The sequence below is a fragment of the Acomys russatus genome, chromosome 7, assembly GCF_903995435.1.
Source record: "Acomys russatus chromosome 7, mAcoRus1.1, whole genome shotgun sequence".
Classification (NCBI taxonomy): Eukaryota; Metazoa; Chordata; class Mammalia; order Rodentia; family Muridae; genus Acomys; species Acomys russatus.
The window spans coordinates 1,300,008-1,372,096 of NC_067143.1; positions in this window are offsets into that span (position 1 = coordinate 1,300,008).

Here is a 72,089-nt window from a genome sequence, read left to right on the forward strand (position 1 = left end):
TAGAGAAACTTGAATAGACTATTATGGGGTGGTGGAACTATGGAAAGTCAGGCCTGTTTGAAGAAGGCAGGTCCTTTGGGGTATGTCTTAGGAAGCCTAAGGAAGGTCCCTTCCATGTGACACTGACACCCTCACCACAATAAACTAGACTTTGTAGTTTCAGACCATGAGAAGCCATAAATTATTCATTCCTTTAAGCTGTTTTCTTATGTACTTTATCACAGCAACACACAGTACCCAACTAATTGGTTGATATGATAAGGAGACCCTGAAGTGGGAATTGATAGGAAAAAATCTGCAGAGAGGAAGAAAAAGAATCCGGGCAGTGGTGGCACACTGGCCTTTAATCCCAGCACTTGGGAGGCAGAGACAGGTGGACCTCTGTGACCTCAAGGCCAGCCTGGTCTACAGAACAAGTTCTAGGACAGCCAGACTGGGGAAAAAAGAAAGAAAAAGGAAAGAAAAAAGAAGACAAAGAAAAGAATAAGGTTGGGAAAGAGAAGAGATGAAGGTGACCGGATGATTAGATGAATTGTGGGAGCCTAGATCCAGTCTCAGAATAGAAAGACATCACTGGAAAAAATATTGGTGAAATCCTTATAAATTTCGTACTTACATTTATGGTTCTGTTTCAAGGTTAGTGTCTTTGTTTTGATGAATATCCGTTGGTTATATAAAATGTTGACATGGGAAAAAAACTAGGTGAATGGTATGAAAGAATTTCTTTAGTACTTTTGTAACTCTTCAGTGACTTGAAAATTATCACAATATTAAAAATATTAACTGTCAAAAAATTTTAAAAAGAGGGCATGAGAGAAAAGTAATATTAAATTGGGACATTTATATTTGTCATTTCATGGGATTTGTGTGAAATAAGAGAGCAGACCTAAGGCTCCAAGCTTTCTCTTTGTGTGAGCAGTGTGCATATGTGACCCCATTACACAAGGCAATTATTTCATCTATTTCCCCACAGAAAGAACAAAAAACATTTTGGCCATGTGATGAGAATCTAGTGTCTAAACCATACTACAGTTTTCCTGGCCTCACACACCAACAATTTAGAGTAATTTTCACATGAGGAACTAGGGATCTACCCTTGTATAGGACAGGAGGCTATGATAGCTCTGTTACTTCTTCTTTCTGCTCTCAGTTCTTACATGAACCTGGAGATGAAGAGCAGAAATAGATTGGGGAAATCAGTGATCAGTTTTGTCTTTCCCTTGTCATCTCCAGGGTAGAATCCATCCCTGGATTACACCATTGATTCCACTTCAGTGTAGACATGACAGAAAGCAGAGAGGAGGTAGCCCAGAGCTCTTCTCCTACACACCTTCAAGATCCAGCCTGGATGACAGTGATCACCCAGCTTCCTTATAGAAGAAAAATGACTGGAATAAGGCTGCTGCTTCTGAGACATAAGGCTTCCTCTGAGGTGTTCAAGGTACAGGAAAAGTGACCCACAGCCCATCAAGACTATAAAGTGCCAGGGTCCAGGACCAGAAAGCTCTGACACCTGGAAAGCAATGACCTCTGAGGGCCTCTCGTCAGGAGGACGCAGAGTCATCATTGTGACAAACTGGCCTGCCATCTGCCTACACCATATGGTTTAAGAAGGAAACTTGTGATCTCTACTTCCAGAGCAGTCATTCCTAACTGCAGCCATAGGACAGGTGACAACAGCAGCTGGTTGTTTCCAGCAGAGTCCTGTGGAAGGAAGGCTTGGGAGTATGTGGCAGGAAAAGGGTGACAGGTGGGTATCTCATTATGCTGATGGTCACAGGACTCGTCTCGAACCGTGAACCCAGTGGCATATACAGAACATTGGTTTACCACTCAGTAAAGCTCCCCAGCCCTTGGAATTTAAATCTGACATTTAAGGTTTCCTATGTCTAAGTATGAACCATATGAGAGTTACTATTACTTGAAATGGAAGAAGGAAAAATAAACTATTTCCGGTGTGAGTAAGCATTTTATCCATTCCAGAGAGGAACAACTATGGAGAAATAGTTATTTTGGTTCTTTGTCTCCAAAATTTCAGCCCAAGCCTTTGGAGTAGTTTTTATAAGGGGGGATGGTCATCATGTTAGCAGCACATACAGAGCCTGCTCACTTTATGGCATCCAGGAAGAAGGGAATAGAAAAGAGATGAGATAAGGATAAGATTCACTGTTCAAATACACATATCCAGTGACCTCCTTCCTACTTCCTCATAGTCCTTTCAATGTAAAATATCAGTAGATTAATCCATTGATAAACTTAGTGCCTTTCATAGTTAGGTTTTGTTAACTTGACCTATGGAAGAACAGGGACTCTCAACTGAGAAATTTCCTTCATCAAAATGACCTCTGGGAATTTCTGTGTAGCATTTTCTGGATAAATGATTTTCGGGGTCAGGGTCTACTGCATGTGGTGACACTCCTGTGCAAGCCACAACTGAATAAGCCAGTAAGCAGCATTCCTTTGTGGCCTCTGCGTTAGTCCAGGTTCTTACACTGATCTTCTGTCCTGGCCTCCTTCTACCATGATGGTGATGTGGAAGGGGAAGCCAAACAAACTGCCCTCCCTTACGTTGCTTTGAGCCGTGCTCTGTATCACAGCCACAGAGAAGCACTTCCATAATTTCTCACTTACCTGAGCCTATTGTGGGGCAGGCATTTTAGACTCAAGCTCTTACAGTTCTAATGAAGCACAAGCATGAAGACTTTTCAATAGGAAAATTAACTTAAAGGGGAAACAACAGGAAGTACACGCATGCTGCCGGCTGCCATTCTCCATGCACTGCCCCCAACATAGGAGGCTGGTTTGTTGTTGTTCTTGTTGTTGTTGTTTTGGTTTTTTTTTTTTTGTTTGTTTTTTTTTCGTTCACAGTGAATTCTAGGAAGTAGGATTTCCAGGAGAATTAACCCACCTTCAACTACACAGTTACCTGCTTGACTCTTTACTTTCTGAACCACAATTCCACAAAAGAGTGTGTGTCTCAACCTCATCTGGAAAGAAAAAAGAGCCCAGAACTTCTTTTCAGAGAACAAGGTGTAATTTTTTTACGGCCCTGGTTATCCTAAGGACATTGAGTTCCTACGAAACGCCTCATGAGGGCCAAGGGCAGCTGGTCTAAGCAGGCTGGAATTCTAATGCTATTTGAACCACTGGATCAAACTGCACCAGAAACTAGTCCAATTCTGGTTGTATTGCTGATGTTTGTGTTTCCATTTCTTGTACTTTGAAGAACTGAGCAATCAGTGTGATCATTTATGGACAACAATGTTCTATAATATTTTATAACTTCCTTTTCCTGGTCACATTTTAGAAAAAACAATGAAGGCATTTTCAATTTAAAATGTTCTTGCTGTGTTGTTCCTTACTTTTATACCCATTAATCCCTGGGACACACTTACCTAGCTATGGTTTGCAGGAAACCTGCCTGTGCCAGAGGCCAACTAACTTACCTATTCACTGCACTTGCTTGATTTGTATTTCCTTGACATCTTGGCACACTACAGACCTGGAAAGCCCGATTCTCCAAGACAAAGGATAAGCAAATTCTAGACATAGCAAGTAAACAGCATTTCCCAAGCATTCCAACTGATCTAGAACCTTCTCCAGTTTCTGCATTTATCAGGTACTCACAGGATGCTACATGCTTGCCTGTTCATGTCTTCTCTACATATACAGACAGGTCTACAATGACCACTGAAATCACATATTGAGCCAATGTGCATCTGTATACCTTATTATTACCATGGAAACTGAAGCAATGGATCTTATTTCTGTTTCCTTTGTCCCCTGTGTGGCTTTGCATAGCAGGTCTCCCCATATAGGAAACAAGTAGCAAAAGATGTTTTCACTGACAAGGCCCTCCTGATCTACTGACCTTGCCTTGTATGACTAATAAGGAAACCAAGGGCTGGAGAGATGGCTTACCAATTACAAGTACTGGCTGCTCTCCCAGATGAAGATCCCTGTGTCCACATGCATGTGACCCAAAAGCTCCTTTAATTCCAGTCCCATCCTATCTGATGCCATCTTCTGGCTTCTGTATCCACTGCATGCATGAAGTGCAAAGATATGCATGCAGGCAAACACACACACACACACACACACACACACACACACACACACACACACACACGCACGCACACACGCACGCATATATAAAATTTCACTTCATAAAACAGTCAAAATTTCCAAAACTATAAAACGTAAAATTATTGAAGAAAAGTGTGAAAAAGAAAATGAAAACTAGCACTTTACAATACTGTAAGTACAACACTAAGTACAACACTAAGTACAATACTAAGACCTTTACTGATATCAGGATACCACACAAGCAGACCTGTCACTGACACATGGCTTCATGCCTGGCCACAGGCTCTTTATATAGTTAACCCTTTTTATATTCATTTACTTTTATGTTTTTGGAGATGTATGAAGAACTGTGTACATACATGCTTTGTGTCAATGGGGGCCAGTGGAGGATGTCATAATTCTTGATAGTGGAGTTACAGGTTACTGTGAGCTTCCTTATAGGTTCCGGGATGGAAACCTTGGTCATCTATGAGTAACTGTTTTCAGCAGATGAACCATCTTTCTATGCCAAATTGCAAGGGATATCCTAGGCTTACCTAGGACTATTTTATACTTTTTCTTTTTTTTTTTTTTTTGGTTTTTCGAGACAGGGTTTCTCTGTGTAGACCAGGCTGGCCTCGAACTCACAGCGATCCACCTGTCTCTGCCTCCCGAGTGCTGGGATTAAAGGCGTGCACCACCACGCCCTGCATATTTTATACTTTTTCAACTGTGTAATGTTGAGATAAAATTGACATTTAATCAATGCGTACTACTTCTTGATGCAGTAGACAATCAGGCCATGCAAAATCTATATAACATTGCTTAAAGAGGCCTAAAAGCTGTTAGGACAAGAATTGTAGGATGATTTTCCCAGATCTCTGTCTTTGGTTGTGAGCTCTGAGAACTAGATCCTGAAATAAAGATTTCAGTGCCAACTGATTTGTTCAGGAGACAATCCTGGGAATCCCAGACAGAAAGTGGGGACTTGAGGCAGAAGGAAACTGGAGCTAAACCATTGTGCTCAAGAGCAACTGGAAGGTAGTGCAGGGCAGTGATCCCCAAGCAAACACTCTTCACAATCACATGCAGGGATCGCTAAAATAGAGCTGGAGCTTCTGACACAGTGGTATGTCAAGAAACACTGCAACTGCTGAGATAAAACCCATAGGGGGAGAGCACCATCACAGATGTGCTTAAAGTATCTCAGTATTGTTCCCTTCCAACACCAAGAAGCAAAAAAGCTGGAGTGTCATTACCCAATTGCTGTTCATCACTAGCTCCCAGGAGTAGTAACTCCCAAGTATTGTCAGTGGATTCCCTAGGGTTGCACTGGAACTACATGACAAGCTTTCTGGAAACAGCATGTTATAGCATTTCTTGGCCTCCAAAATCATGTGAGCTAGTCCCTCATAACAAGTATTTGTTATAGTTTGGACACAATGGGCCACATGTTAATGGCTTGTTCCTCAGCCTATGGCATCAGTGGACTGCTTAAGAGGTGCTATGTAGAAGAAGGAAGTCTCTACATAGATAAGGAGAAAGCCCTCAGGCAAAGCAGAGCCCCTGAAGTAGGACAAAATGAGCATTTGTGGGGATGGTTAAAACTGAGTGGTGTGGCCAGGACAATAGCAGCACCTATGACAGCAGACCATCTGCAATCGTTAATTATATGCACCAACTTGACTGAATTAAAGGATTCAAACACTCTACATGTGTTTCCACAACAAATTAACTCTGAATGAGTAAAGAGATTGCCCTTAGCAAGGTGTCTAAGGAACATGGTATAGACTGAGTTCCAAATAGATTGTCAAGGCAGAGAAAGGGTGAATTTGCTGTCTTTACTAAAGCTTAGACATTCTCAGGCACCCAGGTTTCTCCTTCTCAGGCTTTACACTGGGACTGCAGCATTAGTTGCTCCCTTCTCCTGTCTTCAGATTCTAGCACCACTGACTCTTTTGGTTCTCAGGCCTTTGGTGTTACACTGGAAGAGCTATACCACAAACTTTCTGGATCTCAAGCTTAAAGACAGAATGTTATAGGGTTTCTCAGCCTCCATAATCATGTGAGCTTATCCCTCGTGACAAGTACTTGTTATAATTTGGACATGAAGTACTTCTAATAGCCCATGTGCTCCTCAGCCACTGTCATTATGGGACATCATGTTTAAAACAAAGAAATTAGGTCAATGAAAACGTACCTTTGATCCAGGTATGGTGGTGCATGCCTGTAATCCCAGAACTCCGAGAGGCAGAGGCAGGCAGATCTCTATGACTTCAAGGCCAACCTGGGCTAAAAAGTGAGTCCAGGACATCTAAGACTACACAGAGAAACACTCTCAAGAAACCAGAAAAAGAAAGAAAGGAAAGGAAAGAAAAAAGAAGAAAAGAAAGAAAATGTACCTTTGAATGCAGTACTAGAATATCAAACCCTTCCATGTCTGTTGCTTTTCTTTCTATGTCGACGAAGCAAACATATTTCCCCTACCACACTCTCCTGTTATGATGTTTAGCCTTTTGACATCTCCAAAAGCATTAGAAAAAAGTTACCATGGACTCCTACTATGACCCAATAGTTCACACTCATTGTCTCAGTGATGCAAAGCTAATCAGCACATTCTATACGGATACCTCTGCTTCTTTGTAGAACACTCATTAATAATTTTTGTACTAGAATGGCTATAGAGGAACAGACTTTGAGGGTGAGTTTCATAAAATTATTCCAGGATTTCTTGAATTTGTTGTCTCATATGATTGGATTTAAAGACCTAATTGTTCTACTTCCAGAAAAGCTAGTGCCTGAGTTCGTGGCACAACTATCTATAGATGCATGCAAAACTTCTTCTTTGGATCCTCCTCATCAGCTGCTTATAAAAAGCAGAAAGCTGAATGACTCTGTACATGACACCTGAATATTTTTAGAAATGACACAATATAAGGGTATCATTTATTGGCTGTTTTCTATGCTGTTGTAGCAACATCTTGAAAGAAAATGATGCACTCAGAGGATTTGAATTTTGAAGTCAAACATCTGGGCCTAGGTGTGACCTTAAGGTCTGTCTGCAGGATAGACATTGCTGGAAGGCAAAAGAGAATTCTTCCCATGCTGATCTGACATACACTGCAAATTAAACTTCCAGTTATAAAGGCATAAAATGAGGCCACTGGTGATCTCCTATAAGTTGGGATTAAAAACATATGGAAAGACCACAATAAAACTGGGAAGATTTATCTTCAGTATTGTAAGAGGTCTTCTTTTCTAGTGGAAGAGTGCTTGAAAGCCTAATGAAAGTGGACTTTCTATCCAGAAGAAGAAAAAAATCTTTTTCCATACCCAATGGTAACTTCCCTACCCTGTTTTGCCATGTTTTGTCGCCTCTCTCTGAGGGGATTAGTATTATCTAAGGAAAAGTTTATGACTTTCCCTGAAGCAGTTATCAAGCAAGACCAAATCAATGCCTCATGATTCATCATTACCACCCCCATATGTGTTCAGAGATGTAGATAGACTCGAATCTCCAAGCATCGAAAGGTGAAATAAAAAGCATGGCCTTTTTGCTTTTCTATTGCTGTGAAGAGATATCATGGCCAAGGAGACTTATAAAAGAAAGTATTTAAGGAGGCACTGACTTCAGTTTCAGAGAGTGAGTCCATGGCAGAGGTCATGGCAGCGAGCACACAGGCATAGTGCTGAGGGCTTCCATCTTGTCTGCCTGTTAGAAGCAAGGAGGGGAGAGTAATTTAACGCAGCAACTGCTTTTAAAAACTCAGAGCCAACCCCAAACATTTCCCCCAACAAGGCCATACCTCCTAATGTTTCTGAAAAAGTTCCACTATCAAGATCAAGCATTCAAATAAAGGAACATATGGGGCCAATCATATTTGAATCACTACACCCATGAAGAAGTACACAGCATTCCAAAGAAATGATTTTTCTGCTATATAAGAGAAGTCTCCTCCTCTTGGGTGTGTCTGATTCTTTTTGTTCTAGAGCTTTCAGATGTGCTGTTAAGTTGCTAGTATGTGATCCCTCCAATTTCTTTATTAAGGTTCTTAGTGCTATGAGCTTTCCTCTTAGCATTACTTTCATTGTGTACCATAAGTGTAAGTTGTGGTTTCATTTTCATTGAATTATAGGAAGTCTTTAATTTCTTTTTGTATTTCATCCCTGACCCAGAGGTCACAGAGTAGAGAGTTGTTCAGTTTCCATGAGCTTGTAGGCTTTCTGTTGTTGTTGAGTTCCAACTTTGATCCATGGTGGTCTGATATGAGAAAGATGTAAGGGATTATTTTGATATTTTTGTATCTGTTGGGGTTCGCTTTGTGACTAAGTATATAGTGAATTTGGAGAACGTTCCATGAGGTGCTGAGAAGAAGGTATATCCTTTTTTGTTTGTGTAAGAAGTTCCATAGATGCCTGTTAGGTCCATTTGATCCATAAAGTCTATTAGTTTCATATGTCTCTTTTGTTTCTTTCTCCATGATTTGTATATTGCTGAGAGTGGGGTGTTGAGGTCTCCCGCTATTAATGTGTGGGGTTTGATAAGTGATTTAAGCTTTAATATTGTTTCTTTTATGAATTTGGGTGCTCCTGTGCTTGGGGCACAGATGTTCATGATTGAGATGTCCTCTTGGTGTATTTTTCCTTTGATGAGTATGAAGTGTCTTTCTCCATCTCTTTTGATCAGTTTTGGTTTTAAGTCTATTTTATTAGATACTAGAATGGCTGCTCCATCTTGCTTCCTTGTTCCATTTACTTGGAATGCCATTTTCTAGCTACTCTGAGATTACATCTGGCACCTATCAGAATAGCTAAGATAAAACACTCAATTGACAGTACATGCTAGCAGGGATGTGGAGAAAGGAGGAACCTCCATTTCTGGTGGGAGTGCAAACTTGTATAACCATTTTGGAAATCAATGTGGTGCTTGCTCAGAAAACTGAGAACAGTTCTACCTCAAAACCCAGATTTACCACTCCTGAGCATATACCCAAAAGATGTTCCACCATATAACAAGGACATTTGCTCAACTATGTTCATAGCAGCTTTATTTGTAATAGCCAGAAATTGGAAAGAACCTACATGTCCCTAAACCAAAGAATGGATAAAGAAACTGTATACTTTCCACAATGGAATATTATGCAGCTATTAAAAACAAGGTATTCTTGATATATGCAGGCAAATGGATGTAACTACAAATGATCATCTTGAGTGAGGCAACCAAGACCAAGAAAAACATGCATGGTACATACTCATTTGTAAGCAGATTTTAGCCACATAATACAGGATAACCATACCACAATACACAGACTTAAAGAAGCTAAATAACAAGAAGGTTCCTAGGGAGGATGCTTAATTCTCATTCAGAAGGCCAAACAGAACAGACACTGGAAGCCGTTGAAGGGATGGAACAAGATGGAACCTACCATAGAGGTCCTCTGAAAGACTCCACCCAAAACAGGATCAAAGCAAATGCTGAGAGTCACAGCCCAACTTTGGGGTGGAATGCAGAGACTCTTATGGAAGAGTTGGGAGATAGAAAGACCTGGAGGGGACAGGAGCTCCAAAAGGCGATCAATGGAGCTAACAAATCCAGGCGGAGGAAGGGCATGCTGGAGAGACTGGTGCACCAACCAAGGACAATGAATGGTCAGGACCTAGACCCTCTGTTCAGATGTACTAGATAGGCAGCAGAGTCTCCTTGTGGGACTCATAATATGGGAAGCAGGGACTACCTCTGACATGGACTCTGGTGCCCAAAGGTTGATCGCCTTCCCCTGACAAGGTGGCCTTACAAGGCCCCAGAGGAAGAGGATAGAGGCAGTCCAGATGAGCCTTGATAGTGTGAGGTCAGAATTTAAGGGAGAAAGGTGCCCTCTCTCTGAGGACCAGAGGAATCGCATAGGGAATGAAGATGGAGGGGTGACTGAGAGGCAATAAGGGAGAAGCTATAACTGTGATGTAAATTGAACAAATTAACTTTTTTAAAATTTCCAAAGAGTAGAAATGTGGGTATACATGTAGAAATAGATACTAAAGTTTAAAGTGACTATAGAAGAAAGATAATATTTGACCAATCTATAATGAGTGATGTGACGTGCTTGATCATTTCATGTTGATGCTTGAGAAACTAGAATGTATACTAGTAATTTTGTTGGCTGAAATATGAATCAAAGTGAGACTCATCTTAAACAAGTTGAAGATAGCTTGTTTCTGTTATCTTAATACAGAGGAAGGGATTTAATATTATGGGGATGTTCAAATGGGGGTTTGACATGTAAGATCTACTGACCTGTGGTAGGAATGGCCAGAGATATATCTTTTACTGGGATCACCAGTAGTTTGAGAAATAACCTGTGAGGATACCTAGGGCTCTTTGAAGAGCTCTTCTTTATAAGCAAGCTCTTTGATGAGAACCACTGACAGTTAACTGACATACCTAAGTGAAATGGGAGCACTTGGATCCCCCAGTGGTGAGAGCCAAGTAAGAAGTGGCATTTGCCCACCAAAGGCAAATGTGATGATTAGTTTAAATTGTCATCATGAAACAATCTAGAACCACATGGAAAGTCAGTCTTAATAAGGAACTGTCTAGATTGTTCCATGGGAGTATCTACAAGGGCCCTCTGGAAGAGAAGCCGTGATTTCAGCAGATGAGCCATCACTACATGCTCCAAGTTTCTTGTTGTCAGGCCATTTATCACCGTGATAGCACTGGAACTAAGAACAATGGGATGGGTGCAGTTACCTTAGTCGCAGCCCAGTCAAAGCAGTAGTCAGAGTGGTCCATGGCAAGCAATCAGACCTAAGATGTTGACTCATTCATCATGATGTTGCTAGAAATGAGCTACATTAGATGCCTACTCTTGACTATCTGGACAAAGTGTACAGATTCTTAACTTAAATAATAAAAATTGAGCCACTGTTCTACATCCACTTATATGAGCCAGTACATAGTCTCAGAACTCCCAGAATAAAGAGAAGACTGTGTCTCTTTGACAAAGGACCCTGGTGTCACTACAGAAAATCACTATATTCTTCCTTCCTTCCCTAAATGTATCTGCAAGTAAATATGTCAGAGAAATGAAAATTTAGAAAAGAGAAAGAAACAAAAAACAATAAACAATTACTTTTAAAAGGGAGGAGTTGGAGTGATAACTCGGCAATAAAAAGCACATACAGCTCTTCCAGAGGACCAGAGTTTGCTTTCCAACATTCATGTAAGGCAGCTGTAATTCAGTTTCAGGGGTATACAACAGCTTCTGCCCTTCATGGGAACCTACACTCACATGCGCACCTGTGCATATGCACGCGCGCGCGCGCGCACACACACACACACACACACACACACACATACACACACATGCACACACTAAAGAAAAATATTTTAAAAACAATAAAGATGTCTTTAATGATCACGCCAAGCATTTTGGACATGGACTATGAACTGAAATTGATCCTGGCAGAGTGAAAGAATCCCTCTTGCTCTCCTCCGACAGTAGTGTCTCATAGAAGTCAGGTCAAATAGGTCAGACCTGAAGCTCTGGTCTATCTTACAGTGGGCCTAGGTTGTCTACTTAACCTATGTTTGGGTTATTTCCACAACGTCAGAATGCATAATTAGAAAAGAGCCACTCAACAGCTACCAGAATTCTTTCATTTGTTCTCTGACCTGTAGAAACCATGGTGGGAAAGGAGGAATGCAAAAGGTATTTGAATTATTTCTGCCTAGGTGAATAGTAAGTTGGAAACAATACTGCCTTCCAGAAGGGACAACAGAGGTTAGTGCCACCAAGAAGAACTTGAAAGACAGAGTGTTGATTCCCACCATAAGCCCATTCAACAACTTTGTCTGACCTCTGCAGAGACAAATGATTCTCACCAAATAACAGTGAATTATCATGAATTTAACCAAGTAGTGACTTCAATTGTAGCTGCTATATTGATATGGTTTCATTTTTGGAGCAAATAAACATGTTTCCTAGAACTCAGCTTGCAGATATTGATTTAATAAATTGTCTTTGCTTCATCCTTGGCCATAAGGCCCACTCGGCTAGAAAGACCAGTAACCCACTTTCACTGTCCCCATCCAGGGCACATTAACTCTCCAACCCTGTGATTTGTTCTCAGGAACCTTGATTGCCATCCACTAGGCTATCACACTGATTGATGGTCTCATGTCAATCATACTCAGTGAGTGCTTAGTGACAGCCACTCTAAATTTCCTAGTAAAACATTTGCATATTAAAGGATGGGAAATAATTCAGTAAAATTGAAGGGCTTTTTCCTTCAGTGAAATGCCAAAGGATACAGAGAGGTGTGTGTGTGTGTTTTTTTCACACAGTCTCACTATGTAGCCCTAGCTATAGCCTAGAGCTCAGTATGTAGACCAGACTCACAGACATCTCCTTGCCCCTATTCCTTGAACGCAAAGATTAAAAATGTGTGTTATCATGTCCAATTGTGGTACTTTGAACTGTTCATTCTAAAGTAAAAGCTGTACTTGGTTCATCCTATGATCAAAACTGACATATTCCAACTGGATGTCTTTGGATTTTTAAGGGAACATATTTATTATTTGTATGTTGTTCTGATCCACACTATTTTTGGCTTGGCTGCATAGCTTAATTTTTCTGAGATCCAAGGCAGAAACTCAGGGTCTTGAATAAGCCATGTTAGCACTCTACCAATGAGCTCTGTCCTTAACTCTGTTTTATTTTGAGGTGCAATCTTGCTAAATTGTCCAGACCAGCCTTGAACTTACTCTGCAATATAGGCAAGTTATAAGATTTCTATTCTTCTGCCCCAGGCCCCTAATCTCTGGCAATACAGGCATATGTGAACATGTCAATCTTAGCTTCTACATTCAAATGGACTGAGAACAAGAGAAGGCCCTGTGACAGGACCAGGGTGCTTAGCATACTGATTGACTATCTGGTCCATGTATGTGTTGGTGACACATGTGAACTATGTGGAGACATTGGTAAGCCCCCCCTCGTGTTGATCAAAGTTCATATCTTTAGGCTTTAGACAAGACCTTGCTCTCCTTCATAGACAACTGTTTGATATGGAGAATAAGCCTTTGGCCTCCTAAGAATACTTAGATATGGAACACCTAGACCACCACCAAATTGCACTGAGACTTGAGCAACCCTTCACAACTTTTATTAATCCAGTAAGCCATGCAGTTGGTCATGTGCAGCAATGTTGAAGGTTCAAATTAAAGTGGTGTATGTGTAATTGGTCTCAAGTGGCCCTAAAGGCACAATAAATCACAGAGAGAGGTGGTTTATGTGCCCAAACTTCCGATTCTTGCTAAATTGTCTTCTCTCATTTCCCAGTCTGTACCTATGATCTCATGGGAGTTTCATTACTACCAGTGAAGAGAGTAAGTGAAGACTAAGACTTGATATAAATTATACATATATATCCTGCAGAATAAGACATGTGTGAGCCTAGAAGGCTGAGCCCTGAAGGAAAAAAAAATGCTTCTATCAAGAAACCTCATAATTCTATTGGCTAGAATTTGTTATTACCACCTGGCCACTTTGGGATTGCTTGAGGTCTGAGTCAGCAAGAAAGAAGAGACTTAAGTGTTGGTTAGGATAATTTACCGAGATCACTAGAGAAAAACTGGACTATTCTCTGACAATGAAAAGTATGCCTGAAATACTGGCAGCTACCTAGGGTATTTGTTAGTAATTATTGTGTACCATGATTAAGATAAATGGAAAAGCCAATCCAAGTAAAACCCAGACCCTTTGGGAATAAAGCAAAAAGCTACCCATCAAGGTTCTTGCTTAAAGTTTCTAGAATATAAAATAGGTAGTAGAAGAAACTAGCCATAAATATTAGCTCCAATCACATGATCAGTTAGAGAAATAAGAACTATAATAATCATGGGTCTTTCCTTCTTATATGGGAATGATTTTGTGTGTGTGTGTATGTGTGTGTGTGTGTGTGTGTGTGTGTGTGTGTTCATTGACTTTCTATCAGTAAGCAAATACTTCAGATTTTATACTGTAGCATTTAAGATCCAGGCTACTCTAGAGGAAGAATTGGTATTTCATGTGAAGGCATGAAGTTTATATCATGCTAGGTTGAATTAATGGTGTCATTACCTGTGATTAAATGTTATTTATCCAGCAGGTTAAAGAAGGGGTCTATAGCTCTTCTGGAAGACCTGAATTCATTTTCCAGCACCCACATGGAAACTAACTACTGTTTCTCATTTCAGTTGCAAGGGATCTGACATGTACTCTTGCACACACATGATACACAGACATATGAGGAAGCAAAACACCCATATATATAAAATAAAAATACGGCAATCTTCAAAAAAGAAGGAAATGGTGAAGGAGTCATTTATGTGTGTTCAGCTGAAAAAGGCTAAGATTTGGTGGTTAATTTTGTCAGACTGACTGTGCTAGGGATACATTCAATGGAGCCAATACCCCTGGTTTCTGGGAAAGGCATCATTTCTGAGCATTTCTTAAAGTTTGTTCAATGGGCAGTTAGTATTTGAACTAAGAGGGACAGTTTGTCACTGCCACTGTACTGGACATCATCCTATCTACTTAAAGTATAAATGAGACAAAAGGGGAAAGGGGAAATTTGTATTGTTTGTGAGTTAAGCCATCATCTCTTCCATGCCTCGTCTGGGACAAAGGGACTCTTAGCCCTTTGGCTTTCAGCTAGGATTGGGTCTTCTATCATGGAGGCCTCTGTTTCTCAGGTTTTGGACTACAACCTCACCCACAGATTTCCTAAGTTTTCTGCTTATAGGGCAAAGGACTTCAGCCTCCCATTATCTTGTGTCCTGTCTCTCAAATTGACTCCTGCATGCAAGGCTTTCTCGTCCCCTAATGGCATCATTTCTTTGGCAAATGTTGTCTTCCTCTTCAAAACATTATTTCAGCACAATATAATCTCAAACAAACTGTATGTGGTTCAAAGAGTCTCCCCCCGCCCCAGGTACATTCTTTCTTGGAAAGCCAGAGTTCATTAACAAAGTCAGTGTTCTCAGAATCTTGGGACAAAGTCATCTATTAAGTTGAATGTTTCCCAATTTGACTTGAACTCTTTTCAAAGGAGACACTTTGGGAGCCACTATTCTACAGCAAGGTTTGGCAACAAAACCCACAGGCCAAATGTGACCTGCTGCCTCTTGGCGTAAATAAACTTTGATTGGAACACAGCCACATCCATTAGTTTATGGGCTGCCTGGAGCTGTTTTTGCATTGAGACACCAGAGCTCAGTTGTTGTCATAGAGAATATATGGCTCAGAAAATCTAAGACATTTACAATCTGGCCCTCAGCAGGAAAGGTTTACAGACCCCTACTCCAGGACAAATCTTTTCTGCTTTTTTTAAATGCAGAAAGACAGAGAGGGAAAGAGTGTTGGCAGGAGTTACAGAGCAGATAGTGGCACTGCATGGACCCCAGAACACCATATTCCTGATGCTGTGTCCTTCCCAGAATTCCTTTTCACTTTCATGGCCTTGTCTCAGTTCTTTCCTTCCCCTTCCAGCCCCTCTTCTCTTGGCTCACCAGTGAAACAACTCCCATCTCCTGGTTTAAGAGGCTTTACTGTATGCCACTGCATTACTCACCATACTTCTGATGGCCTAGACCTATTTCATATGTGGAGATGCTTCAGGGAAGCAACACCTGCCAAGGTTCTGTCCTGTGTGCATCCTCGCTAAACAAAGTAGATAGATATGAAGTACTTTGAAGAGGAAATTGAAAAATTGTACTATCTGATGCTGAGTGTTCTCAGGACAGAAATACAAATGAACAAGGGGCTGATCTGGATGAATGAATGACTTTGTGCTGGTTAGTTATTGTCAACTTGACATAAACTAGAATCATCTGGAAAAGGGTCCATCAATTGAGAAACTGCCTCCATCAGACTGGCCTGTCAGAAAGTCTGTGACAGAATTTTCTTGATTAATGATTAATTTGGAAGGGCCTAGACCACTGTGGAAAGTACATACAGGTGGTCCTGGGCTATATAAGAAAGCAAAATAAACCGATGTCTCACGGCTCCAATCTCAGACCATCCCATGGAGTAGATGCCCCCTCCCACTGTCTGTGGATATTTTCTGGATATCAGGGGCACACAACTCTAACTGCAATGCTGATACCTTCTGGATACCAGTGGCTAGTAGCTCCAACCTCAGACTGTTCTGTGGAGTGGACACTTTCTGCATATCAGCAGCTTGTGGTGCTAACCTAGGACCATCCTGGGAGCCTGCATACCTTCTTGCACCAGGGCCGTACAGCTCCAAACTTGGGTGCTCACTCTCACTGTCCCAGATGTGCAGGTCTATCTTTGGACCTCCTGACTTATAGAAACAACCACAGCAATTGTTCCAAAATTCATCCAGTCTTCTGAGCTCACAGGTACTTCAAAATAGCTACATCCAGCAAGCACAGTGTCTGGGCCACAGGACTTCATTAACCTTGGAGCAACAAAGTGAGGAGTGGGGTATCTGACTCGGGGACTTCTCCTGACTAGAGCATGATCCCCAGGCTCCTGAGCAGCCCAGTTGGTCCCCAGGATTATGCATATGAGGAAAGCCTCAGGTAAGATCCTGAGAACTAACTGCCAATCCAAGATGTTCCCATCAATCTGAGGAGAGCACCTAGAGAAACATACACCTTCATACCTAGGGCTTTCCCTGCATACCCTGAGATCTCTAGCACGCAACAAGGTCTACCATACAATTTCCATAGACTCCAGATGACTAAAGACCAGCATTAAAACATAATCAACAAAAGTCAGAGAACATGGAACATTCAGGATGCAGTTATCCTACAGCAAGCAGCCCTGTATCTCCTAACACAACTAAAATACGAGAAAATGACATTATATCTATGCTCATAAAAATTATAGTGGAGGAAGCAAAAAAAAAAAAAAAAAAAAAAAACCCTTAAAGAATACAGGAAGGTACAGGCAAACAGTTTGAGACCTTTAGAGAGGAAATGAATATATCACTCAAAGAATTACTGAAAACACAAACAGGTGAAAGAATTGAAGAAATCATTTAAAGAAATGTAGGAAAATATGAACAAATGAGTGAAGAAAATCAATAAAGTGGTTCAAGATCTGAAGATGGAAATAGAAACAATAATGAAACCACAAATAGGAAAACTGGAGAGGGAGAATGTAGGGAAGAAAATGGGAACTACAGAGCTAAGCATCACAAACAGAATAAAAATGATGGAGGAAGTAATCTCAGGTACAGAAGACACAATGGAAGAAATAAAAACATCCATCAAAGAAAGTGTTAAAATCTAACACATTCCTGACAAAAAGCTTCCAAGAAATCAAAGACACCATGGAAATATGAAACTTAAGGATAATAGGAATAAAAGAAAGAGAAAATTCTTAGCTCCAAGGCTCAGAAAATATTTTCCACAAAAATCATAAAAGAAAATTTACCCAATCTAAACAAATAAAGGCCTATAAGCATATCAGAGGCCTACAGAACACCAAGTAGATTGGACTGAGAAGAAAAATCTCCTGCCATATAATAATCAAATGTACAGAAAAACAAAGAAAAAATATTAAAAGCTGCAGAGGAAAAAGTCTAAGTAACATAACAGCAAACCTATTAGAATCACACCTAACTTCTTATCAGAGATAATAAAAGCCAAAGGGGCCTGGGAAGATGTCTTGGAAACCCTAAGAAACTACAAAGACCAGTCCAGATTACCATACCCAGCAAAACTTTCAATCTCCATAGGTGGAGAAAACAAGATATTCCATGAAAGAACCAAATTTAAACAATATCTATGCACAAACCCAGCACTACACAAGATACGCGAAGGAAAACTCCCACCCAAGGATGATAAATACATCCCCCAAAACAAAAACAAAAATCACCACAGGAAATCACACTACAGCAAAATGAAAAGTAAACAAGCACACAAACAGACTTCCACAGCCAACATGAAAATAAAAGATTCTGACAGTCACTGGTCATTATTATTTTTCAACATCAATGGACTCAACTCACCAACAAAAAGACACAGACTAATAAAATGGATGTGTAAACAGAACCCATCATACTGCTGCATAAAAGAAACACACTTCAGCCACAAAAATAGACATTACCCGAGAGTAAAGGGCTGGAAAAAGTTTTTTTTCAAGTAAATAGACCAAATAAGGAAGCTGGAGTAACTATTCTAATATCTAATAAAATAGACTTTCAGCCAAAATTTATCAAAAGAGATGAGGAAGGACACTTAATACTCATCAAAGGAAAATTCTACCAAGATGAAATCTCAATTCTGAACATATATGCCCCAAATACAAGGGTACCCACATTTGTAAAATAAGCATTAATAAAGCTTAAACCACATATTAATCCCACACATTAATAATGGGAGACTTCAACATCCCATTTTCACCAAAGGGCAGGTCAATGAAACAGAAACTAAACAGAGAAATAATGACATTAACAGATGTCATGAATCAAATGGACCTGAAAGATATCTACAAAACTTTTCATCAAAACACAAATAATATACCTTCTTCTCAGCACCTCACAGGACCTTCTCCAAAACTGACCATATAGTTGGTTACAAAGCAAGCCTCAAAATATACGAGTAAATTATATTAACTTCTTGTATCTTATCATACCACCATGGCCTAAACCTGAACCTCAACAATAACAGAAATAACGAAAAGCCTATACACACATGGGAACTCAACAACTCTCTATTAAACAACAATGGCATCAGGGAAGAAAAAAAGAAAGAAATCGAAGACTTCTTAAAATTCAATGAAAATAAAGGCACAACATACCCAAACCTATAGGACACAAAGAAAGCAATCCTGAGAAGAAAAATCATAGTACTAAGTGTCCTCATAAAGATTTGGGAGACATCTCATACAATCAACTTAATAGTACATATGAAATCCCTAGAGAAAAAAAGAGACAGAAACACTGAAGAGGAGTAAATGGCTCAATGTAGTTGAACTCAGAGCTGAAATCAATAAATTAGAAAAAGAACAAGTTTGAAAATATCAACAAGATAGATAAACCCTTAGCCAGAATAACACTATCCAAATCAACAAATTCAGAAATGAAAAGGGGGACATAATGACAGACACAGAGGAAATCCAGTGAAGCATTAGGTATTACTTCAGAAGCCTGCATGCCACAAAATTTGAAAATCAAAATGAAATGGACCATTTTTGAAGGACTCCACTTACCAAAATCGAATTAAGATCAGGAAAACAAATGAAATAGTCCTATATCCTCTAAGGAAATAGAAGCAGTCAGCAAAAGTGTCCCAACCAAAAAAAAAAAAAAAAAGCCCAGGGCCAGATGGTTTCAGCACAGAATCCTACCAGTACACAAAATAGAAACAAAAGGAACTTACCAAATTCATTCTCTGAGGCCACTGTCACACTGATACCTAGACCACACAAAGACCCATCAAAGAAAGAGAATTTCAGACCAATTTCCCTTGTGAACATTGATGCAAAAAATATTCAATGAAATACTCACAAGCTGAATGCAAGACCTTATCGAAACTATCATGCACTATGACCAAGTAGACTTTGTCCAAGATATGCAGTGGTGGTTCAATATACATCAATGGACATCAATGTAATCCACCATATAAACAAACTGAAAGAAAAAACTCACATACCAAAAAAGCTTTTGGTGAAGTCCAATACCCATTCTTGTTACATGTCCTAGAGACACCAGGGACACAAGGCACATACCTAAACATAGTGAGGGCAATATAGAGCAAGGCTATAGGCAACATCAAACTAAATGGAAACAACCATAAATCAATTCCACTGAAATAAGGGACAAGACAAGGATGTTCACTCTTTTGATATTTCTGCAATGTAGTACTTGAAGTCACAGCTAGAGCAATAACACAACTAAAAGAGGTCAAAGTGATACAAATTGGAAAGGAAGAAGTCAAAGTATCACTAGTCACAGATGAAATGATACTATACATAAGTGACACCAAACATTCTACCGGGGAACTCCTGTAGCTAATACCTTCAGCAAAGTTGCTGCGTAAAAAATCAGCTAAAAATCAGTAACTCTCCTGTATACAAAAGATACACAGGCTGAAAGAAATTAGGAAAACAACACTCTTTACAGTAGCAACAAAAAACATAAAGTGTCTTGGTATAAGTCTAAGCAAGCAAGTGAAAGTCTTGTATGAATAAAAATTCAAGTCTCTGAAGAAAGATATTGAAGAAGATACCAGAAAGTGGAAAGATCACCCATGCTCATGGATAGATAGGATTAACACAGTAAAATGGCCATCTTACCAAAAGCAATCTAAAGATTCAATACACTTCCCCCTCAAAATGCCAACATTTTTCTTTACAGACCTTGAAAGAACAATTCTCAACTTCATAAGGAAAACCAAAACAAAAATAAAACCAAATATCTAAGACAACTTTATACAATAGAAGATATTCTGGCAGTATCTCCATCTCTTGATCTCAAGATGTACTATAGATTGACAGTAATAAAAACAGCATGGCACAGCATAGAAACAGGCTGGTAATTAATGGAATCAAATTGAAGACCCACAAATAAACTTAAACACCTATGGACACATGGTTTTTGAAAAAGAAGACAAAACAATACAATGGAAAAAAGATAGCATGTTCAACAAATGATACTGGTCTAACTGGATGTCTACATGTAGAAAAATGCTAGCGATGTGGACAAATGGGAACACTTCTCCATTGCTGTTGAGAGTGCAGACTTATACAACCACTTTGGAAATCAATCTGGTGTTTTCTCAGAAAATTGGGACTTGTGCTACTCAAAACCCAGCTATCCCATTCCTGGGCATATACCCAAAAGATGTTCCACCATACAAGGATATTTGCTCAACTATGTTTGTTGTAGCCTTATTCAAAATAGCCAGGATCTGGAAACAACTTTGATGTCCCTCAACCGAAGAGTTGATAAGGAAGCTGTGGTACATTTACAGAATGAAATATTACTCAGCTTAAAAACAAAGAAATCTTGAAATTTGCAGGCAAATGAATGGAACTATCATCCTGAGTGATGCAACCCAGACACAGAAAAACATGCATTTTTTTCATTTACTCACTTATACCTGGATATTAACCAGATAACAAGGGGTAACTACACTACAATACACAGACCAGAAGAATCTAAATGATAAAGGAAAGTGCTTAATTCTCATTCATAAGGGCAAATATAGACACTGAAAGTGGTTGAAAGAAAGGGAACAGGAAGGGAACCTACCATAAGATGTCCTCTGAAAGACTCCACCTAGCAGGGGATCAAAGCAGATGCTGAGACTCAAGGCCAAATTTTGGGCAGAGAGCAGAGCATCTTATGGCTAGTTGAGGCACAAGTAGACCAACAAAACCAACAAGTCTGTGCATAGGTTGGCCTTCAGAGACTGATAAACCAACCATGAAGGGAGAGGACCTAGACCATCTGCTCATATATAATCAATATATCTGACTTTCCATGTGGGTTCCCTGTTATTGAGAGTAGGGGGTTGTCTCTGCCATGGACTCTGTTGCCCACTCTTTGATGACTTTCTCATAGTGTGGCAGCCTTACTTGGCCACAGAGGAAGATAATGCAGGCAGTCCTAATGAAACTTGATAGTCTGGGGTCAGACAGTATCTAAGAGTCCTCTCTGTTTCTAAGGACTAGAAAAAGAGGTTTGGGTAGAAGTGGGAGGGAGGATGGGATCAGGAAGAGACAAGAGAGGGGGCTACAATTGGCATGTAAAGTGAATGAATTAAAAAATAAATTATTATTATCAAAGAATCTTTGGAATAATAAAAACATCTTTAAATGTCATATTCTGTAGGTCTCTGAGGTTTTTGAAGACCTTATTTAACTATTTTACCTCATATATCTACAGAGTCATAGCTACGTATTAGATAGAGTGTGGGAAGAAAGGATGTGGGAGGCCATGTTGATGCCTGTGGGGTGAGTAGTTTGTGCTGCTACATTAGTCCATGTAGATATCCTTGTTTCATGCTGCCACTGGGGGTCATGTGGTCCTGCTGCTGCTGCTGGGGCTCAGGTTGATCTCTGTGGCCCATGTTACCACCAAAGACCATGCGGATGTCCGTGGTCTGTGCTGCTGCCTGAATCCATGTTGGGGTCCATGGTTCTGCTGCAGCAGAGGGCCAAGTTGATGCCATGACCTGTGTTGCCACCAGAGACCATATAATGTACACAGTTTGTGCTGCAGCCTGAAGCAATGTTGGTTTATGTGGGCCAGGATGCCACCTGTGTTGGTGTCTTTGGCTCATGTTGCCCCATAGCAATGATGACGTCCTTGGACTGTGCTGCTGCCAAGGGCTATGATGGTGTCTGTGGCCTAAGCTGTGGCAGAGGCCATGTTGACATCCATGATCTATACTTCCATCAGAGGCCATTCTGAAGGGCATGTTGATGTGTGTGGTTTGTGCTGCCTCCAAGGGTATGTCTGGGTCCATGGTCCTGCTGCAGGTAGAACTTGTGCCTGTGGCCTAAGGACCTTGTGTATGTTCACAGTATGTGCCACCGCATGAGGCCATGTTGATGCCTGTAGGTCATAATGACACTGGAAGCCATGCATATGTGAATACTCTGTCTACCTCCCAAGGCCCTGTTGATGTTTGTGGTCCATGCAGCTTCTGGGGTTGTGTCTGGGTCTGAGGTCTTGCTGCAGCCAGAGATCATGTTGATTCCATGGCCAGTGTTAGCACTGGAGTCCATGTGGATAGTCATGGTCTGTGCTGCTGCCTGAATCCATGTTGGTGTCCATGGTCCACATTGCCACTAGAGACCATGAAATGTGCTCACACCAAGGGCCTGATGGGTGTTCATGGTCTGTGCTGTCACCATGTGGAAGTCCATGATCCATGCTCTGGATTACTGTGAAGGACAAAGAAGCATCTTCTGCAATGTTATCAATGATTACAGGCTCTCAATTGAGAAAGATAGACACAAAAGGCTTCTGTGACAGTCCCTACCCTAATGACCACCCAAAATTTATAAGAACATAGATTGGAATCCATCAAAGAGAACTCTTAAAAATTCTGGTAAGGAGAGAGAACTGCTGGTGGGGATAGGTTTACTTTTCTTTAAGGGGCTGGCCACTGGGAATTTGGCCAAGCTTCAGTGACTATATAGAAAATACAAACTGCACTTTTTTCTTTTAGCTCTCTCTCTCTCTCTCTCTCTCTCTCTCTCTCTCTCTCTCTCTCTCTCTCTCTCTGTGTGTGTGTGTGTGTGTGTGTGTGTGTGTGTGTGTGTGTGTGTGTATTTGTGAACAAGAGTGATGGGGTGGGAATCTGAGAGGACTCTAAAGTAAGGGTTATTGGTATGAATTATATGAAATCCCCAAATAGTCAATGAAAATATTATGATATAAAAAAAGAGGCAAAGCATAGTAACACATCCCTTTAATCCCAGCACTTAGATGGCAGAAGGAGGTGGATCTCTAAGCCTGATCTACATAGTGAGTTTCAGAACAGCCAAGGCTACATAGAGAGACCCTGTCTCAAAACAAATGAACAAACAAACAAACAAAAGACCAAAAGAAAGAAAGAAAGAAAGAAAGAAAGAAAGAAAGAAAGAAAGAAAGAAAAAACTGAGCAAGCTGTCAGTAACAAGCCGTACACGGTGTTCTTCCATGGGTTATGGCTTATGCTCCAGTTCCTGCCTTCATGTTCCTAATTTTGATAGGGAAATGTAAGCCAAATAAGCCCCCTTTTCCCCAAGTGACTCATGGTTGTCACAACAAAAGGAAACCCACTAGGACAGACATGGAAACTAAAGAATAAGTTAAGGAAGCAGGGTCTTGGCTGTAGGCCTAAGGAGAAGCTTCCTAAGCAGGAAAAAAAATAATAGGAAAGTCAAGAGGCTCAAATGGGATCTCACTCTGACCAGAGTATAGTGGGAGGGAAGTAGAGAGGTTTTAAGGCAGATAAACAGCTAGAAGTCAGAAAGTGATTGGAATCTGTCTGTTGGTCACAATCAAGAATGTAGACTGCATGCCAAATAAGATGAAAATAATTTCCAGGATGCATGTTTTGATGTTCTGATATATATGCAGGATCCTCTGTGGAAATTCTCCCAAAATCCTAGATGGTGCAACAAAGGCATATGGCTGAGTGTCGCAGAAACTCTCTGAGATGTGTTAAACATGCACATGTGTCGCACCATAAATGAAGTGACAGATTCCTGTCCCCCAGATTCCCAGGCCAGTTCCTGTTTCAATTCATTGTATTGATTATTGTGAGCGCTCTCTTCCACTCACAACAGTGTCTCAGTGTGAATGACAAATTGTAAGGTCACACTAATTATACCCTTTGCTTCCATGTAATTTAAGCCTTGGCTCATGAGGTCCATTACTCTTAGGTCGATGGCTTATTCTACCTTGAAATACAAATCCCTGACAATTAATAGAAGCTGTCACATGTTTATGTCTTGATTTCTCTCTCTGCACTATCTGTTCCAAAGGACGAGATACAGGTGTTTATCACACATTTTATACAAAGCATTTCTGATGTTATACCTTAAATACTACACAGCCTTCAGCACATCACTATTTACAAATTATGCCAATGATCTTAAAAATCCCGATGGATGTGTTAAGAGTAGCTTCTCTCTTGGGGCCAATGAGGAGCCAAGATTTCATAACCATTCAATGCCAGAATTTGTCCCGACCCTTCCGACCAGCGGAAAATAAGGACGCGACCCGAAGGGTCTTCTCCAGGCAGTTTATTCAGGAACCTTTTCAGCAAGCTTCTTCTTTTTCTTCTCCCTTTCCTTCCTCCCCCCAACACCCCACCGCCCCTTTATATCCTCTGCCTCACCCAATCAGCAGCCCTTACATCGGTAGCTCCAATTGGTTCCAGACAAGGTGGGATGCATACGTCAGAGCAAAGCACAGCCCACAACCCGAATAAGGACTTGTTTACCAGGAGCAGAATTGCAAGTCATTTTGCCTGGCCAGTTGCCAGGCACCATCTTAGCGAGGGTGATAGCTTCAGCTTTCCACAAGAATTAGAACTCAAAGTCGATAGGCCTCATTCATTGATATAGCATCTGACTGGCTTCTCTTTGTGGGTGCAATACTGGTAACTAGACAAAGAAGAAGCACAACGGCCTTCTCTGTGTGAACTTGAGGGATATAAAATGAATGATAATAGCCCTTGACATAGTGATCAGGGAATGGCCAGGGCTTTTTATAACTATTTCCTAATATATGTCAGGTTAGATGTCATATCCTGTAATGTCAGAGCTATCCCATCTCCCTGGAGGCATTAAGAGTGGTACACAGAGCCAGGACACTCTTGCACACATCCAAGACCAATCTCCCACTAATGCTCAGAAGAGGGTTCTGTGAACACTAGCTCCCAGGAAAGTGCACACAAAAGGTCCAGGTCTTCCAAGAACTGAATGAGTGAGGAAGACACTCAGAGCGATTACCAGAAGCCTTCCCTATAGCCTCCTGGAGGATCATCAAGGACCTTGTGTTCTGGGGAACCCAACAATGGTTCCAATGGGACCATCAGACCAGAGAGTCTTTTACTGGCCCTCACACTGAGTAAGGCAAGGGGATATTTGAGTCACAGAGATACTAAGAAGCCAGACCATAGTAAGTCACCACCAGGAATTTAAACTGCATTCCAAGTAAGGTAGGGGAATTCGACAGACAGTATCTTGGAGGTTCTGGTGTGTGAGTACTCCTCCATACTTCTGGTCTCTGGAGTCATACTTTGTAAGAACAGGAACATGGAACTTACAGATGATACTGGGGATATCTTAACTTGAACACATCAGAGTGGTGAGTGCAAAGCCTAGTCTTTTAGCTCACATTAGAGATACCTGATAAACTTTGGACAGGTCATCAGTTAAGAGGAACTAGAGATAACAAGTTTTATAAGAACCACATATTATTCTCTCTTAACCACAAGACTCTGCTCTACAAGCCTCAGTGGCAGTGGCCACCTTGCGTGGCTGCCACAAGGATAGACAGGGATTCATTGCAGTTGTTCAGACTATATGGGCCACTCTCAGCATTACCTTTACTATCATCACCACTCCCCAAGCAGAAAGAATAGAACAAGTTCTAATTCACATTCGAGAGAGTGCTTCTCGTGGCCTAGCACTTCTGCTTTGGAGTATCCTGCTATAAATCAATAATTAGGTAGTAAGGAAACTGTATTAAGAAATCCTGCATAATTGCTATTCCAGCCCCCCTCTGTTCTGAAAATGAGATGTTTATTAATGCTAGTGGGAGTGGATATATAATCATAGAATTCCTTTTCAATTATTAATTTTCAATTTATGATTTTCTTTTTATTAAGCAAGATTTGAACATTCTAAATATTAAAGACAATAATATAAGCACTCATTTTCAACAATTAACACCTTTTGCCATTCTTTTCTCATATGCCCTATATATTTTCTTTAAAGATTTCTTTTTACCATTTTCTTTATGGGCATCTGTATATGTATGTGTTGAGTATGTGTGCAACAGAGCCCATACCCAAGAATCTCATTCCCTGGATGGATGTGATAGCTGTAGTTATATAGGTGGTTGATCAGAGAACCATACTCTTGTCTTCTGTAAGAACAGTATGTATTCTTAAACATGGAGGCATCTTTCCAGGTCCTACCTTATATATTTTAAAGCCAATTTACCAACATAATATTATGGAAGGATAGCAACATAGGGAAATTATGGAGGCATTGAAACAAAAAGAAGCCCATTGTACGGGGAATCTGATCAAAGCCTGTCCACAGCTGATAAGTAAGAATTACAGTAAAACCAATAATACATGTAAAGGTCACTCTCATTGAGTTGATATTCATTTCCTGTATAGACATTTTATTTTAAAGGAGCAATGACCCAGACTTAAGTTTAAGTGCCTATAACCTTGTGTAGGGTTTCATTCTTTCCCTAGATATGCCTGAGAATCTCTGATAAAACCATGAGCTTTGTTAACAGCAAAGATATTTTCACACCTCTGTATTCCTGTAGAATAGACTTCTGCTTTGTCAACTCTAGTGCTCTCATGTGCCCCTCAGGAGCCACTTAGAGATAATCCTTTACAATCCTTAGTTACCCTTTAAAACATCAACTTCCAACACCACCAAAAACCTATATATGACTATTATAAAAACACTGACCTTTGACTTTCTCAAGCAACTCACACTCATGCTCTCCATGTGTCTCACCTTTTGTTTAAGCCCATATTGAAATCTCTTTAATAGGGTTTCTAGATCTGCTTTATATTCTCAAATTATTTTCAGCATAAAACCCATACATTTTTGTGGACCATGGCCAGCCAGCTGAAGTCCAGAGGCATACCTTTCAAGTAGGCCAGCTTTCTGAGTGCCTCCATCCTGCTGGCAGCCTACCACAAGAAACCTTGGGCCAAAAGGTATCATTTGGCCTGGCTCTCTTTAAAAGGACATTTTGAAGCTACCTCAGAGGCAGGTCCCTGGGAGTGTCTGGGTATACCTCCTGCAATTTACATACCAGGGTTTTAAAACCAGGGGTCCCCCAGTGTGTGTGGGGTGCTCTCCCATCTCTCCTTCTCTCTCTCTCTCTCTCTCTCTCTCTCTCTCTCTCTCTCTCTCTCTCTCTCTCTCTCTCTCTCGTCCTAACCCTTGTCCTTGTTCCTTTTATCTTTTATCTTAGTTTGAACTCCAGTTGGGAGACAGAATGCAAAGAAGATAGCCAGCAAATAAAAACCTATTTCTTTGTCTCTTGCTGCCTTATTTCATCTAAGTGCATTGGTTACCATGCACTTTCTTGAACCTGGGGTGCAGGAGCAGAGAACTCACTCCCACAGCGGGGAGGGAGACAGCCACAATCACCTCCATTTGATTCTCAGTCCTTTTGGCAAACAGTTTAAGGGACAAGCCTTCCCCAATCAGCTTCCTGGATCTCAGAGAAGCAAAGGCTGAGGGAAAAACTCTTCCCTGAGGTTCTACAGTCAAATAGATGCAACACGTTTTAGTTTAGCCTGATTCTAGAACCCTAAAACTCTGAGACTACACAGGTTGCTGAATGTGGCAGTGTGGAGCTGTGTCCCTGTCACCTCATTGAAGGCAATGTCATCTCATTCACATATATTCACTCACAAATATATTCTGTGATTGTCCCAGTCATCCATGGTGCACGGTGACTAGAAGAGGGACCATCAAAGACTGGAAGACATGGTCTCTGGAAAAAATCTGAGCTCAGAACCTCAGTACTTGCTCTTTATTCATATCCACAATGTAAAGGGCAAGTAGAGAGCAGGAAGTGCTTTGAGACCTATAGGAACCTATCACTGGTTTGGGGAGTATCATGCAGGCCTTTCCATGCTAATATCATAGATGTGAACATCTCCTGGGACGTGTGGACAGCAGTCTTGAAGGAGAATAGTAATTAAGAAACTGAAAGCAACTCTAGCTTTAACACCCAGGTCTCTTGTCAAACACCTGTTCATAGGAACAGTTTGCAGACATCAGTTAAGGCGAGTATGTGAATGCTACATGAGACAGCTGAAGGAAGGATAAAACATGGCTGCCAAAGAAACAAGGTTCACCTATTTTACAGGCAATAAAAATAAGCCTGGGAGGGAAAATTTTCAGCTGGTGGTTAAGTCTAATCCTGGGATTCCAGCCCACCCTCTTAATCCTCCCTGCCCAGTTTATGGGTAGCTCCTAAAATTGAGAGCCTCCTTCTGGGAGGAAGCATTTCTGAGTATCTGATCTGCTAGTTATCTTGGTTTGGGTTTCATAGAAAGAAATGCTGGGAACCCTCAATCAGTTCTTCCCTGTTTCTAGCTAGAGGAAGCAAGAAGAACGCTAAAATCTGAGATATGCAAATGATTACTTACACTGCAAGAAAAGTTAGTTCTTTTTCCCCTAAGAAAGTCATTCTCTTTACTACTCAACTGGTACAAGAAAAGTAAAGATTATTTTCTTATTATTTCTTAGAAAACCAACCCCAGGAATATAAGTATCTATGGAAAATGCAGTTTCCTGTATTGAAAAATATTGGCTAAATAAGAACAGTGCTGGCCAAGAAATAACATCATTAACCAATGCCATGGGTCAAATGGATCTAACAGATATCTACAGAACCTGTCACCCAAACAAGAAAGAATATACCTTCTTCTCTGCACCCCATGGAACCTTCTCCAAAATTGATCACATCGTAGGTCACAAAGCAGGCCTCAATAGATACAAGAGGATTGAAATGATACCTTGTATCCTATCAGATCACCATGCTCTTAGGCGGCAATTCAACAACAACAGAAATAACAAAAAGCCTGCATGTACGTGGAAACTAAACAACTCTCTGCTAAATGACACCTGGCTCAGGGAAAAAATAAAGAAAGAAATCAAGGAGTTTCTCAAATTCAATGAAAATGAAGGAACTACATACTCAAATTTGTGGGATACATTGAAAGCAGTGATAAGAGGAAAATTCATAGCACTAAGTGCCTTTAAAAAGAAACTGGAAACATCACACATGAGCATCTTAACGACACAACTGGAAGCCCTAGGAAAAAAAGAAGCAGAAACACCCAAAAGGAGTAGACATCTGGAAATAATCAAACTCAGGGCTGAAATTAACAAATTAGAAACTAAGAAAACAGTCCAAAGAATCAACAAAACCAAGAGCTGGTTCTTTGAGAAAATCAACAAGATAGACAGTCCTTTAGCCAAACTAACTAAAAGGCAGAGAGACAGTATTGAAATCAACAAAATCAGAAATGAAGAGGAAGACATAACAACAGACACTGAAGAAAATACAAAGAACCATAAGATCCTACTTTGAAGGCATATATACCACAAAATTTGAAAATCTAAGGGAAATGGACATTTTCTTGATCAATTCCACTTGCCAAAGTAGGGTGAAGAACAGATAAACAAGCTAAATAGTCCCATTTCCCCTACAGAAATAGAAGCAATCATTGATAGTCTCCCAACCAAAAAAAAGCCCAGGGCCAGATGGTTTCAGTGCAGAATTCTACTAGACCTTCAAGGGCGAGCTAATACCGATACTCTTCAAGCTACTCCAAAAGATAGAAATGGATGGAACATGACCAAATTCATTCTATGAGGCCATAGTCACATTGATACCTAAACCTCACAAAGACTCAACAAAGAAAGAGAATTTCAGACCAATTTCTCTTATGAACATCGATGCAAAAATACTAAATAAAATACTTGCAAAACGAATACAGGAACACATCAAAGATTTCATTCATCATGACCAAGCAGGCTTCATTCCAGGCATGCAGGGATGGTTTAATATAATATATGGAAATCCATCAATATAATCCACCATATAAAAAAACTGAAAATAAAAAACCACATGATCATCTCCTCAGATGCAGAGAAAGCATTTGATAAAATCCAACACCCATTCATGTTTACAGTTTTGGAGAGATTGGGGATATAAGGCACTTTCCTCAACTTAATAAAGGCTATATACAGCAAGCCAATAGCCAAAATCAAAGTAAATAGTGAGATACTCAAGGAAATTCCTCTAAAATTGGGAACAAGGCAAGGCTGCCCACTTTTTCCATATCTCTTCAATATAGTACTTGAAGTTCTAGCCTGAGCAATAAGACAACAAAAGGAGATCAAGGGTATCCAAATGGGAAAGGAGAAAGTCAAATTATCCCTATTTGCAGATGATATGATAGTGTACATAAGTGACCCTCAAAATTCCACCAGAGAACTCATACAGCTGATAAACACCTTCAGCAAATTGGCTGGATACAAAATTGACTCAAAAAAGTCTGTAGCCTTCCTATTCACAAATGACAAGCTTACAAAGGAAGAAATTAGGAAAACTACACCCTTCACATTAGCCACAAACAATATAAAATATTTAGGAGTTACTCTAACTATGCAAGTGAAGGACTTGTTTGAAAAAAATTTCAAAACTCTGAAGAAAGAGATTGAAGATGACATGAGAAGATGGAATGATATTCCTTGCTCATGGATTGGGAGAATTAACATAGTAAAAATGGCCATCCTGCCAAAAGCAATCTACAGATTCAATGCAATCCCTATCAAAATACCTACACAATTTTTTAAAGACATTGAAAGTTCAATTCTGAACTTCATATGGAAGAACAAAAAACCCAGAATAGCTAAAACAATCTTGTACAATAAAATGTGCTCTGGAGGAATCTCGATACCTGATCTCAAACTGTACTACAAAGCAATAGTAATTAAAACAGCATGGTACTGGCACAGCAACAGGCTGGTTGATCAGTGGAATCGAATCGAAGACCCAGATATGAATCCACACACATATGGTCACTTGATTTTTGACAAAGAAGCCAAATCCATTCAATGGAAAAAGGATAGTATCTTCAACAAATGGTGCTGGTCTAACTGGAGGTCTATGTGTAAAAAATACGGCTGGACCCATATTTGTCACCTTGCACAAAACTCAAATCCAAGTGGATTAAAGACCTCAACATAAAACCAGAGACACTAAGTCACTTAGAAGAAAAAGTGGGGAAGAGCCTGGAACATATTGGCACAGAAGACAACTTCCTAAACAGAACACCAACGACCCAGGCCTTAATGTCAACCATTAATAAATGGGACCTCATGAGGCTGAGAAGCTTCTGTAAGGCAGGAGACACTGTCAAGAGAACAAAGCGACAGCCTACAGACTGGGAGAAGATCTTCACCAACCCTACATCTGACAAAGGTCTAATATCCAAAATATATAAAGAACTCAAGAAATTAAACACCACCAAACCAAATAACCCAGTTGAGAAATGGGGCTTGGAACTAAACAGAGAATTCTCAACAGAGGAATATCAAATAGCTGAGAAACACTTAAAGAAATGCTCAACCTCCTTAGTCATCAGGGAAATGCACATCAAAACAACTCTGAGATTCCATCTTACACCCATCAGAATGGCTAAGATCAAAAATTCAAGGACACCATATGCTGGCGAGGATGTGGGGAGAGAGAAACACTCCTTCATTGCTGGTGGGAATGTAAACTAGTACAGCCACTTTGGAAATCTATCTGGTGCTATCTCAGAAAACTGGAAATAGGGCTTCCTCAAGACCCAGCTATTCCACTCCTTGGAATATACCCAGAAGATGCTCCAGCACACAACAAGAAAATTTGCTCAACCATGTTCATAGCAGCCTTATTCATTATAGCCAGAACATGGATACAGACTAAGTGTCCATCAGTAGAAAAATGGATAAAGTAACTGTGGTACATATACACTATGGAATACTACTCAGCTATTAAAAACAAGGAATTCCCAAAATTTGTGGACAAATGGATTGAGCTAGAAATGATCATAATGAGTGAGTTAACCCAGAAGCAGAAAGACTCAAACAGTATATACTCACTTATATCTGCATAGTAGCCCAAGGGGCATGTTCCACGGAAGCCTTCACTTACCAGGAAACTGGGACAGAGGAAAGGACATTCTATTGGGACTCTAGATGAGAGAAGCATGGGAGAATAGCAAAGTAGAAGGCTCCAGAGGGCCCTAGAAACCTACAAGTAGAACATTATGATAGGCAGATTCAGGCCCAGGGGTCCCACTCAAACTAAGGCACCAGCCAAGGACAATACAGGCAGTAAACTTTAAACCCCTACCCAGATCTAACCAATGGGCAGAACATTCTCCACAGTTGAGTGGAGAGTGGGGTATGACTTTCACACAAACTCTGGTGCCTCATATTTGACCATGTCCCCTGGAGGGGGAGACCTGGTGGCACTCAGAGGAAGGATAGCAGGTTATCAAGAAGAGACTTGATAACCTATGAGCATATACAGGGGGAGGAAATCCCCCTCAGGAACAGTCATAGGGGAGGGGAGTAAGGGGAAAATGGGAGGGAGGGAAGAATTGGAGGATACGAGGGATGGGATAACCATTGAGATGTACCAAGAATAAAATAATAAAAAATTAAATAAAAAAAAAGAACAGTGCTGGCAACTCAAATGACCCACCCACTGTCCCCAAAGACAGGAGAAAAAGAACTCCCATCTCCAAAAGGGATCTCTCTTTTATTCCACACAGAGCCAAGCTTTAATCATCACACCATGGATAAGAAGAAGAAAGTGGGCAGGTGTCTCTCTTACAAGATAGAAAAAATGGTTTAAAGTGTGTGGTTTAGGGTAAAGGTCTGTGTTGGGGCCAGCAGATGGATGGGAAACCAAGGCTACCTAAGCCCTCCCTCAGTCTCAGAGAAATGCTGGCCTCTAGAAGGACTTGCAAGTAACAGCAGTAGCACATATCTGGAAGGAGCTCAGGGAAGAGAGGCTACATTAATAATCTGCTACATTAGTAAAACTTTTCCACTGTTGCAAATAAGTATTTTAGAGAAAGAATTTAGAAGAAGAAAAATTGTTTCTGGGGTCATTGTCTCAAAAAGTTTCAGTCTGTGGTCTGATGACTCTGCTGCTTAGAAATATGATGGAAGGCTGTGCTTGAGGAAGGTGGCTTTCCTCATAGCAGCCAAAAGGACAGAGAAGGATGGGTGTGACATCAAGGCACAAGACATACTTTCAAAGGCATAACACTAGTAATCCACTTCCGCCCACTTCTTCCTCTCCTACTTCCCTGTACCCCCAATAATGCCAGGATATTATATCACATTATTTAGATCATAATCATAATGAGACAGGATATAAAGTCAGGGCAATTTGAGGGGATGTGGAAAAGGGATAGAATTCTTCACTTGAGATTCTGGTTGAAACATCACCAGCTGAGTGTCAGGAATGCCAGCAGTGGCTGTTAGGATGGCCAAGTAATCTTAGGTGCTAGACTTAGGATTCAAAAATGCAGAAACTAGCACAATTTGCTGTGAGGTTGCTGGCACAGAAATAACTCTCTTTTCATATAGAGTTGTTTCCAGTAAGAAGGTTGAAACAGCCATGGGCCATGCTTAAGGCCAACAATGGCTATCTCTTTTCCCAGCTGTAAACCCACGTTTCTAGAAGTTGATACTGCATAGGGGTACAAGAATGGATTCATTCCCTCTGCAGACTTCAAAGGCAGGTGAAGGTTGAAAGCCAAGTAAAGACAAAGTTTATTCCAGGAGGACAATCTTGTTAGACTTTAAAATAGAAATCCCAAGGAAGCCAAATTGTAAGTCTCAGTAGCTGCACAGAGGAGAATGAGGAGGAGAAGGAGGAGAAACCATGCCACTTGACTTAAGGTGGCCTGGAGGTTGGCAGACACCAAGCATGTGGAGGAGGGTAGGACAGGCCCTTAGAGAAAGCATGAGAAAGCTTAAAATACTAGAAAAGGGTGCTGGCCAGCATTTGAAAGAAAGAGGCAGGTGGGGGAAGTGCCGACAGAGACAGTGAAATTCATGGCCACTTCTAGGGACTGTACAAGTGAACAGGATTCTGGGAATGAAAAATACATTATCTCATTAAAGGGATAAATATTCCACCTAACTCTTTAATTAAATTAATCCTGACCTCAGAGATAGTCCATTGGCCAAATGATTGACCAGCCCAATAATAATGAAAGCTCAATTCGTTTATTAATTTAGATTAATAAAAGACTCCTGGCTTTAAGGTCCTGACAATAACTCAGGATGCTACAAGCCTTAGCATAGAACTGTGTATCTGGCTCTGCATGCTATTGACTCAAATCTTTCCCCAAAGCCCTTTTGAACATTCATTGGGGATCTTTAACACACAAGCCTTTGAAGAATACCAGATCCAAACAACAACATCCAGAAACCCTTTTTCAGAGAAATCCTAGTTCATTGGCTCTCTGAGCCTCCGAAAGGACTTATTTTGTGTCCCACCAACTTTTAAGATGCAGGTGGATGCTGTCTATAGTAAATCTGCACCCTCTAAACTTCATCTCTATAATTCTTCTCCTGCCTTCATATGCACATCTTACTGGGACCCCGTGCCAAAGGATCCTTAAACACAGACGGCCTAGGGGAGCAAGCAGCCCCTCCTATTGCTCTCATCTTTCAGCTCCTGATAATCTTGCAATTAAGGGCTGGGCTGGAGGAATTGGGTTTGAACACTTAGATAAGGCCTGCCAGGCCTCAGCACTATCTCCTTTTGTTTTCAATCATCCTGACATGGCAGAGGCAGCTGGGGAATGATGTGTATGCTAATGATGCCCGCAGAGTGATGCCAAGATAGCAGTTCTAACCATAAGCATGGTTGAGTTTCCCAGCACTGCATGTAACTGGGTCACTATTTTTAGTTGAATCTTCTCTTCAAAAAATGTCAAATATGAAATGAATGTGAATTTGGTTGAGAAGGAACTAGGGGGATGAGCTTTCTGTCCCATCTCTTAGCAAGGCACCCTGGGACCTAGGAAAGGCCTTTACTCAGTTAAGGCAACAGGACAGCCTACCTGAATAACTGACATTCTATGGACAAAAAACTAGAAGCACCCAAGGCAGGAGAGATCAGGTGAGTGAAGCCAACAGCTCTTCTGTGACAGTCCTACCTGTATCTGTCTTCTAAGATCTGTACCCAAGCCTGGTGCTCTTGGAATGAGATAAGAACATGGAAATGACTCTTGTGGTCATTGCTAAAGAATTATATTCTAAAGACAGCACATGTAGCAAGAACGTCTCTGAGATGTAGAAGAGACCCCAACAGTCTGTCCCTTCAAACAAGCTCTGCTTCTCCGCTAGTTATCCAAGCTGCCTCATTTTTTCAGGACAGAATGAAAGCACAGCATCTTAGAAGTTTTGTTTTAAGATGGTAGAGATGTCCCAGCAGTTAGGAACACTGCTTGTTCTTGTGGAGGACCCAGTTCAGTTCCCAGCACCCACATGGCACCTCAAAACCATCTGTATGTCCACTTCCATGGAATTTGATGCCCTCTTTGGGAACTACAACCACATGGTGCACATACATACACACAGGCAAATGCTTGTACACACAAAATAAAAATAAATGTTTAAGAAGAAATTTTTCTCCTAAGTCTTCCTAGATCTAGGACAAATACTTGCCTGGCTTGACTGAGGGCTCAGGATCAACCTCCATACTTCCAGAAAAACAAACAATAACAAAAGTGCAATTTTGTGTCATAAAAGGTGTGCTAGACCCCAGACTAAAGAAAGATCAATCATCTGAAGCAACTCTACTTCTCTTGGGGAAAGTTTCTCGGTGACTTAGAGCTCCATTCACCCCTGCCCCCCATCTTTCTCCCTTCCCTCCTCCTTCTCTCCCTTCTCTCCCCTCTCTCCCTTCTCTTTTCTCTATCCCCTCTCTCCCTCTCCTCTCTCCTCTCTCTCCTCTCTCCTCTCTCTCATCTTTCCTCTCTCTCCTCTCCTCTCTCTCTGTCTCTCTCTGTGTCTCTGTCTCTGTCTCTGTGTCTCTGTGTCTCTGTCTCTGTCTCTCTCTCTCTCTCTCTCTCTCTCTCTCTCTCTCTCTCTCTCTCTCCATCTATCCACTCCTTTTCTTTTACTCTCCAATGTAGAAGTCTCATGAAATTCTTTAGTTGAAATGACAACATGTGCTCTGTACTTCATATTACTGTAATTCTCCCATTTAATATGGATGTTCTAGGTAGTTACAAGAGTATATGTCATCCTTGGCCAGCCCTACCCTCATTCAATGAAATACAATCATTCCTAGAGTAGAGGAAGGATATAAGACTTAACAAAATATCCTGTGCAATATAGTACAAAACCATGAAAGTGCATGAATATATCATAAAGAGGTATGGAATCTATTTATATAGTTAGAAACTTAACCAGAGCAGTTCATTCAAGAATTATCTACCTTAGTTGGACTTTGGTCCTTGAAAAGGAGAGAAGGCCAGAGGAGGAGGCTGCCGTGAGCAGTTTGCTGTACCCTTGATTCTGTAGAGAATCAGTACTGGTCAAGAATATGACTTCAGTATGTGGGAAATAACACAATAAAACACACTGATCACTAAGGAAAGAGACTTAGCTGAAGTTATGTGCCCCCAAACCCTGAAAAAACCTCAACTAGGGTGGAAAATGGGATCCTGGCGTGACTGAGAACTGTTTTATATGTTTGACTCCTGTGGCTCTTCTCTTCCCCTTTTCTTCACATATGCATAACCATCTTTGCAGTTGTATAAAGAAAAGAAAACTGAATAACTACCTCCTAGGGGCCACATATGGGAGGGCTGCCTAGAGTCAGTGAGCAGTTACTGCTCACAACAACTCTAACCACTTTACAAGTGGTCCTTTGTTCAAATGCACACATAAGCTCCTCTTATCTCATTTCCAGGTTAGATGTCCAACTGTCACTGATAGGTGCCTTTTTCTACTCATCCCTAAGTAGAAACATGGTTCATATTCAACAAGTCACCTAATTTCTTTCCTAGTGACACATAATTAAGTTTAGGAGTTCATAAGACCAGGGAGGCATGAAGTCTGGACCATGCAGCCCTGGGGACTTATTTGTAGATGTCAGCTCTCTATATAAATACAAGGAAATAATCATAATGCAGGTTGGGGGCAGATATCAGAGCTTTTAGTAAATCCCCAATCTTTTGCTCCTAACACCTGAGCTGTCTGAGAACCCACTACCCTGGGTTCATTGATTAAACCATATTTATTTTACTTGTCAGGTGTTTTCACATGACAGACCTTGAACAATTATCCATTCTCTTTCTGACATTCCATGAAATATGTTCATTTGTTTTAGTCAAGTTTCCATCCTAGTGAGTCCATGTAGATTTCTGTTTCATCTATCTGAGGAATCTCATAATGAGCAAGTCAGTGTGATTTTTTCATTCCATAGGCAAAGATCCAGGCCCACCCAGAGGCACAGGTGAACTTTGAAAACACCATATCAGATTCAAAGTCCACATACTTCTCTCTGTTCCCATTGCTTCCATGGAGAAAAAGACGCTTGTTCTGCCCCAAGAGTTGAAAGTTTTGCACTCAGAGGTAATTCATGGGATTTATAGTATGGACCTCATAGCAACACACAGAAAGCTCTACTCACAGCAGTACACACTCCTGGGAGCTTTTCTCGTGTGTGTGTGTGTGTGTGTGTGTGTGTGTGTGTGTGTATGTGTGTGTTTTCCTCGTGCATATCTACCTTATTATTTTAAGACAGGGTCTCTCACTGGCCTAGAGCATGTCAAGTAGGCGAGCTGTCTAGAAAGCCCCACAGATCAGCCACCCTCTACCTACTGAGAAATGGGATTACAAGTAAGCACAAGCACATACCATGCCTAAATTTTTTGAATGTGAGTTTTGAGGATTGAACTTTGAACTTTCTCAACCTGTCCACTTGAGGTTTGACTTCAATTATTAGAGTATTTCCAACAGAGCCATACACGAACTTTAGCTTAGCTTTTCAACTGTGTAAACAGAGACCCTTAACAGCTATTTGGAGAATGAGCTGGGACTCTACCCAAGATCTTCCTGGCCCATTATCCTTTCACTGCACAGTAAGTGATTTAAATCTCTGCCAATCACTTTACTTGATCTCATACGAGGACACCTGCCACTCCTATGCTCCCTGTGGGTTATTTGTTATTTCTTTCACACATGACTGCTACATAGTTTTTCAACTATTCTCCATCCCCTATGTTTTCCTGACATCAGACTGCCTTCATGTTGTTCTCACTGCACACAGTTTACTCTACCCCCAAACCCCAAATCCCTAATCTGGGTATATCCCATCCCAGTGTTAGCACCTCTATCCAATAGCCATGCTAAAACCTGAACCTAACCTTGGCTTTAGTCTTGTTCTTTGTCACTGGTGACATGTCAACACAGGCAACATTTCTTCTCCTCTATGCACTCCACCCACTTCCATTGATGAGACTCTTGAATTAGATGACTTAAACAATCTCCCAGTTGGTCATTTTGCTTCCTGTTGTGGCTTTGTTACCCCAAATTCTGTACTCCGAAGCCAGACAGGCCCTGTGCATTCTTTGGAATCAATCCAGGTGTAGACCTGAAGCAATAGAAACTCCATGATGTGCCTCTCCAGAGTGTCTGAAGTCCACTAAATCCTTACACTGAAATGCAGATTCCAAGACCCAGAGTGAACCCTCAGAAGCATAATAGGAATTATCAATAATTATAAAAACTATCCCCCAAAAACCACTCAGGTGATGTTCCTATACACACCATGCTGTGGATCCAAATGGGTGAGGAGACAAACTCCTAAAGAACCTGGATGGAACCAGGATCTGTGCTCAGGTGGGGCTTTCAGTCAGGGGTCAGCACCAAGAGCTGCCTCTGTCACTTCTTGCCTGTGGTGCCCTAAGTCATAGAATGCTCCTGTGGAACTAGGGTTATATACAATGAGACACTGACATCTGCTTGGCAGGGCTGTTGTGGAGATCAGTACCTTACAGTTTGCCCAGCACTTCTCAAAGGTGCTAAATGCTTCACAAATGTGGGTGTTATGGTAATTATTGATACACTTCTCTGAAAATATCAGTTATTTTCTGGCTGATGCTTTTTCTTTACTTGCAAGCCAGGTATGGTTCTCTGTGGAAAGGTTCCCTGATTGTTAAGTAACATGATACTCCATTCCTTCCCTATCCTCATTTTCTTACACATGGATCTGTATATATAGACACTAAGAGAAAGAGGGAGGGAAGGAGGAAGGGGGAGAGAGAGAGAGAGAGAGAGAGAGAGAGAGAGAGAGAGAGAGAGAGAGAGAGAGAGAGCGCCACTCACAATACACATCAAGACACAAAGTTTCTTTTTTTGACACTGCTTCTTTCCACCTTTAATGCTATTCACCATACCACAGTTTTATCCACACATAATATATACTTTAAAGTATCAGGGAATTAGACAAACACTCCTCCTGAGCTCCAGGCACTCATTGATGAATTGTAAATAGTCACTCTATCATTGAACTACATTCCCAACTTTTTTGAGACAGGGTCTAGTTAAGCTGTTTGTTCAGAATCTAGTTAAGTTGTTTGTGCAGGCCTTAACTTTGTTATATATCCTCCTGTCTCAGCTCCCAGGACTCTGGGATTGCAGGCTCACACTGCCAGCCTAGCCCCAAGGAATTCTTCTGTTTTTTTCTGTTAAGGTAGAAAAAAAAAGTTCCATCAAGAGAATAGAATCTTGGAGCTGGATGGAGACGTGACATTCCAGTTGGCCCAGATCAATGACTGGGCAAGAGACCTGTAGGAAGGTGGGCTCACCTGAATTCAAGCTAAAGAGATAAGTGAAATTTGTCTTTTCATGAAATACTGTACCTTTTCTTCCCAGAACCTTTGTACCTAGCTTAGCAGCTTACTGGAACACTGTAAGTCTATTCTTTTCTTCTTTCTACCTCTTTCTCAACTATGGTTTCCTCAATACCTTGGCTTCCCAACATTTGGGGTTTCCTTGTTCTTTCTCTGAAGCCCATCCCCACCCCTGGCACAAAGCTGCCTGCCTGCCCAGTACCACACCTTATGGCATGGCTTAATTTTTTTTCTTTCATCCATTCTCTTCCCAACAACTGCTGAGATATACAACTTGCCTGCCCCTGGGTTTTCTTTTAGAAACACTCATAAAACTTTCCTTGTACTTCTCTTTTATTCTACTCTTAAATTCTTGTATTAGTGAAATCAGAGACCCCAAGAGAGGACCCCATTTTCCTCTACGTCACCACCTTCTCTTTGCCTTTTGAGATGACAGTCCATTCTCAACTCCTATTTTCCTTCCTATGTGAAGCTTTCTCAGCATCAACCTGTGGTTTTCCCACCACAGCATCACTGAAGCTCCTTCCTCGGCACTCTGCACCAATTTCTGCCTCTCCACTGGGTGGAAAGCTTCCTTGTGCACAGTTCTGTCTTTGACCCTTCTAGATGCCAAGGAACACAATGTATGGCTGGCCTGGAGGGGAAAGCATCATAGGCTCTGAGGCTGAAGGGAGCATTGGCTATAGTGCCTCCTTCTCACTAACTTAATTAGGAAACAGAGCAAACCCTTTCCCAGGGCTTTCTGGCTCTCCTTAGTTAGCCATGCTGTCTAACTGGGAATCTCTGATGGTAGCTTGCTGTAGTGTGGTGAGTCTGTAACTAAGGAATTATCTTTAAAAATCTTGCAAGTTAGATAAGATTTCTCTGTGTAGCCTTGGATGTCTTGGACTTGCTTTGCAGACCAAGCTGGCCTTGACCTCACAGAAATTTGCCTGCCTCTGGCTCCCAAGTGATGGGATTAAAGGTGTGCACCATCATGGCCAGCTAACAAGAGTTCTTAAAAGGCCTGGAGAGATGATCTAGTGCTTAAAAGCATTTACTGCTCTTACAGAGGGTTAAGTTCCCAGCACTTGTATCAGGCAGCTTGCAACTGCTTAAAACTCAATTTTAGGGTTTGGGCTACTGTTAGGGTTAGGGTTAGGGGTAAGGTAAAGGTTGGGGTTAAGTTTAGAGTTAGGGCACCTGCACAATTGTGGTGCTCATAAATTCATGCAGGCACACATATATACACACAAAATTAATATTTTAGCAAGGAGTTTGACTGGTTCTTTAAATCAAACCTGGAATCATGACTCACATAGAACAAACAGGACTCGAAAGAATTCCACAATTTAATCATTTGGACAAATATATACATCCTTGGAAACATGGCCACAGTCAGCACTACAAACAAGTATCTCAAACCAGAAGGATTTCTAAGCCCTCATATATCATCTTTGAGAGGCAAAATCAGAAGAAATTCCGAGGCCCTGAAGCAAGGGGAAGTGGCCTTCACGTGCTTTGTGGGAAGTCCTTTCAAGTCAGAAACCTATCAGACTCAGGCCAAAGCCTGAAGATGCCTCAGGGGGTGGTTGGCTGTCCCAAGGACCTTTCTGAGATGACTTAGCTAATGTTCTGTCTGTACTTCCTATAGTCTACATCAGTCTCCTGTGGGTACTACCGAGTACAGTGTGAATGGGAGTGCAAAATGGAATGTTTAATTTTACTTAATTACAATTCACTTACGTTTCACTTGAGATAGCCACATGTACCTAATGATGCCACATTGGATACCATAGGAGAAATAGACTAAAAGGCATATTTTAAAATATATTTATTTATTTTATGTTATGAGTGTTTTGTCCACTTGAGTGTAAATGCACCATGTGCACGTAGTTCCTGAGAAGATCAGAAGAAGGCATTAGATTTCCTAGAACTAGGATTACAGATGGCTCTTGGGCTCTATGGGGGCACTAGAAGCTGACCACCAAAATTTCACCAGAGAACTCCTACAGCTGATAAACACCCTCTTCTGGAAAGGCAAGGGCTCTTAACCCCTGAGCTGTCTCTCTATCCCATAATAGACAAAGTATTTTTTAATATTTACTTGTGTGTGTGTGTGTGTGTGTGTGTGTGTGTGTGTGTGTGTGTGTGTGTGTGTGTTTCACATATGTGAATGCCAAAGAAAGCCAGAAGAGGGCATTGGATCCCCTGGAGCTGAAGTTGCAAGCAATTGTGAGCAGCTCAGTATGGGTGCTGGGAACCAAACTTTGTTCCTCTGCAGAAACAGCAAGTACTCTTAACCACTGAGCCATCTCTCCAGCTCCTATAAACACATTCTAAAATGAAAGATCCTGTGTGTCTTACTCTAAGTTGGACTGGGGCCAGAGTCTTCCAAGAAGGTGTTATGGAATGAACAGCCAAAGGGTGGATGCTTAGAGTTGGATGTGCCCATTTCCAACATGCCCTCCAAAGACAGAAAAGAAAGCCAGAGGTGGGAAAAAACCTTGTGGCAGAGAACTGAGGTAAGAATTCCCCTAGCTTGACTTCCCAAGTATACAGGATTCCAAATGCCATTTTTAATTTACCCTAACACCTCCTGGCTCAGATTTTAGGATACCAGGGGCTACCAGTGAGGACATACCCACTTACCTCTATGGTACAGCAGGTAGACAAAACTCAATGTTATTCTTTCATACTTCTGTACATGCTCAATTTCATATTTTTTCTGGCAATATAAGACCCTCCTTGCCTTCTCATACTGAACTCTAGGGAAGCAGCGCAAACCCCCCTGTATGAAACCTCTCCCCTTCTCAGGGACACAACTCTCCGTCATAAGCCTGAAGTCTCCTCTGAGTCCCTGCCTTGCTGCTGGCTGGCTGGCTGGCTGGCTGGCTGTGTGGCCAGTGGCTTAAATAGCTCCTTTAATACACTTCTTACCTCAAAGGACAATCTGCCTCAGGGTCAGCCTTGAAATCCAGTGTAGTGCTTTAACTAAGAATGGCTCATATTTTGGAATACTTTGTTCACAATTGGTGAAAGGATTAAGAGGTGTGGCCTTGTTCCAGAAGATCCCTTGCTGAGGAGTACTTTGAAGTTTCTAAAGACTGGTGCCATTCCCAGTGTGCTCCTTCTTGGCCTCTTGTTTTCTGATCAAGATGTGAGTTCTCAGTTAGTGCTTCAGTCTCTGCAAGCCCACCTAGGCCCTGGTTAGTTGGCTCTGTTGGTCTTCTTGTGAGGCTACTATCCCCTCTGAATCCTATCCTTCCCCCAATTCTTCCACAAGACTCACTCTGCTCTACCGAATATTAGGCTGTGAGTCTCAGCATCTCTTTTAATCTGCTGCTGGGTGGATGGGTGGAGCCTCTCAGAGGACAGCTATGCTAGACTTCTGTGTGCAAGCATAGCAGAGTATCTTTAATAGTCTCAGGGGTTGGCTATCTCTCATGTGGTGAGTCTCAGGTTGGGCCAAGCATTGGTTGGATATTTTCTCAATCTCTGCTCTATTTTTATCTCTGCACATCTTACTGAGGTTCTTTACACAGATGTAGTCAATGGGCAGCCCTGTCTTCATGTGGGTCTCCTACCAACAGGAGTAGGGGCTGTCTCTGACATGGACTCTGTTACCTGCTTTTCCATTACTTCCCCTTGGTAGAGGTGCCTTGCCAGACCTCAGGGGAAGAGAATGTGCTCAGTCCTGATGCAACTTGATATGTTGGGGTGAGACAGTGGGGGGATCCTCTTTTCTGAGGAGTAGAGGAGAGGAATAGGGGAAAAAGGAAGGAGGGTGGGACTGAAAGAGAGGAGGGAGAGGGCTATGATCAGAATGTTAAGGGGATGTAAAGTGAATAAATAAAATAACACACACACACACACACACACACACACACACACACACACTATATGAGCTTTTGCTGTTCCTGCTGCCATGCCTTCACTTTCTCAAAGGACTCTATTCCTCTGAAGCTGAAAGCACAATTAAATATTTCCTTTTGTACGTTCCCTTGGTCATAGTGTTTTGTCATAGCAATTAAACAGTAACTAAGATAAGAGACCAGAGAGACCTTTCAGTTATAAGCACAAAGTCATAGACATTGGGCCAGGCCTCTCTCTGCCTCAGTTTCCTCACAGAAAACTGGAAGCCTCTCCTTCACAGGGTTGGGTGAAGATTAACTGGGCTTGTGAGGACCAGAGAACTGTGCTTGATATAGTGTACAATGTAAGAGTGTTGGGAATGCCTGAGAATCTTCTGCTCTGGGCTCTTTATGGGTGCAACAAAATATGGTAAGGCAGATGTTATTGCCAGGCCCATTTTTTTCAGAATAGGAAAACTGAGACAGAATTCAGATCCCTTCTACTGATAAGGTAGCCTGGGATTCATATTCAAACATACACCTCTGATTCCAGAGCAACATTCTCAATCAAAGTGGGAATCACCTCAGACAGAAACATTTCAGGAAGTTAACTCTGTTGACCAGAAGTCTTAGTCTAAGGCTAGGGCAGCATTGCTTTCCAACTGCAGGCCTCTCTCCCTGGCTTGCAGAGGGTGGGTCATCTTCTCTGGGGAATGTTCCCTCAGAGCATCATACAAATGTCCCTCTTGTGTAAGAACACTAGTCACAAGAAAGCCTACCTCAATAACTTTGTGTTACTAATCTCTAGATTAGCATTGATTTACCCTCTGCAGGACCTAATCTCCACACAGCGTAACAGTGGGGGGGGGGGCCCTGATGATTCAGAGGCTCCCCTTCATTCTGGGTAGAGGAAGCCATCCTGTGTAGCTGTAGAGACTGGACAGGGGCAGCTGAAGTAGAGCCAGGCTGGGGCAACAACCTGAGGGTGAGATTCCTGCAGGGAGTGAACAGGGCCCAAGTGATGTGTTTTCAGGCTCCTAGCGAATGATCTGGGCTTTAAATGACTTTTGGAAAACACACTCATATCTCAGGAAGGCCTGCGGGCTTGTTTTAATCACTTCTCAAAGCTATGCTCGACATTCACATCTCAGGATACCCAGTTTAGCCTAATAAAAGAAAGTAATTACATCATATTAAAGATAATTTGATTGTTACTGAGACGATAATTGAGTTGAAATGCTTATTGTAACAGACACATCAGATTGGCAAGGAAGAAGCTAGGCTTAAATACAAACAGTGTTGATAGTGGAATTAAAAGATTGTCGATGCCGTTAATCCAATCGTAATTATTTTTTCAACATAAATTCCCGAGTAGCAAGGCACAATTATATCTACAAACAGTCATAAGAAAATAATTACTTCACACTTCTACCTGAAGCAACAGTCCATAAAACCCCGATGATGCGCGTCCTGAGAAGCACGGCTATTCCTGCTTACAGCAGACAGCAAAGCCAGCTCCTGAGTGCCAAATTCTCCCTGGGCAGCCTTGTCTGAGGATGCTCTTTGCAGAGGAATGACATACCTTCCATTCCCAGCTTAGCTACCTCGCCTACACTGCCAACCATCTACCTCACATTGGCCAACATTTCTCCTTCCGGCCTTTTTGGCCCTTACAGGACTAGCAGTCTTCTACATCAACATTTTCTTTTGGAAAATATGTTGTCTTTTTTTCTGGAAATTTCCAAGCTAAAACCATGGGCCAAACCTTTTGAGCTATTATCCTAGATTGCTTTTTATTACTGTGATAAAACACTCACCAAAAGCAAGTTGGAGAGGAAAGAGCTTATTACATCGTACAGCTTATATCTTCCATCATTGAGGGATGTCAAGACAGGAGCTCAAGGCAGGAACCTGGAAACAGAACTGAAGCAGAGACCATGGAAAAATGCTACTTTCTGGCTTGTTCTATGGATGGCTCAGCCTGTGTTCTTATGACATCCAGGACCACTTACCCAAGGGTGGCTCCATTCAAACGGGCCTGGACCTCCCCAAATCAATCTTCAATCAAGAAAAATGCCCCACAGACTTGCTTACAAGTCAAACTTATGGAAGCATTTTCCTAATTGAAGTTCCCATTCCCAGATAATTTTAGTTTGTGTCAAATTGACAAAAAAGCTAACCAGCACAGCGATTCAGTGATGCCTGGAAACTTGCTATGCCTGCTGTCCTTGTCTTTTATTTTTGGCTGCTAGCTCACTCTTTTTCACCTTACCAACCAACAACCCTACCTGATTCTCAACAAATATCCCACAGGGAAACTGGGGTAACAGAGGCAATGGAAAATAAACCTATCAGCCTTCTGTTTCTAAACTCCAAAGCTACGTGGAAACCTGGGACATGTGGAACAACCAGGCTAAGGAATGTCCATCCAGGTCCCTTTGGAATCCTCCAGTCAAAATCCACCATTGGAGGCCCTACTCTCAATCTCCTAGGATTGACCTGAGATCTCTGTCTGGCACAGGTATTAGCCAAGAGAGAATCCTGGGTAGCTCTGGCATCTATCCACAGGAGTACAGCATCTTGGCCAAGCTCTCCATCCTCACACACATCTGGGCACATCCTAGATTTTTTTCTTTGGAGGTAGGCAAGGGATAGCCTTATAGTTAACACGTAAGCAAACTCTGCATAGCAGAGGATGAGGAAACATCTCTGCCCATGGCACTGAAATCTGATAGAATCTTTCTCTCCCTCCTCTAGGATGAGGTTCCTGAGCCCCAGGAGAGCCAAGCTAAGGTGCCCACTGTGACATTTTCATAGGATAGAGGGTATTGCATTAATGACAGCCAGGATCCAGGTCAGCAAGGAAGGGGAATGAGGCGCCATACCTCAGAACTGCAATCTGAGTTTACCTTGATAAAAGTTTACTTTTTATATAATGTTCTCAGATTGACATGTCTCAAACTTTACCATGCTTTAAGAATTACCTAGAAATGTTGTCAGTCCCTGATTGCTCCATTTCCAGAATTTTCTGGCAGAATCCTTGTTTGGAGAGTTTCTTCTCCCTCCCCCCCCCCCCCCACTGCTGGAGATCAAACCTGTATAGCCTTGTACATGCTGGGGAAGTGCTCTAGCACTGAACTATATCTCACCTCAATATTTACAGACTAGCTTTCATACAGCAGTTTGATAACTCATATCTTACCAACACAGAGACCACACTGCTCTAAGGACAATTTTGGCAAGGGCAAGGTTTGATTCTTGTCTTCAAAGCCAAGTTCTTTCTGGAAATGTGCCCAGTAACTGGCATGCACTGTACTCTATACCTGTGTGCCCTAAGTCCCACCCACTTGTTTATTTTGTCCATCAACCCATTGCTCCCTTTTCATAGCCTCCATTTGGGGAATGAAAAAGAAGGACTGTCAGCCCATTCTAAGATGAAAAAGAGTTTTGCACAAATCTATCTTTTCCCTGTGGGCCACGGTCCCCATGAGGCAACAGGAATTCATCCAGTGAAAAGTTGTCCTTGTCATTGGGGTCCATGTAGGCTTTATGACAGACATAAGATCCAAGGGTTAGAATGAAAGTAATAATAAAATATATGCAATGCAGTCAATATGTTTCCCAATGCATACACAGCACAGTGGACAGCTGCAATGTCCTTTTCTGGAGAAGAGAACCATGCACAGACACTAGTCTGGGGGGTGTCTTCCCTTTTCCCTGTAAGTGTAAGATCCAAGTCACTGGGTTGAGAAAAGAGAAGCCACATTGAAGACCAGAGTAGAGGGGCACAGGACAGCTGGCAAAGGAAGAGGGTCTGCTTGAAGGCTGTCTTGCTAGAGTAATTGCCCCCCAAATGTGGAAGGCAGGGGGAAATGGTACAGAGAGAAGAAAGTAGAATGAGGCATCTGTAGGCCAAATAGGCAGCCTGAAGACACAGCTCTGATTCGGTAATGAAAGTCATTGAGAAGATGCATGGCAATTTGCATCTAATTTCTCAGGAACAGAAACACACTCACTCTGTTCTGCAGCATTACTCCAAAGATAGGTGGTGTGAAAGAAGCAGAAGCAAAAAGAAGAAGAGGAGGATAAAGAAGAGGAATAAGAAGAAGGAGCAGGAGAAGAAGGAAGAGAAGAAGGAGGAGGAGGAAGAGGAGGAAGAGGAGGAAGAGAAGGAGGAGGAAAAGGAAAAGGAGAAGAAGGAGGAGGAGGAGGGATTTTTAAGAACTCACCTCTTTCTTTTTTTAGCATTTTTAAAATTTTTTACATATACACTTATATTTTTACACATATATGCAATAGACTACTTATAGCAAGAAGAACCATAACACAATCAGGAATTATATAAATGTTACATTCTTAGTGTTTTGGCTATTTGTATTTGACAGCCTTGAAGAAAACTTCTTTCCTATCTTGCTCTGTCTAAACTTCTGAATGTAAATCAATTTCCATCACATATTGCCATTGTTAACTTAAAACCTCTATCTAGACCTAAAAACATCTTAACCCCTAAACAATTAAGCTTCATTGTAAAACTAAGCTACCTGGTCTTCAACTACATCAGAGACTTGAGAAGGAATAAAGTTGATTACCTGAGTATGCCGGGAGTTCAGGTTAATAGCTTTCCAAATGAGAAGATAACAGAGACAATTTGTTGAAGCATCTTCTTCAGCCTTCTGACTCGAAGAGATATTGTAACTAAAGTCACACGCTCTAAAAAATAAAATAAATAAAAATACTGGTAATTTGGACTTTGAATTCACATTATTTCTTGGCACTCCTTCAGACCATTATTCAGACTATGGCCCATCACAGTAAAAGATTATTATCATCCCAGGACCCCTCCAAGACCAAGCTCTCAGAACAAAGGAGATTTATTTGGCTCAGAGGGACAAATGTCAGGGACTAAGAGACAAAGAAGAGATAGAGGACCAGGGAGAAGGAGAAGCAAACAAGGGAGACAGGACGAGGGCATTTGTCCCAGAGGCACAAAGGACTGCCTCTGGATAAAGAGGAAACAGATATAGATATAGGCAAATGTCAGTTTATAAAGGTAAAATGGGAAGCCCCATGTTAGGATAAGGTGTTTAATTTTAGTTGAACATGTTAATTAGGTGAACCAAAGGGGGCTTTTGATTCCTGGTCATCAGTACATTGATAGCTGGACCTTGGTAGTCAGCCTCAGGAGGAGGAAGTGGACAAATAAAGGAATATACCTTGCTGGCTAGCTTTAGGAATGTCATCTAATGCTTTTTAGCAAGGCAGAAGGAATTGGGGAGAAGGGCAAGGCCTGCCAGAGCCATGCTTGCTATACTAGAGCTAACCAGAATCCCTTCAATCACTGGCCAGAGACATCTCCAGAGTCTCTGAGTCCACCTGAGGACAAAGATGAGGAGGGGCATTTGTGTGACTTCAAAGTTATAATTCCCCCACTCCCACAATGATTCCTCTGGAAATGATGAAGAAGCAGACACAGGGATCTCCCATAGGACTGGACAAGTTAGGTTGGCCCAGGCTAGGATAGCATTGGAAAGCTTAGCTGATTTGGTGTTCCATGGACACAAAGAAGCACTCAACTGACCCACACTTTTGGCTGATGTGGGGCAAAGGCTATCTTAAAACATTTGCAAATGAGGATACAGTCCAGAAGAAGGTGCCATGCTTAGCAATGTTCTGAGCACCAGCAAATACAAGAGTATTCCCTTTTCCTGTTGTGCCTCAGAAAATGTACAGTAATGCTAGTTCTGCGACAAATATAACAGTTGTAAGACTGCTAAAGGCAGAATCGTTTTTACCAAAAAGATAGCTTGTGTCCTAACACCTTGGACCTCAGAATTCTAGCTCATTTACAAATAAGATTATTATGCAGATGGAATCATAACACAGAAGGGTTGTCTTCCACTCCAATATGATCAAATGTCCTTGTAGAAATGTGGTCAAGTAAAGATATGAGGTGAGTAGAGTAAGGTGAGGATAGAGGCAGGGGCCAGAGTTGGGATGTCGCAAGGCAAAGATGCCTGGGACTCCTAGAAGCTGGAAGAGAAAACAGAAAGAGTAGCCTGCTTAATTCTTTCATGTGTGTAGGGTTTACTGTCCCACCAGAGCCCTGAGAGAAAACATTCTGTTATTTGTTGTTTTAGATATATACTTAGCTCCCAGTAGCTTGTCACTGTAATACTAGGAAACTCCCACAGGGGTGTATACCGAGGCATATCTGCATTGGGATGGCACCAGCAGGGACAGTGGCACTGGCTATGCTGTTGCAGAACATGCGCAGCTGTCTCTCTGGGGTTTTTCTTCCACACATGGCCCCCATGTCACCCTGTGTGTCAGCAGCATGTATGATAGGAGTGACATGTGAAAGAAAATTCAATTTGTGAGCCCCACAGTGATATATAGGGGCTGACAGAGGCCAGGTGGCTGCCGGCCTCACCAAGTAGTTCGATAAGTCTTAGAACCTATCCCAGCTGAAAATCAGGCTGCCCCTGCTATCCTCCTATGGCCTACATCCCAGTAAGGAGAATGAAAGGATGTTTAAGTAATTAGAATAAATCAAGCAGATGTTCCTTTCGGTGTGTTTGCGATTACTTTATAATTAACTAATGGGCTTCATAGCAGTCACTTTTATGTGCATCTAATGGCTACATAATGATATCGACTGTTCTGTGGCTACATTATAGTAGAGAGGGAAGGCTAATGAACTTGGGCTCTATATCCTGTCACCTTCGCAATCGGGAGTCCCGTCCTGAGTGGCAATGACTAGTGCAGGGTTTGGGTATCTGGGGCCTCCCCAGCATATTTCTTTCCTCCATGAATTATGGAAATCCTGATGGCCCACTGAGAAGAACTCCATGGCCACTGGGGAGGCATTACTTTGCTGGGCATGGAGTGTAAATTCCCCCATACCTCATTTGTTTCCTAACAGCCCTACAGAGGAAGAGTGAAAAACAGCTTAACTGGCATGGCTATAGTCAATGAGTAGCAGACCCAAGCAGCCTTGTTTTCTGAAACAACCTTCTCTTTAAAACTGTGCTGGGTACAGCAGCAGGAATTTGGGGGTTAACAACATCTGGGCTGCCCACTTGCCCACCCTGCCCCACCCCCCACCTGAAGGCTGGAGGAAGGGCACTTTCTTACTGCAGTTTCTTACTGCACATATAAGAAGGAGTGAAGCCTTAAGGCGGGGCTCACAACAGTGACTCTGTAATGACTCAGTAAATGAGTCTGTGCTGATGATTTTTTATATTCTTCTGATAAGTTTCTTTGGATTGCCAAACTCTGGTGCTCTACTGTAGCTGTGAAAGAGTGCCAGGAGAACCATCGCCCCTCCCCAGAGCTGTGGTGATGCTCTCTTCCCCACAGTTTTTGGTTTGTCTCTCTCTTCTACACGTGAAGCAATGTGCTACACCCATTCATCAGTGACTATTCAGCAAGATCTTCCCTCAGACTGCTGCTTCAAGATGTCCAAATGAAATCACAGTCCTGGCAGGGCCCCATTCAACCCAGCACAGAACAGGGAGTCTAGGTATCACAAGCTCGACTCCACTTCTGGTCCCTTCTTTACCTGTCATCTGGTGGTCAGAAATAAAGGAACAATCTCCAGATGCTGTCCCCACAAAGGATTCATAACCAGAGGGCACAAAGTCAAATGACCTGGGCTCTAGCCTTAGCACTCTCACCTGTGAGCTCAGTGACTTCAGGGAGTTTTATTTTCTCTGAACCTCACACTCCCCATGTAGAAGACAACAAACAAAGTGACTTCCCAGAGCCTGTTTATTTGCTCAACAAATATTTGAATGCTGCTCTACCAGGCACACTCAGGATATAAATCAATGAATGCATCAAAGGCCACCGTTCTTGCTGAGGAAAGGAGAACATGATAGACAGAGGTGAGCAGGGTTAAAGAGAAAATCGAAGTAGAGCAGAGCCATGGAATAGGCCCCTGTGCCCACTCATGGGAAGAATTTCTGCCAGGCAGAAGAGCATGCTGGGGCACCACCAGAAGTGCAGTCAGATAGATTGACTGGCACCACATGATAAAAAAAAAAGATGAGGGTCCCAAGGACTTCTGTCCATGCCTGAAGGGGCTGCTTCCTTCCTACTATCTATATGTCTTAAAGGCAACCTCCCAGCTTTTCTTAAGCCACTTTTCTTTAAGCCAAAGTTTCTATCACAGATATCAGATAATGACAAGTCAGGAGGGTACTCAAAATATTTGTCAGGGCTGGCAAGGTGGCTCTGTAAGAAAGGGTCTGCTCTCACAGAGGACCCAACTTTTGTTTCAATATCCAAAAACTGCCTGTAACTTCAGCTGTAGGTGATCCAGCACCCTCTTCCAGCTTCAATGTGCAATGCACTCATGTACACACACACACACACACACACACACACACACACACACACACACACACTTAAAAATAAAATAAGGAGCTGAAGGGATAGTTCAGTAAAGTAGTTCCCAGCACCCACCAAGTGGCTCACAGCAATCTAAAACTCCAGTGCCAGGTCTTCCTCTGACCTGTTCAAACACGAGGCACATGCATGATGCACATACATGCAGGCAAAATATGCAAGTGCTTAAAATAAATAAATCTAAAAATTTCTTAAAATGAAATGTCTTTAAAATCCTATTTGTTTATGATTCTTCTTAAAGGCATCTTTTTATATGACCTCCAGGATTAAAAGCTGAGTTTCTCATTAGTGTGTGTCTCTAGCGAGACAGAGCTGAGAGGTCCCTGTCCAGAAGTACTGAAAACTCAGCTACTCATCAGGAAAGCACTTTGGCTGGCACCTTACAACTGTAGATTTCCTTATTAATCACTCCTTTGAGTCTGAAGCCCATTTCTTTTGTTAAAATTATGAAACCATCAAGTCATCTGACAATGGAAATAACGCCTCCATAGTGTCTGTGTTGTAACGATCCCTCATATGTTTTCTGAGCAATATATTCATGCCTGTAACTGTTGAGCAGGCAAGAATATCAGAGCTGGGTAATTAATGGAGCCTCTGCCAGCTTCCACAGCCAGGGGCGGGCTGAAAGAGAAAAGCAAAGCCTACCTCTATCAGGAATAGATTATTAATACTTTCATTCCCTTCTGAACAGCCATGATCATTAATTTATTGTGAGTCTCACATCCTACAAACCTGAAGCCCTGATCCAAAGTCATCCCCAGAGTCCTGAGAATGGAGACAACCTCATCCTCTGTCACACTGAGCAGGTGTATCCTACCCCAGTCCAGTTTAAAAGCAGAGGAAAAATCTGGTGTTGAGGCTGAGAACTTTGAAAGCAAACATTTCTCTTTGTGTCTGTGAAAGCTGGTTTTAGCGGCACAGGATCTCCAGATCCCAGAATATGAAGCCTAGATTTCTCTTTTGATAAGCTATGGGTGTACACAACATGGCTGCTAAGTCTCATCTACTGCATCACTCAAGCTTTAATTTCATGTTTGGACCTAGAACATTCCATGAGAAAATTTACATTTAACTGCAGCGATGAAGGAAAATACTCAGAGTTAACTGGGACAAAATGTCCATATTTCAAAGAGCAGGGAAGAATAGCAGGGAAATCCAGAGCATATCTTCAGAACTCACTCTAACAATCAGAAAAGAAAGCCCTGAGGGTAGAATGTGGTGCATGTGCTAATTATGGAACATAGGGCATGCCTGAAGCAGGCCACACAGCCAGCGTACAAGAAATACCTGGGAACATATAAGTAGCCAGTTCTATGGTATCTTCCAGTAGTAGTCATTGTGGGTCATAGGGAGTCAGAGACAAGATTACAACAAGGGGAGAGATCTAGGGAGATAAAACCAAAAGGCTAGGTTTTAGGAGTGGGAGAAATATTGGAGATTATTCAGAAGGTATCCTAATTTGGTTTCTGTTACTGTGGTTAAACACTGTGACCAAAAGTGACTTGAGGAAGAAAGGGCTTATTACATCTTACCTGTTACAGTTCAACACCAAAAGAATTCAGGGCAGGAACTCAAGCAGGAATCTGGAGACAGGAACTGGAGCAGAGCCCCTATAGGAAAGCTACTTCCTAGCTTGCTTGCTAAGCCTTGTTCAACCTGCTTTTACACACCTAGGAACCGTGGACTGTGCCCTCACACATCAACTATTCATCAAGGAAATATTCCCACCAACTTTCCTACAGGACAGTCTCATGGAGGCACTTGCTCAGTTAACATTATCTCATTCCATATAATACAGCTTTGTGTGAAGCTGACAAAAACCACTAACCAGCACAGAAGGTATTGGGGGAAGGGGGCAGGACTGGAAGGCTAAAATGCCCTTACCACATAAGACTTTGCGTGGTAGTTTGCATAAGATCAATGGGATGTCCAGATCTGCAAAGGAACCTGGTGTGCAAGATTCCGAGTGCCCAGATAAATGCCTGGAACCGCCTTCCCACTAGGAGCCTCCAGCACAGAGCAGGACATTCAATTGTAAGGGGCAATAATAGGGACAGAAATACAGGTAATGCCACTAGGACAGATGGACCAGCTTTGAGTACAGCAACACCTACCAGAAACTGGCCCTTTGTTCTGGGAGATACTCCCTGTAGGGATAGATGTCTAAGAAGCTTGGGGCAGCTCAGATGACAGCTGAACCCTAGACACTCTGATTGAGTGGAGAGCAAATAGGCCCTGCCTTTGTTCTTCTTAATCTAAATTGAATCTAGTCAGAGAAAGATTGCAGGACAGAAGTGAAAAGCCAGCTTCATTTCAGTTACTGTGATCAGAATGGAAATAATGGGAGAGGCTTCCAGAAGGATGGCCAGTGCCATGCTATATAACATGGTTCACTTTAATTTAGCCCCTTCCTAGGGATAACAGAGTAGAGATGAATTTATAATGCTGAGACATGAGACATTATCCATTGGAAGTCCTGGTAAGGATGGAAGGAGAACTCAAATCCCTATCTATTTGTTGTCTAAAAACCTGGGTCTCTTTTTTCTTATGTACTCCTGGGACCACATGCAGCTTGGACAGGCTTACATGCAGTCCAGCTATGGAAAGTGGGGAATGAGCAGCTGGGCTCTCAAGTAAGGGTCATGACCTCCCATTTTCCATCTGTGACATAAAGTTAATAAGGCCAATCTCTTGATCTCATGATCATAGCTGTTCTGATTCTGGTGATCATTTTGTCATATCTTGAAGACAGTTCCATGATAGCATCTCTCACAGGAGCAGCACCAACACTCCACTCATAGGTGCCTCCAACCCAACAATCTAGGAATGAAACTGTGGCTTCTGGGTAGTGAAGACTTACCTACTCATTAAGGCCAAGCAGGCCAGACAAGGATCATGAGTTTGAAAGCAGGCAGTTCACTCTTAGCTCTATCAGCTGTAAAGACCACTTCCTGGCCATTACACACAGAGAAAATTCCTAATTCCAGGATTCTGTCATCTCCTGGGAACATTCTAGAAATTTCCACAAGAGATAATCAACTTTTTCTTAGACTGTGTAGAAAGGTACACATATGCCTAACCATCCTGGACCATCTCGGACAATGAGAATGAACCAGCAGAGGTGACTCGGGAGCAAGCCACAACCCACATTACCTGGCATGCAGAGGAGGCATATGAGACACACAAGCAGCTTTGGGCTTGGATCTCTCTCTGCCCATTCCCCATCTCACTGGCCCATCCAGGACACAACCAACAATGGAGGCATATGGGACACCTGAGCAAATTTGGGCTTGGATCTTTCTCTGCCTGTTCCTCTGTGGCCTGGCCCATCTGTGTCACAGACAATGAAAAAGCAGAGGTAAGTTGGGAGCTGGCCAAATGCCACATACCTCCCCTGCCTGACCCAACTGGGATAAAGCAAGAAAACACAACAGAGTTGAGTGGGGCATGAACTCCACACCTACTATCCACCATACTGAGGAGGCTTCTGGAGAGCCCTAGCAAACAGCCTTCAGTTTGGAGCACTCTTCACCTGCTCCTGACCTGCCTGTTCCAACTGAGACACAGACAGCAACCCCCTTGGAGGAACCTCCAGGACTGCTAACACCAGAGAAAATAAGATGGCTAGAGGTCAGTTCATGAACACAAGTAACAAAACTCAGGGCCATATGAAACCAGTGGTCCTACAACAGCAAGCCCTCAAGATAGTAACACCCATGAAACACAAGAAGATTTTAAATCTGGGGTGATGAAAATGATAAAAGCCTTGAAGGAAGAAAATAAATCTCTCAAAGAAATACAGGAAAACACACTCAATCAGATGAAGGAACTGAATAAATACTATAAAGAATTACAGAGATATACAGTCAAATGGGAGAAAGAAATGAGTAAAACTATTCAAGACCTAAAAATGGAATTAGAAGCAACAAGAAAACATAATCTGAGGATATCAAGGAATTGAAAAACCTAGGGAAGAGAACAGGAATTGCAGACACAAGCTACATGAACAGAATACAAGAGATGGAAGAGAGAATCTCATGTGCAGAAGGTAGGTTGAAGTAATCAATACATCAGTCAAAACTGAATAACCCAATTGAGAAATGGGTCTTGGAACTAAACAGAGAATTCTCAACAGAGGAGTATCAAATGGCTGAGAAACACTTAAAGAAATGCTCAACCTCCTTAGTCATCAGGGAAATGCAAATCAAAACAACTCTGAGATTCCATCTTACACCCATCAGAATGGCTAAGATCAAAAATTCAAGCGACACCACATGCTGGCGAGGATGTGGGGAGAGAGGAACACTCCTTCATTGCTGGTGGGAATGCAAACTAGTACAGCCACTTTGGAAATCTATCTGGTGCTATCTCAGAAAAATGGGAATAGGGCTTCCTCAAGACCCAGCTATTCCACTCCTTGGAATATACCCAGAAGATGCTCCAGCACACAACAAGAAAATTTGCTCAACCATGTTCATAGCAGCCTTATTCATAATAGCCAGAACATGGAAACAGCCTAAGTGTCCCTCAGTAGAAGAGTGGATAAAGAAACTGTGGTACATATACACTATGGAATACTACTCTGCTATTAAAAACAAGGAATTCCCAAAATTTGTGGATAAATGGATTGAGCTAGAAATGATCATAATGAGTGAGTTAACCCAGAAGCAGAAAGAATCAAATGGTATATACTCACTTATATCTGCATACTAGCCCAAGGGGCATGTCCCACGAAAGCCTTCACTTACCAGGAAACTGGGACAGAGGGGAAGGCATCCTATTGGGACTCTAAATGAGAGACGCATGGGAGAACAGCAAAATAAAAGGATCCAGAGGGTCCTAGAAATCTACAAGTAGAACAACATGATAGGCAGATTTGGGCCCAGGGGTCCCGCTCAAACTAAGGCACCAGCCAAGGACAATACAGGAGGTAAACTTTAAACCCCTTCCCAGATCTAGCCAATGGTCAGAATATTCTCCACATTTGAGTGGAGAGTGTGATACGACTTTCTCACGTACTCTGGTGCCTCACATTTGACCATGTCCCCTGGAGGGGGAGACCTGGTGGCACTCAGAGGAAGGACAGCAAGTAGCCAAGAAGAGACTTGATACCCTATGAGAATATATAGGGGGATGTAATCCCCCTCAGGAACAGTCATAGGGGAGGGGAATAATGGGAAAATGGGGGGGGGGAGGAATGGGAGGATACAAGGGATGGGATAAACATTGAGATGTAACAAGAATAAATTAATAAAAAAAAATACATCAGTCAAATAAAATGTTAAAACTAAAAGGCTTCTGACATAAAACATCCAATAAATCTGAGACACTATAGAAAGAACAAATCTAAGAATAATAGAATAGAAGAAAGCCCAGAAATTATTTTCAACAAAATCATAAAAAAAAAACTTCCCCAACTTAAGGAAAGAGATGCATATAAACATACAAGAAGCCTACAGAACTCCAAATAAATTGGACAAGCAAAGAAATCCTCCCGCCACATAATAATGAAAACATGAAATGTACAGAACAAAGAACAACTATTAAAAGCTGCAAAAGAAGAAGGCCAAGTCACATATAAAGACAAACCTATCAGAATTACACTTGACTCAACAGAGACTATGAAAGTCAGAAGAGTCTGGACAAATGTTATTTAAACACTAAGAGATTACAGAAGCCAATCCAGACTACTATCACCAGCAAAACTTTCAAACATTATAGATGGAGAAAATAAGATATTCCATAACAAAACCAAGTTTAAAAAATACCTAGGCACAAATCCAGCTCTACAAAAGATACTAAAAGGAAAACTCCAACCCAAGGAAGCTAACTACACCCAGGAAAACAAGGAAATAAGTAACCTCACATCTGCAAATCAAAAAGAAAGGAAACACACAGAGACACTCTATTACCATCAACATAAAAGAAAAAAAAGACCAGGAACCAACAAGCACTGGTCATTAACTTCTCTCTACATCAATGGCCTCAACTCCCTAATAAAAAGACCAGGCTAACAGAATGGATGGAAAAACAGGATGCATCATTCTGTTGAATACAACAAACACACCTCCATAAAAACAATAGACATTACCTTAAAGTTAAGGGTTGGAAAATGGTTCTCCAAATAAAAGGATCCAAGAAACAAGCTGAAGTAGCCATTCTAGTATCTAATAAAATAGACTTTCAAGCAAAAACTATCTAAAGAGATGGGGAGGTATACTTCATACTCATCAAAGGAAAAATACACCAAGATAATGTCTTAATCCTGAACATCTATGCCCCAAATGCAACATCACTCACACTCATAAAAGAAAGATTACTAAAGTATAAATCACACACTGAACCCCACACATTAATAGTGGGAGACTACAACACCCCACTCTCATCAATAGACAGATCATCTCATCAAGACAGAAGCCAAACGGAGAAATAATTAAGGTTCAAATGAACCTAATAGATATCTACAGAACATTTTATCCAAACACAAAAGAATATATCTTCTTCTCAGCACTTCGCAGAACTTTCTCCAAAACTGACTATATACTTGGTCAAAAAGCAAACCTCAATAGTTACAGGAGATCAAAATAACCCCTTGCATCTTGTCAGATCACCCTTGGATTCAAGCTGGAACTCAATAACAGAAAGCCTACAAACTCATGAAAACTAAAAAACTCCCAACACAATGACCTCTGGGTCAGAGACAAATAATAATAATAATAATAATAATAATAATAATAATAATAATAATAATAATAATAATAATAATAATAATAAAGACCTCCTAGAATTCAATGAAAATTAAAGCACAACGTACCCAAATTTAAAGGATGCAATGAAAGCAGTGTTAAAATTAAAGCTCATTGCACTAAGTGCCTTCATAAAGAAATTGGAGAGATCTCATACTAGCAACTTAACAGCACACCTGAAATATCTAGAACAAAAAGAAGTAAACACACCAAAGATAAATAGATGACAGGAAACCATCATATTAAGGACTGAAATAAATCAATTAGAATCACAGAAACCAACTCAAAGAAGCAATGAAACTAAGAGCTAGTTCGTTGAGAAAAAAATCAGCAAGATAAACAAACTCTCAGTCAATCTAACAAGCAGAGTCAAAGTATTCAAATCAGAAATGAAAAGAGAGACATAAAGACAAACACCATGGAAATCCAAACAATCATTAGGTCTTATTTCTAAAGACTATATGCCTCAAAATTTGAAAATCTAAAAGAAATGGGCCATTTTCTTGATATATACCACTTACAAAAATTGAATCAAGATCAGTTACAAATTAACTAGTCCTATATATCCTAAGGAAATAGAAGCATTCATCAAACTCTTCCAACCAAAACGCTCAGGGACAGATGGATCTTCAAAGAACAGCTAATACCAGCATTCTTCAACTATTCCACAAAATAAAAACAGAAGGAACGTTACCAAACTCATTCTATAAGGCCACAGTCACCTTGATACCTAAACCACATGAAGACCCAACAAAGAAAGAGAATTTCAGACTAGTTTTTCTTATCAACACTGATGCAAAAATAATCAATAAAATAATTGCAAACAGAATCCAGGAATAGATCAAAAATATCATCCACCATGACCAAGTAGGCTTCACCCCAGGCATGCTGGGGTGGCTCAATACATGGAAATCCATCAATGTAATTCACCATATAAACAAACTGAAAGAAAAAAAAAACACATGAACATTTCCTCAGATATTGAAAAAGCATTTGAGAAAATCCAGCACCCATTCATGTTTAAATGTTGGAGATATTGGGGATAAAAGGCATATACTATACTTAGTAAAGGCAATATACAGCAGGCCTAGAGCTAACATCAAACTAAATAGAAATAAAGTTAAATCAATTCCACTGAAATCAGGGAAAAAACAAAGCTGTTCATTTTCTCTGTATTCCTCAATAAAATACTTGAAATCCTAGCTAAAGCAATAAGACACCTAAAGGAGATAAAGGGGATACAAATTGGAAAGGAAGAAGTCGAAGTATCACTGTTCAAGGATATATGATAGTGTACATAATTGAACCCAAAAATCCAAACAAGGAATTCTTACAGCTTAAAAACATTATCAGCAAAGTGACTGGATACAGAATCAACTTATACAAAAGACACACAGGCTGAGAAAAAAATCAGGCAAACAACATCCTACACACACACCACACAAAAACAAAAAACACCATAAAGTATCTTTGTGTAACTCTAGCCAAGCAAGTGAAAGATTGTATAAAAAAAAAAAAATCAAAAGATGGAAAGAGCTCCCACGCTCATGGATAGGTAGGATTAATATACAAAAAATGACCATCTTACCAAAAGCCTCTAGAGATTCAATGCAATTTCCTTCAAAATGCCAACACAATTGTTTACAGACCTTAAAAGAACAATTCTCAACTCCATATGGAAAAACACTAGTCCAAGGGATATGTACCATGAAAAACTTTACTTACCAAGAAAGTGGGTCAGAGGAGAGGACATCCTATTGAGACTTTAGGCGAGAGTAGCATGGAAGAAAGGGGAAATAGTAGGACCCACAGGGTCCAGGAAACCTACAAGAAGAACTTTGTGACAGGCAGATCTGGGTCCTGGGGTCCTCCTCAAACTAAGGTACCAGCCAAGGAGAATATAGGCAGTAAGCTTCGAACCTCTACCAAGACCTAGCCGACGATCATGTTATTCTCCACCGTTGAGTGGAGAGTGAGATCTGACTCTCACACGAACTCCGGTGCCCTTTCTTCTGACCAATCCCTGGATGGGGAGGCCTGGCGGCACTCAGAGGAAGGATAGCAAGTTACCAAGAAGAGACTCGATATTCTAAGAGCATATATAGGGGGAGGAGGTCTCCTTCAATCACAGACATAGGGGAGGGGAGAAGGGGGGAAGTGGGAGGGAAGGAAGAATGGGAGGAAACAGTGGAAGGGCTAACAATCGAGATGTAATATGAATAAATTAATAAAATTAAAAAAAAAAGAAAAACAAAGAAACAAAAACCAAATAGCTAAAACAACCTTATATATTGAAAGATCTTCTGGAAGCATCTTCATCAATGATCTCAAGCTGTACTATAGTGCAACAGTAATAAAATCTGTATGTGACTGGTATAGAAACAGACGGATGGATCAATGGAATCAAATCAAAGATCCAGAAATAAAGCCACACATCTATACATACTTGAGTTTTGGCAAAGAAGCCAAATCCATACAAATGCTTTAACAAATGCTGCTGGTCTAACTGAATAGCTAAATGTAGAAAAATTCTAATAGACACTTATTCATCACCCTTTACAAAATGAAAGACCAAGTGGATTAAAGACCTCAACATAAAATTAGACACACTAATTCTGTTATAAGAAAAAGTGGGGAGGGGCCTTGAACTCATTGTCACGGGAAAAATTTCCTGAACAGAAGACCAATAGCTCAGGCTCTAAGATCAACAATTAATTAATGGGACCTCAAAAACTGAAAAACATCGGTAAGGCAACAGACACTGTAAACAAAAGAAAATGACAGCCTACAGATTGTGAAAAGATACTCAGCAAGCCTACATCTGACAAAGGGCTAATATCCAAAATATATAGAGAGCTTGGGTAATTAAACACCATCAAACTAAATAACCCAATTTAAAAATGGGGTACAGAATTGAAGAGAGAATTCTCAATAAAGGAACATCAAATGGCTAAAAACACTTTTTAGGTGCTCAATGTTCCTAGTCATCAAAGAAATGCAAATCAAAACAACTGTGAGATTCCATCTTATACCTGTCAGAATGGCTAAGATCAAATACTCAAGTGAGCACATGCTGCTGAGGATGTGGAGAAAAGGGGAACACTCCTCCATTGCTTGTGGGAGTGCAAACTTGTACAACCAGCATAGAAATCAATCTGGTGCTTGCTCAGAAAATTGGGAATAGTGCTACCTCAATGCCCAGCTATACCACTCCTGGGCATATACCCAAAAGGTGCTCCACCATACAACAAGGACATTTGCTCAACTCTGTCATAACAGCTTTATTCGTAATAGTCAGAATCTAGAAACAACCTAGATGTTCCTCAACCAAAGAATGGATAAAGAAACTGTGGTACATTTACACGACAGGATACTACTTGGCTATTAATACCAAGGAAACTTAAAAATTGCAAGCAAATAGAAGGATCTAGAAAAGATCATCCTGAGTAGCCCAGAAGGTAGGTATAGTGTATACTCACTTATAAGTGGATATTAGCCACATAATACAGGATAACCACACAATAATACACAGACATAAAGAAGTTAAATAACAAGGAGGACCCTAGGGATGATGCCTAATTCTCATTCAGAAGGGCAATAACAACAGACACTGGAAGTGGTTGAAGAGAAGGAACAGGACTGGAGCCAACTATAGAGATCCTCTGAAAGACTCTACCCAGCAGGGGATAAAAGCAGATGGTGAGACACATAGCCAAACTTTGGTGTGGAGCATAAGGAGTCTTATGGACAAGTTGTGGGATAGAAGGACCTGGAAAGGACAGGAGCTCCACAAGGAGAACTATGGAGCCAACAAATCTAGGCAGGGAGAGGAGCTGCTGCAGAGCAACCAAAAACCATGCATGATGAGGACCTAGACCTCCTCTTCTGATGTATTAGATAAACAGCATTGTCTCTTTGTGGGTCCCATAATATGGGGCATAGGGACTACTTCTGACATGGACTCTGGTGTCCATACGATGATCACTTTTCCCAGGAGGAGCAGCCTTCCCAGGCCACAGAGGAAGAGCATGCTTGGCACTCTACATGAGACTTGATAAGCTGGGCTCAGATGATAGGGAAGGAGGGCTCCCCTTTTCTGAGGACTTGTGGAGGGGGAAGGGAGATGAAGCAGGGAGAGGGACCAGATGTGCCAAGGGAGAGGCCTACAATTGGAATGTAAAATGAACAAATTAAAAAGAATAGAAATTAAACAATATTCATTTAGCTTATAGAAAAGTAGTCCACATTTTTCCATGTTAATCTAAATTAAATCTGCAGATAGAATGAGGATTTCTTGTGACAAGACGTCAACCTCATCAGGTGTGATTGAGTACCTTGGGTGTTATGAAGTATGTGCTACTTTGGGGCATGCATATCAGAGTCTGAGAAGGGTATTCTATATATGTTTTTGTTGTTTAATTTATTTGTGTGTGTGTGGGAGAGAGAGAGAGAGAGAGAGGAGAGAAGGAAGAGAAGAGCGAGAGAGGAGAGAGAGAGAGAGAGAGCGAGAGAGAGAGGAGAGAGAGAGAGAGAGAAAAGAGAGAGAAGAAGAAAGAAGAAGAAGAAGAAGAGAAGAAAGAGAGAGAGAAGAAGAAGAAGAAGAAGAAGAAGAAGAAGAAGAAGAAGAAGAAGAAAGAAGAAGAAGAAGAAGAAGAAAAGGAAGGAGGAGAAGGAGGAGGGAGAGGAGGAGGAGGGGGAGGAAACTCACCAGAAAGAGGGCATCACAGCCCTTAGAGCTAGATTTGCTTGCAGGTGCATGCATACTATATCCCCAGTGTAGATATAGGTGTTGGGTTCTGAACTCAGATCCTCTGCAAGAATAGCAAATGCTCTTAACTGCTGAACTATCTCTCCGGCCCCCAAAGCCATATAGTTCTAAAACTGATAACAAGAAACGTGAAGAGCTGTGTCCCTGCTCCACCCCTATGTTACACCCTCTGCCAAGGGAGTCCAACATTCATCAAGCAAAACCAAAAGGACCTTTACTACATTATAGATGTGAACTTAGGTTTGCCAAGTTATATATCCCAAGATAACATGCCTTGAATCCTTACCAGGAGCCCACCTCTTAATCATCTTGACTTGAGAGCATCCTTGTCATGATGTAAACAACCTGGAAAGTTTATACCAACTACCTAGCCACATAAGACTCAATGTGTAGATGGATGGGAAGATATTATATCTGGCCCTGGACAGGAGGATCCAGAATCCTTCTTTTTGTACTGTCAAATAATATAATGATAATTATTTAAATATAAATTTCCTATGCACAATTAATTTTTTTTAATTTAGTATATCTTTTCAAACTCTGGCACTGTGTGTGTGTATATATCTGTCTGTCTGTTTGTGTGTGTGTATGTGTGTATGTCTGTCTGTCTGTGTATGTGCAGGGTGGCAAGTGGAGTAGTATGTGCAGGTTCTCATGGAGGCCAAAAACATCAGATCCCTGGAGCTGGAGAAACAGGCAATGGTGAGCCACCTTAGCAAGAGCTATACACTCCCTCAACTTCTTAGTCCTCATTTTAACAAGTATGTCCTATGCAGCATTGTGGCCTTATTTATGCTCAAAATAACATAGTTGTCTATTAGACATCCAAAGTTAATTGTGCTGTGCTATTGCTGTGCTAGGACATTATAACCAAGATGACTTATAGAGGAAGGGGTTTAATTTGGGGCTCACACTTCCAAAGGGTTAGAATTTGAGACGACCATGATGAAGAACCTGGCCGCAGAAATGCAGGCATGGTGCAGGGAGTTGAAATCTGTTATACAAGCATGAGGTAGAGGCAGCCAACTGAGAAGAGCATGGACTTTTGAAACCTTAAACCCCAGACCTGTGACACAACTTCTCCATCTCATAAGAGCACACCTCCTAATACTTGCCAAAAAGTTCCAATATCTGGGACCAAATATTTAAATGTATGAGTTTGTAAGGACAAGTATCATTCAAAGCACCACAGTGTTTTTATGATGGTCATAGGCTCATCAGTGCCTTCTTTTAAATACAATCTGGGGATCCACAATCCCAGTGTGTTTTCAGCATGCAAGCTGTGATTGCTAGGGTTTCTTTTTAATCACTGCACCCAAGCCAACATTTTGTAAATGAGTCTATAGTAGTTACTTTTCTGTTTCTGTGGTAAAATACCATGACCAAGGCAACTTGTAGAAGGAGGAGTTTATTTGTGCTCCTAGATCCAGAGAGATAACAGCCTATCATGGTAGGGATGCATGAGTAAGCATGGTGGCAAGAGAAGGAAACTACATTTGACCACGTCCCCTGGAGGGGGAGACCTGGTGGCATGCAGAGGAAGGACAGCAGGTTACCAAGAAGAGACTTGATACCCTATGAGCATATACAGGGGGAGGTAATCCCTCTCAGGAACAGTCATAGGGGAGGGGAATAAGGGGAAAATGGGAGGGAGGGAAGAATGGGAGGATACAAGGGATGGGATAACCATTGAGATGTAACAAGAATAAATTAATTTTTAAAATTACCATTAAAAAAAAGAGAGAGAAGGAAACTAACAGTCACATCCTCAACTGAAAGTGTGTAGCAGAGGGAACAAACTGGATATAGGGATGAGACATCCCAGTGGCATGCTGCCTCCAGCAAGGCCAGGCCTCCTAAACATCCCTAAAGAATGCTACCAACAGGAGATCAAATGGTAAAACAGCCACAGCTGTGGTGGACATCTCATTTAAACCACAAATGGAATCCTGTCTTTCTCAAAATCTTCTTCTGAGTGTTCCCTGGGGCTTCTACTTGAAGGCATGGCTGCATCTCAGACATCAGTTGTCCTTACAGGGCCAGCTCAGCCAAGAGTCATGTTTCTTTGGCTTTGGTTCTATATCTGTTGGAGACAGTGTCTGTAAGTCTCAGTGTCCTTTTCTATAAACTGTGATTGTTGATCCTTTCTTTACTCATCCCAAAGCTGGCCAGGAATATGTGAGAAACTTAGCATAATGTTTACTGGACACTTTCCTGAGGACTCAGCCAGATCTTTGACAAGGTCTCCATGTAGACACTATGCTGGAGGCAGTGACAGTCACAGTCACCACAATTTGGGGGCATCAATGACCTACAGCTAAAGTTGACTCACGATCTACTCTTATGATTACTGAGCCTTGGCTTTCATTTAAATCTAGTAGTTAGAGTTCAGTCTGTGGAACCATTTAGAGATTTGCATCATGCAACTGCCTCTCAGGAGCTACAGCTGCTACTGTCCTACCCACCCTGACTCTCAGTGGAGATTGCATGGCCTAAGACATAGTAGGCACAGATGATGTAGACCAGATAAAGAAATAAGAATAGGAAGCAGGTGACTTGTGAGCTGGGTGTTGGCCAGTAGAGTGCATTTTGCCATATCTACAGCCATTTGTAGCACAGCAAAGCCAGGTTCTAGTCCCCAGTCTACAGACTTGAAAGGGCCTGATGTCTTTCCACTTGCTCAGCCATTCATTGATAGTTCTTCCCAGGTATCACTCTGCTCCCCTACAGACTTGACATCATGACCATCACAACAAAGCTTTCATGTTTTAGAAGGTCTATGAAATGGTGCCCATTCATGGAAGAGTACTTACTAGACATACACAGGTAGTTGGATGTTAGCCTATAAGGTATTAGGTGATATCTTAGCTCCAGCAAGAGGTGACTGATGCTGATACATAGTCCGCCATGGTGATGGGGATGAAGTATCCTAGGATCTACCAAGAGAAGTTGAGTAACTGAGCAGCTAGATGCCCTTTCAGGACTGAACTAGGATAGAAGACATTGGAGTTCTAGTTTTGACCCAGCTCTGTATTATTCAACATTGCTTCTTTTCCTACTCACATTGTATCTGTCTGCATAAGCAGGCAGTGGTTATTTTAACAGGCTTACTCACACATATGCTTAAGAACATGTAGAACATTTCTAGTGATGGGCACTGATTACACAAATGAAGCAAAGCTCCCCTACTGCAAAAGGAAGGACAACAGGATATGATTTTTAAAAGGGAAGTCACACTAAAAAGCTATCACTTTCTTATTGCCTTCTTCTTCTACCCAGGATGGCAAATAGAGAGGAAATGTCCGTTTATAAATTAAACAGACCAGGAAAAATATGACCTTTCCTACAAACTGAAAGCAGTAATGGTTACACCTGTACTAGTTTAATTATTGATATGTTTAATAAGTTAGATTAACTCAATTGAATGTAACCTTAAAAATAAACTAGGGAGAGTGGAGATAAGGTGTGGGAAAAGCAGGGATGAGAAGTGAGAGGGCTGTGAGAGAGAAGGGAAATGAATGGGGGAGCATCTCTGGAGCAAGATGGAGACCTGTGACAGGGTAGTCTCCTGAGAGGATATAGGAATGACTCCTAGCAGCAGGACATCTCTTATAGCTTGGCAAGATTTCCAGTAGAAGGAGGGGGACACCAACCCACCCCCAAAACTTTTGACCCAAAACATGCTGTGCTTAGAAGATGTACAAGGCTAAAGATGGAGAAGAGCTTGAGGGAATCGGCAAACAATGACTGGCCCAACCTGAGACCCACCACATGGGAAAGAGCCAACCCTGACACTATCAATGACACTCTGATATGCTTGCAGACAGAAGCCTAGCTTAACTGTCTTCTGATATGCTCCACACAGCATCATATGCTGAGATCTACAACCAAACATTAGGTGGAGCTGGGTGAATCTTGCAAAAGACTTGGCGGAAGGATAGAGAGATACAGAGGGGACAAGAACTCCACAAGAAGACCAATAAAGTCAACTAACCTAGCACCATGGCGACTCTCACAGCTTGAACCAACAACCTAAGAGCAGGCATGGACTGGACGTAGGACCCCTACTCATATGTAGATGACAGGCAGTTTTGTCTTCCTGAGTGTCCTGTAGCAATTGGAATGGATCACTTTCTCCTAGGTGGGCTGCCTTGGCTGGCCTCATTGGAAGAGGATGCTCTTATACTTGATGTGCCAAAGTGGGTTGGTGGTAGTGGTGGCTTCCCTTTTCTGAAGAGAAGTAGGGAACTGCAATTGGGCTGGAAAGTGAATAAATATATTAATCAATGAGAAAAAAATCTAGTGAACTGGAGGCTCAGGCAGAAGAGTCCCTTGAATACTGGAGTCCATATGTGTCCTTTTAAGAAGGCAGCACAAACAAATTAGACTACAGAGACTATGGTGGTGATACAACTGAGACCAGTGCTGTGGAGGAAGGGGCTGTGAACTAAGGTGTGCACTTCAAAAGCCTGGAGAAGGTACACCAACTTACTCTTCTTGGTACCTCAGGAAGAGAGAGGGAACAGCATGCTAGTATTGCCCAGTCTGAATGAGAATTCATGGAAAGAATCTGTGCCTGAAAATGCTGATGGACTGCTTAGAACTGCAGTGATATACAAAGGATATAATGTGGCAAGCCTAGAGACTAATTACAATTTATCTTGCATTATATGTAGTCCCCTAAAGAGTCATTCTTTGCCCACTTCTGTATCAAACCTAATGTCCTGTGTCCAGCAGATAAAGCTAAACCTGACATCCTGATAAACAGATAAAACACTTTGGAATGTGTTAACAGAACTTTATTCTTCATCAAAGAGCTATCAGATTGTATCTGAGGCCTATAGCTGAGGTGTATCCAGGGTGCTTTATCCACCTACCAAGTGTTTCCACCCTGACTTATGACTTTTATCTGTTATGTTAACAACATGAAAACTGCTTCCACATTGGGACATCGAATTTGTGGTGGCCTAAACTTGTGTTTCTGTGCCATGGTCACTCATTGGCTCCACCCAGATTAAATAAGGTGAATGCTGCTTTTTTTTGTATGGACACCAGAGAAATGAATTTCAGACTACTGGTCTCCAAAGTGGTAAGAAATACATGCATGTTTTTAAAGTCATCAAATGTATATTAACTCACTACTTTGACTGTAGGAAATTAACACAACTACCAAAAATGCAGCTGCTTTGTAGCCTTGATTGAAACTATAACCAATAGCACATCGTTTTTATTTGAACATATTAATCCAAAGTCTAGCATAAAGAATAGCTTTCAGTTTGGTTTTCTCCCCACCCCCATCCACATCTCCTCACCCCTTTCTCTCTTTCATAGGCCATATAGATAGGCTACATTTAACAGGTTCATTTTAGAATTATGGGCTGAAGTATTCTTTTCTAGAGACTGGCAGAGCTGTGAGGTAGAAGGAGATCAATCCCTTAATGACATGGAGCCACTATATACTCTCTTCATGAGAAAGGAACATCATAGTTTTCTTCTGCCACGTTTTTAAACTGACTATAAGAGCTCCTAGGTTATCAATAAAGAAATTATCTACTCCCACTTTCTTATTAGAAGTCTTTTTGTCAGATGAACACCTTTATTTCTTTCTTTATTAGACTTGAATCCAGCTTTCAAATAAAGCTCTTTCCCTTTAATTTCCTTAGGAGGTGGTTCCCAACTGTCACTTGTCTTCAGAAAGACAGTGAGTGGGGAAATCACATTCTAGTCAGGACCACCGACTGGACAAAGACACTCAGCCTGAAATGCTGCGAACCTATAGGATATGTAAGATGTCCTCCAGTTCTTAAAGCCAGACAGAATCATGAGGTGCTTTCATCTCTGTAACTTGCTCACCACTAAGCCTGGACAAAGAACTTGGAACTTTGGGGGTTTCTTTGACATAGGTTCTATGGTTATTGGTGCCTTTTCTATAAGGATTAATCTCACATGTCAGTATGGGCATATTGTGGGGGCCCAAGATAACCCAATGATATGTTATATTGCATATACTGTGTCTGAAGATGCTTCTGAATTAGATTGTTGAGTTTCTAGGGAGACCTGACACAAAATCTCTTAATTGGGATAGGAAAATAGTAACAAACCAAAGCAATGATACCACAAAAGTGCAATTTGGTGAGACATTGAGTTCAGCAGGTCCAGTTATAGGAATGAGGATAAGGAGTTAGTTACAGGAGCAGGGACTACTCACATCACCCAAAGACCACCACAGCATGACTATCAACAGCTCATGGCCTCTGAAAGCATGAAACTCTCTTTGCAATTTACTGACAGCTCAATAGGTCAGAGACTATCTCTTTGTGGACCTACACCCGCTCTGTAGTCTGTAATGCTTGGAGAGACAGAGACTTTGTGTATCTGACTTCCTGAGACTCCTGAGTTGATTAATTCCTGAGTCTTAAGGACCCTCACTTGGAACCTTGTAAGTCTTCTGGAGCTTGGAACAAAATTGCTGCACAGCAGGACTGGCCTTTAAAATTGGCAGACTTTGAAACAAGGGCGGGCCCTAGCCAAAGTGTTGATGGCAGGAAGAAAAGAAAAGGCCAAGGGCTGTGTAAGTAGGGGCTTTCGCTCTGCCTAACCATCTTCCAGCTACCACTGTGGTCCTCTCTTGCCTTTAGACTTGGATCCAGACTGGAACTTTCTTCCTTGGCTTTCCTGTTTCTTAGGCATTTGTGTCCAAATTGGAACTATAACTTTGATTTGCTTGGGCCTTCATCATGCTCGGGATAGATTTAGAATTTCTCAGCCTCCAACACCACAGAACATCTCCCTCTCTACTCAATCTCCTCTCTTTTTCTGTGTCTGTCTCTTCTGTCTCTGTATCTTTTATCATCTCCTCAATCTCTGTTTATAAATCTCCCCTGTTTCTACCTATCTCTATCTTCTGTCTTTGACTCTCTGTCTTCTCTTTCTCAGTATCATTCCTCTAGGTTCTGTTTCTCTAGAGGACTCAGCCTAGTGCTGTTTTCAAGATAAGCTCCCACATCCCAAGACAATGGTAGGAGTGCCCCCAAGGCCCACAGCAGACTTCAGAGTGCTTCTTTTCACAAAGACTCCAGCAGTTCTGACAATCCCGTCTACAAATTTAACTGTGTGCTGCTGGGATTATCTTCTGCTGGGCGCTTATTAGAACAAACAAAAACACACACACAAAAAAGCCACAGTCAGCTAACATTCCTCCCAAATGCAGTATCTTCTCGCCCCTTGAAGACCTTAATAGACATAAAAGAGGCAACGATACTACAGGTAGTCAGGAGAAGGCACAGACTGTGGGTTAAAGACAGGGCCTTCTGGGAGCAGTTTTGAGGCTTGTGTTTATTATAAAGGAATGAACTTCAGGAAAGATGCTTCTCTGTGAAAAAAAAAAAAAAAAAGATGAGTGGCTGTGAGCTTGCAGGGTAGCAGAGGGGGGAGTACCAAGTGGTTTATTGGTATCACATAAAAATAACAAAGACCCTTGGTGGTCTTTAGCTAAATTTTGCAAATTATGCAGAATGAACAGAATTCTTACTGGATCTTTATTATATTCTCTCCCTTCCTTTTCTATTATTTTTATATGTCCTCTTCTCTCTCTTTGTTGTCTTTTGGTTTAGAGACTCAGATCCATGGGTTTATAGGAATGAGTTTAATTCCCTGTGCTGAGCAAAGAGACCAAGATTCTCCAAACAAAGCAACCCATGTCCCTGGCATCTCACCTACAAGAACCTGGCTACAGGTGCTCTAAGTGTGTAGTTGTCTCAAAAGACTTGGACTAGTAATCTGGAAGGCCATCATTTTGGCCTCATATGGTCCTATGGAAAAGAGCAGAGCCCATAGGTCTATAGAAAGCAGACCTTTGCAAACAATGGTGTGACCTCTCACTTTCCCTAGACCACTACAGCATGTGAGGAGTACTCACACATTGCAGAACCCTGTTATCCTCCCAAGACAGTAAATTGTCCTTCAGCCAGTGGGACATGGGTAGCCAGAACTTCTTACAAAGCCTTACCCAAGCCATCTTCCTGAGGGCATTGGAAGGTGCCACATAGGAGCCAGCCAGTGAGAAAAACTCAGGAGCA